The sequence below is a fragment of the Mytilus edulis genome, chromosome 1 (assembly GCF_963676685.1).
Source record: "Mytilus edulis chromosome 1, xbMytEdul2.2, whole genome shotgun sequence".
Classification (NCBI taxonomy): domain Eukaryota; kingdom Metazoa; phylum Mollusca; class Bivalvia; order Mytilida; family Mytilidae; genus Mytilus; species Mytilus edulis.
In genome coordinates this window covers 38051337-38123425 of record NC_092344.1, presented here as the reverse complement: position 1 = coordinate 38123425, position 72089 = coordinate 38051337, and the positions used below count along the sequence as shown (strand labels likewise).

Genomic DNA, 72089 nt, shown 5'->3' with positions numbered 1-72089 from the left:
ATAAGTATCTAACAGATAGGGAAAATGCAGTTTAAAGCATTTCATTGTGGGTGTTTAACTTTACATCAATTATTCCATCATTTTACAAGCTTTTTAGCACGCCAAGTAGTTTGTCTTCTAAGTATGATCAGCATTCTTATATAGAAATATAAACTTTCATAAGAAAAATTTACCCTTTCAAGACCCAGTTTAACATCTTCATTTAAAAATATCATCTCTTATGAAAACTGAGTTTGTGGGGATGAATAAAACGTTTACTACGTTTTTTCGTCAGTTTGCACGGTTAATATATATAAAAAAGTGGTATGCTTGCCAATGAAACAACTTTCCACAAGAGACAAAATGACATCACAGAAATTAACAACTAAACGGCCACAGTACGGCCTTCAACAATGAGCAAAGCCCATACCGCATAGTCAGCTATAGAAGGCCCCGAAATGATAAACGTTAAACATTCCTAATTGATGTACAAACAAACGATCGAAAAACTAACATGTATATAACATATTAACAAACGACAACCACTGAAATAAAGGCTCCTCCTGACTTGGGACAGCCACATATATACAGAATGTGCGGCGGGTTTTAACATGTTAGAGGGACACCAACCCTCCCTCTAACCTGGGACAGTGGCGTAACAGAACAACATAAGAACGAACTATGAAAATCAGTTGTAAAAGGCTTAACTCATCAGATGGGTACAAATATAAATACATCTAACAAGAAAATAGAGTGGACGTGGGCGGGTACTTGTATATCTCAACAACAAAAAGACACTATAAGTACTGATCTGAGAGTACTCGCAGTTACTGACAGCTAGTTCAAAGCCACATACAACTAATAAAAAATAACATGCATCTAAGTTTTGCATTTAGGTAAAGATTGAAACAAACTGTGAGTAAAAAAGAATGATTTACTATTATTGGATAGTAACGATTGTCCATGAAAAAAGAGTCATTGCTCTTCAATTTTGTACTTGTTTGGATTTATAAATATTTTGATATGAGCGTCACTGATGAGTCTTAAGTAGACGAAACGAGCATCTGGCGTACTAAATTATAATCCTGGTACCTTTGATAACTACTTGACCTAAATTAATTCTGGTCAAGGTACATTAAGATACAAAATATAATCAACTATAAGTCATAGAAGAATAATATCTTTTAGATCGCACTTCTTTGATAACAATGGACCTCGAAAAAAGATTCAAATTTGTGTTTAGGTCCAGATGATAGCAACAACACATAAAAGAGGAATGCTACTTGTTGCTGAGCACATCTTTGATTTTATTTTAAGTCCACACAATTTATTTTGTAACAGAAGCACAAAAAAAAAACTATACTCGTTATTATGTCAATATATAATTGTAATATAATTATATTAATGGAAAACTTCTAGTATTGTTTTACTGTGAATTCTTCTCGTTGTTGTTATTGTGCTACTAATTTTTTTTCCATATCCCATGTTAGGATCAATGTAAAAGGTTGAAAATTTCATATCTGAATATTTTTTTCGTTATCTGGAAAGTTACTTTTGACGACGGATCTTGATGTTTCTGTGGGTCTTCTTTCTCATGGATATGGATCACTCACGGAAAAAAAAATGGAAAATTGTCGAAACTAATTTGACTTTTATGTATAGCATAGTCCGAATTATATTCTTAAAAGAATTTAAATTCACAAACTTGTTATTTTGCACGAAACATTGCTGTGACATGCCTTTTTAAAATATGGCCTAAAATCATAAGTTATTTCCTTAGTGGTTGGCTCCCATTTTACATACTAACTAGCATGTTTTCGCTGTTTTAAATCATTAGAAAAAAAATACAGTCATCTGGAGTCGATTTCACAAAAATACTCAAGTCTAAGGTTGATCGTAAGTCATGAAAAATTCAGTATACTTTCGATCAATCTTAGTCGTAAGTTTTTTTTTTGTGAAATCGACATATGATCTGTAATAACACTAATTGTGTCATATTTCCAATTATGACCTTTTTTATTCAGTGTGAATTAGCATGACGGGAGATACATAAAATGAGATGGTTATCTTTACGACACAAGGTTGGCGATGCCAAATTATTACAATATATATTTTCCCGCCAAAATGCCAATAAATGCTTACATGTTGAAAATAATGAAAATTTGTACGAACCGACCAAAAGAATGTAAAAACCTTTCAGTTTTTTATCTTGAAAAAGTTTACTGTCAAAAGTAAGTTGAAAGTTTTCTATAAAAAAAAATATAATTTTACACTCATACTTACCCTTAGCTTGTAAAATCTACTTTTCAATTATGTTTGAACTAATAGAAAGCAGCAATTATATTTCCATACTTGCTTAAATTAGAAATTATATTTTTCATACTTATACCTCAGATATGTCATCTTAGTACCAAAATCCATTACAAACGAGACAATTTTAATTTTGAAATTATCAATGTATTCCCATCTTTGTAGAATATAGATAAAGGACACAACATGTACGGTTAAGTTAGCCTCATATCTTGACTTACTTCTAGAAATTGACATTGAGGGTCGGTTGAAAACAAAACTTTACGACAAAAGAGATGATTTCAGCTTCCCAATGTTGAACTTTCCATTTCTTAGAAGCAACATTCCAGCAGCGCCTGCAGACGGAGCATATATCTCCCAGTTGATTCGATGTTCCCGTGTTTTTATTTTCTATCATGATTTCCTCGATAGATGGTTGCTGCTCACAAAGAATCTATTAACCAAACGTTCCAAATGGTGAAGTTGAAATCATACCTTCGTAAATTTTACGGACGGACGCCCTCACGAGTTGGTTGACCGTTATATATGGAATACCGTTTCAGATGATATCGGATATGTTCCTTATGTCGTAACTACAATGCCCTTTCTTTTTCATGAATGTGACCTACCGAATAAGACTATTTACCGGGTTTGTATTAACATGTAGAGCAGGATATGCTTACCCTCACGTGTCTCCTGAGATCACCCCCAGATTTTGGTAGGATTCGTGTTGCTTAGTCTTTTGTTTTCTATGTTGTGTACTATTATTTGTCTGTTTGTCTTTTTCATGTTTAGCCATGGCGTTGTCAGTTTTCGATCTGAGTTTGACTGTACCTCTGGTAGCTTTCGCCCCTCTTTTAGTAAAAAATGTAGCAATATACAAACTTCACCTGGATATATGATATATACTATTAAACTTTTATATTCGGTACTCAATAGCTTGTAGCTGCTACTCAGACTTTATAAAACATCACCAGAGTTTGAGCAGACAGTTTGCGAACCAGGGTAAGTCAAACTACTTTGGACAAAAAGTTTTTCTGCAGTTTATCTTTCTTTCATAATAGCATAACCACAGATAAAACTTATTATGAAAATATGTTGGATAAATTAATTCCAGTTTTTGGGTTGCACTGAGATAACAAGGCCGCTAAATTTAGTTATAAAAATGAAAAGTTAATTTTATTTCTATCTGTGAAATACAAGATTTATATTGCTATGAAAAACAGCTGTTTTAAATGGGAGGTAACTCCAACTTTGAAAATATGGAATAAAGATGTTAGAATTAAGATGGCAATCATTAAGAATATTTCACTTCAAATATATAAACATGACATAATGATTAGAGATCATAAATCTGAATGCACAAATTATGTAAATGACTTTCGAACTTTTATATCTGGGCGTCACTGGTAAGTCTTGTGTGGACGAGGCGCTCTTCTGGCGTATTGAATTTTAAACCTGGTGCCTTTTGTTAGCTATTATTCATGTGTTTCTTTGTTTAATATGTTCTCCTATTTATTTGTATTGTAGTCCTGTAATGTTATGTTGTCATTTTTATGTTATATTTAACATTGCCATTAAAGAGGGAGGTTTGGCATGCCACAAAACCAGGTTCAACCAACTATTTTTTTTCTTTAAAAATGTCCTGTACCAAGTCAGGAACATGGCCATTGTTATATTATATTTCGTTTCTGTGTGTGTTACATTTTAACGTTTAGTCGTTCGTTTTTTCTTATATTTGATTGTGATTTCATATTACTATAAGATGTGTCACCGTACTTTTCTATCCCAAATTCATGTATTTGGTTTTGATGTTATATTTGTTATTCTCATCGGATTTTGTCTAATGCTTAGTCCATTTCTGTGTGTGTTACATTTTAATGTTGTGTCGTTGTTCTCCCCTTATATTAAATGCGTTTCCCTCAGTTTTAGTTTGTTACCCGATTTACGAGTTTTGAACAGCAGTATACTACTGTTGCCTTTATTTAATATTATAAAAGGTAATTTTCAAAGAAATAAAAACTTTCACTACCTTATCCCATCCTTTTTTTAAGCCGACCAATGTCCAGCCGATTGACCTTGGTTGTGTTTGGGGTAGATAGACATGTACTTTTTTTGCTGCACAATGTCGGTTGGTCGTCCCTTAGCTTTCTTCTTTTTTTTTCTCTACTCCAACTGTCTTTCTGGCATCATTGAATGTCATTACTAGGTTAGCAACAATGGACACATTTGTTCACATTTTCTTGTCTTTGAGCTTCTACGAATGCCTATACTTGACGTGCCGTTTGGTCTAATATACTTAATGTGCTTGTTGGTCTTCCTATTAATATTCAAAGAATCAAAATATAAAATTAAATCAAACAAAGAGCATAATTATACTTTTTGTGCTTCTCGAATGCCTCTACTTGACGTGCCGTTTGGTCTAACATACTTAATGTGCTTGTTGGTCTTCCTATTAATATTCAAAGAATCAAAATATAAAATTAAATCAATCAAAGAGCATAATTATACTTTATGTAAAGTTATTTCGGGTTGAAGGTAAAAGGTAAGCTCAAAGTCGGATATCCAGTTACTGTCTAAAAGGGATTTATTATCCATTTTCAATTTTATTCTGCAGGAGAAGGGGGTTCCATCATATAAGTCGTAGAAAAAAGGGTTGTTAAAAAAAAAGCATAAGTTGTAAAAATTTGGGTTCCAGACCCTGTTCTGAATCCGCTAATGTCTGGATTTAGTTTTCGGTCGGTCAAATTATCTCTGGCCTGATCAAATCACACATTTCATGTTGATTATTATATGCAAACCGTTGCCTGCAAATTTTCTTTGGTCTATTGGATGAGGGAATGTTTGGGGTTGCACCTTTTTGGTTTGTTGTATAACAGATTCGCATTCAAAGTTATGTGAAATTACTTTATACTTTTCTGCAAATAACGTCTAGTCCTTCTAATAAAAATTTCATCGGATGATACCAAGACCTTGTTGATCTATATTCCGTATTAACTTCACAAATAATACATGATGGTCTCGGATTATAGATCCAGGTACTGAAGTTGATTAAATCTTGATAACTAGTTATAGCTTACCTTTTATTTTTCTTTGTAATTAGATTATTACTTTTACTGTTTTTGTCTATTTTTGGTATCATCCATTTGATGTGTCCCGTACTTATACAACCCGTCATTTTTGTAAAAAAAAAAAGTATTTGTGTCTTTCGTTCTTACTTGTGTGCTTTGTCTATATTCTTTTTCTTTGTTGATATATTTGATGTTTTTTCATAGTGATTAAGATTATAACATAACGTTGACTGCTGTACCCCTATTTTTACACTTTTAACTATTCTGTCTGTCTGTTTTGCTCAATTATTGCTGTCAATATAACGGAATTTTACTTGAATGTCATACAAGTTAGAAGATTAGCTGGCTATAAAACCAGCTTTAATCCATCATTTTCTACATAGGAAAATGTCTATACCAAGTCAGGAATATGGCAGTTGTTATTTATTCGCTTAATGTGTTTACGCTTTTGAATTTTCCACTGAGTTCGGTATTTTTTTTATTCTACGTTTTACGTAATCTTCTTACTCCACACAGAAAACGCCTACAATTGCCTTAAACTGATAAGTGTAAGGGGAAATAATGTGTCATAAACGAACTCTGTAATGCTGAAAAAAAATATTACAATTACCAGTACTTAAACTAAATTTCATAAGACATACCACCCTATTATATACATGAATATAAAAACTAAAATATGAGCATTTATATGTCCATATTGTTTGCTTTTAACGTTGTTTTTTTCTGGATATTATGCTGAACAAAATGGTTTGGCAATGAAAGAAACATAAAGTTAAAAATGGTGGAATCAATCCATATGGTCTATATCATTGGACTTAACTGAATATGAGATCAATTGTAAAATTATCCATGTATGTGACTTTCAAAAAGGTCAAAGCTCAATTGTCAAATTCTTATTAATTTATCCTTACAAACCACACGGCGTTCAGATGTTAAGTATCAACTTAATTATAAAACAAAACCATTTTTCGAATATCTACCTTCAAAAAAATTCCCTAATACTACAGGTCCAATGAACAGGTCTATAAAAATGGGGAAAAGCATGATAATATAAATTTCATTGTTTACTTTAATTTTGTTTAATTTTTGTAAATTGCGTTTTGTGATATCGATGACATTTCAACACGTTGGCATTTATTGATAAATCGATAAAATTAGAATAAATTTACATTTCAAGTACAATTTGTTCTGCAAGATAACAGTCACAAAGATTTTATTGGGCTATCAAAACCTCCTCTCTAGTCTATAATACGTTTGTTTTTAGTTATTAATAACTTTTTTTTTCTCTCAATAGTTTTGATACTACATAAAAAGTATTATTATGAGTAGCAAAATTGGCTTGGGCACAATTGCCCTATTTGTAAGAAATCAGTTAAGTAGTTGTGAAACAATCAAAGTTTTCTGGTTTATAACCAAATATTATAGTTACATACTTACATGTTTATTCATGTAACTTAAAACAAGATGATATGTATGTAAATGTGCTTTCTCTTTGCTTAATATAAGACCGTGTATAAGGCATTAATACGTATTCCTATCCAATATACAAATATCCTAATCTTATATTCCTGTATCAAGTTTTAACCGAAAATTCGTTTCTTTATCCTCAAAGAAAAGAAAAAAATGCTATACTGTACGATTTGTTTAGTACACAGAGAACAAGGTATTTTCCATTTTTTAGATACTAGCATTGCTATGGATTTTTTTTTGGAAAAAAAGTTTGTTTCCAGTTTTTGGAGAAAAAAATAATTTGTTTTTGACCTTGAGAAAAAAAAATGTTGGTTTCACCCTCAGCTGCCACTATATGTAATGCTAAAATTGAAAGAAAAAATTGTTTTCAACTTGTCGCCAAAAAAATAGATTTTGTCCAGAAAAAAAGTCCAAAATCAAATTAAAAATGAGGTTCAGAATCTCGGAAATAATCAGAAAGATACAAATCATGTAAGTGCCGGCATTAACTTTTACGTTACATTTGAGGTCCGGAATTACATGGTGGTTGTCACATTTATAAACTGCTTTGAAGCATCACCCGGTCAATTAACAGTACAGCTAATAAAAGAGGGACAGCTGAAACATTACATTGCCCCCTTCTTTAAAAACACGATGATTAACAAGTGACAAATTGAATAAAAAAATAAACATGATATATGTACATATGTAAAATTTAATAATATCGAACTGTTCATTAAATAATCTTAAAGACAACACAACAATGTATTGGAATGTCTTTACAAGTCACTTTAAGTTTATTTGTATACAATTCATCTCCTTCCATCTTGTAGCTGGTTCAATAATTGGCATTAAAATCTGTCATACATATGGTATTTACCACATAAATCCTTATGTACGGTACATAGTTTTAAGTTGTACACCGTACACAAAACCTTAATTTTAATACTCGTTTATTACCTAAAAAGTTTCAAGGAATGAGTAATCACATGTAGGTTTATGATTGGTAACTTTTACTTTTGCCCTGTATTAGGTTTTGTTTAGATAAAACATGTTAATGTCTCAACAACTGTATCAAAACTGAAAATTAGTGTTGACATTCACAACAAGTTACACATAAACAGGTTAATTGTTCTTATAAGAATATCAAAGTTGTTTTATGAATAGGAAAAATCGATGCGAAAATTATTGAGCAGGAATTTCAAATGTTGAGAAATGTGCATTGAATATTGATAAAGCAAATGAAAATTTCGTTACCATGTAAGTTCAAAATCGATCATGCCCGCTTGGTTAGTACCTATATCCGCTGTACTGATGATACACGGTGATCACTGGGTCGATACCTCTGCTGGTGGATTATCAGTACCCGAGGGTATCATCAGTTCATTAGTCAGTGCTTCGGTACTGACACGATTTAACAAACTTTACTAAATTGTCCGTTTATAAATTTTAAAATTATTATAAAACTAAGGTTTCAACTCCCTCAGGCAAAGTTGGCGTAAGATGAATTTAGCCATTTATTTTTTAGGTATTTTTATGCCCCACCTACGATAGTAGAGGGGCATTATGTTTTCTGGTCTGTGCGTCCGTTCGTCTGTCTGTCTGTTCGTTCGTCCGTCTGTCCCGCTTCAGGTTAAAGTTTTTGGTCAAGGTAGTTTTTGATGAAGTTGAAGTCCAATCAACTTGAAACTTAGTATACATGTTCCCTTTGATAAGATCATTCTAATTTTAATGCCAAATTAGAGAATTTATTCCAATTTCACGGTCCACTAAACATAGAAAATGATAGTGCGAGTGGGGCATCCGTGTACTGTGGACACATTCTTGTTGATATATAGCTCTTCAACGATTTTCGGAACTTATCCATCGTCGGGTTTCAAATGTTTGGCTTTAAGCGTTCCTGGTAAATCCAGAAAAGCACTTCGGACGCAATAAATTATTAAACGTGTTGTTTTCCATTTTTACATCAATGGGTCGATATCTCTGCTGGTGGACTATCAGTCCCCAAGGGTACCATCAGCTCAGTAGTCAGTGCTTCGGTACTGACATGATTTAACAAACTTTACTTAATTGTCCGTTTATAAATTTTGAAATTATTATAAAACAAAGGTTTCAACTCCCTCAGGCAAAGTTGGCTTTAGATGAAATTGGCCATTTATTCTAGTTCTTCGACGATTTTCGGTACTTATCAATCTTCGGATTTCAAATGTTTGGCTTTGAGCGTTCCTGATGAAGGTAAATCCAGAAAAGCGCTTCGGATGCAATAAATTATTATACGTGTTGTTTTCTATTTTTAAATGTGGTCCGTAAGTTTTGGTGAAACCACTTAATAAACTATTCAATACTATATTCTCATCAGGGGAGTATCCAACTCAATGGAGTCAAGGGCATATTTATCCTATTCATAAAAATGGAGTTAAAGATGGTCCATCTAATTTTAGAGGCATTGTTATTAATAGCTGTGTTGGATAATTATTCACAAAAGTCCTCAAATTACAATTAGATAAATTTCTTTTAAAAAACAATATTATACCCCCACAAACAAATAGGATTTACAAAGAAATAACGTACTGTGGATCGATCACATGTTTATTTTAAGATCCCTTATTAAAAAACATACAAAAACGGGATTAAACCATTGTGGTGACGTCAGCCTATTCATTTACCGTGGATTCTTTTTCTAGAATCAACGCTTCCTAAATCCGTCGCTGAAATGGACTCACCAGATTATATTCTATTGTTTCCTTTGTGTTCCTAATATCATTAAGTTTGAATTGACTAATTTCCTGATTTCTGTTCACTAATGCAATTATTTTTAAAAACTTACCTTTAATTGTAGTAATTTCTATATGCCTTCACTTGGAATCGAACCCGTCCATAAGTTTTGTAACTTGTTACTGACATTAACATATCGACGAAACCTCTGGGCTACCAATCGGTTACGATTTAAAAGTCTATTTTATATATATATAAATGAATATATGATATACATCGGTACAACGGACACACATGGCTTGTACCTTAATATATATATAATAGGTAATCGTATAGTATGAGTTGATAGCCACGAGGTTTCGTAGTTAAGATAAATGATTTAAAGTTAAGGACTTGTCTGTTTAGGTTCGAATCACTGAATTCTTTTTGTTGTGCCAAATTAGTCTAGATTTCCAGTTTTTGTTCTTGTTATTGTGGATATTTTGTGTAAAAAAACGATTTTGGTCGTTTATTATCGGATAATGGTAAGCTATTCCATATGTTTCAAAGAAAACAAAAATTGATTGCATAATAATGGTCCATTTTTCTTTTATAAATTAATATTATATGATTTCATCTGTTTTACTACATAATTTTACAAATTTTAATTCGCAAATTCCTATGCTAGAAAATCGTGATATGTCTTGAATTAGGCTTATTGCTAGAAATTCCGGAAACATACTTATTATCATATATAATGTTTTTGTCGGGTTGTTGTCCCTTAACACATTCTTCATTTCTATTAAGATCAATTCAAATAGAAATAAGTTCGAATATGTCTTATTTTGTAAAAACAGATAACATTCGGATGCCTGATGATATAATGATCTTTAAGGGCAGACGTGTTGTGTTATAATATATTTGTATTTTTTTTAAATATTTAATTGTGATATCTAATTTATTGTAATGGATCGTTTGACACAATATCATGGTTAATTAAACTCACTTACAATTCTTCTAATTAAGAATAGACTTTAATTTTCAAAAGACATTATCACAATAGTTTAAGTGATAGATACAATGGATAAGCGTTGATTCATGAAAAACAAACCATTCGCCCTGCGGGCTCATGGTTTCTTTTTCAAGAATCAACGCTTATCCATTGTATCTATATCACGTAAACCTTTGTATGGAAAGCCACAGTGAATCCCCCGATTATTATTATTTTTTGTCTTATAAATACATGGATACAAATAAATCTTCAGCTTTGACAATCCCGCCGATTATTATAAATTCTACAATCTTCGGCTTTTCAAAATCTTCGGCTCTTCAAAATCTACGGCTTTTTCAAAATCTTCGGCTTTTCAAAATCCACGGTTGTATTTTTAGCATCTGGTGCATTTACAGAGGCAAAATCTGAACTTTACAAAAATGGGTTACAGGCCTTTTTTAAACTTAAGACATTCATTTAATGACTCACTTTAAAAAAAAAATCAACATTCATTCATATATTTGACCACACAATTCAGCCAATTTTACTGTATGGTTCCGAAATATGGAGTGCTGGCAGTCCCTTGAAACTCAAGGATTCATCTTCTTTTTATAAACTATGTAATGATTTTATACTTGAAAAATTGAATGTAAAAAGTTGTAAATATATACTTGGTGTGAACAGAAAGAGCACAAAGAATGCTGTAATGGCAGAAGTGGTACATTTACCAATGCAATTGTCTATTCAATTAAGAATCCTTAGATATTGGATAACTTTAAAAAAAATCTGAAGATATTTTACTAAAAGATGCGCTGGCACTATCTAAAAGCCTACATGAAAAAGGTTGAACACTTCATGTAATAGTTATATTATTTACGTTTTGGAGCTTCTGGATCTCACTCCAAACAGTTTACTACATAAGTGTAAATATTGTATATAAAAGAATGGAAAGTTAACATTTTTAATGATGTAAGAGAAGCGGGACGAAAGATACCAAAGGGACAGTCAAACTCATAAATCTAAAACAAACTGACAACCCCATGGCTAAAAATGAAAAAGACTAACAAGCAACAGCACACACGACACAACATAGAAAAATAAAGAATAAACAACACGAACCCCACCAAAAAACTAGGGGTGATCTCAGGTGCTCCGGAAGGGTAAGCAGATTCTGCTCCACATGCGGCACCCGTCGTGTTGCTTATGTGATAACAAATCCGGTAAAAAGTCTAATTCGGTAGGTCACATTCATGAAAGGGAAGGGGATTATAGTTACGACGTAAGGAACATATCCGATATCATTTGTGAAACGGTTATTCAATAACGGTCAACCAACTCTTGATGGCGTCCCTAAAATTTACGAAGGGATGAATTCAACTTCACCATTTGGAACTCTTGGTTGAACAGCTTCCTTGTGAGCAGCAACCCTCTATCAAGAAAATCATGATAGGAAATGCAAGCACGGGAATATCGTATCAATTGGGAGATATATACTCCGTATGCAGGTGCTGCTGGAATGTTGCTACTTAGAAATGGAAAGTTCACAATTGGAAAGCTGAAATTATCTCTTTTGTCGTAAAGTTTTGTTTTCAACCGACCCTCATTGTCAATTTCTAGATGTAAGTCGAGATATGAGGCCGACTTAACTGTACATGTAGTAGCTCGATTGGATAGATGCGTTCCACATAGTCACCAAATTTTGAATTATTTAGTGAAAGAACATCATCTATATAGCGAAAAGTAGAGTTAAAGGATATAGCTAACTTCTTATCTTTCTTCCTAAGAAGTTCCTGCATGAAGTCAGCCTCGACTCAACTGTACATGTAGTATCCTTTATCTCTAGCTCGATTGGATAGATGCGTTCCACATAGTCACCAAATTTTGAATTATTTAGTGAAAGAACATCATCTATATAGCGAAAAGTAGAGTTACAGGATATAGCTAACTTCTTATCTTTCTTCCTAAGAAGTTCCTGCATGAAGTCAGCCTCATAAGTAATAAAGAAACAAGTCGGCAAGTAGAAGGGCACAGTTTGTTCCCATTGGAATGCCGACAGTCTGTTGAAAAACACGTCCTCCGAACGTAACAAAAATGTTGTCAATCAAGAAATCAAGCATCTTGATAATATCAGTTTCAGAGAATTTTTGTTCGAATCAGAGTGATCCTTTACAAAGTAGGATTTACCCCTCCCTAAGACAAGATACTTGTATCTACGTTGGCCATTCTTTTTTACGAAGCAAAGCAATACCAATTAAACTCTTTCAATTTGTCTTTTAGTTTGGAATGTGGAATACTAGTGTACAGAGTAGAAAAGTCAAATGTTTTAATACTGTTACAAGATGAAAGAAAGTTAGATTGTATGTACTCTAAAAGATCTTTGGAATTTTTAAGTATCCACATCTGATTCACGCCCCCTCTAGAATAGGCAGTTTCACAATAACTTTGAAGCCCGGCTTTGATTGCTGATAAAATAGATGTTAATAATTTAGAAAGAGGTTTCGTGGAGCACTTGGAAGACCCAGCAATATAGCGTTGTTTGAAAGGACACTTATGTAGTTTAGGTATCTAATACAGTGAGGGTATATGTTGAGTTTCCAAGTGAATTGTCAATACCTAATTCGTTTATCAAACAGTTAATGTAATGAGTTTTACATACAAAAACGATGTTGTTTGGGGCTTTATCTGCGGGGACAACAACATATTTGTCATGGAGGTAGGATAAGTGTTTTGTAACATTTGGGGCTTTAAAGATTGACGTAGCATGGGCATTGATAGACCCATTCAGTTTCTTAATTCTGATTTGTATCAACGACCTCACTGCCTTAATCCATTCGGAAAGAGTGTCTACGTCTTCCTTCTCGCGCGTAGCCCATTGCCTGTCATAATCCTCAACTGAATCCATCAAAATCCTCAACTGAAAACATCAAAGAAGTGTTAATAACCAAAAAAAAATAAACTTCGTACATTTCGTTTATTCAAAACAAATTCCAATTTTGAACCCTATTTAAACCTGCTAAAATCTAAACAAAAGCAGGCATTAAAAAACTAAGAATTTGGAATCATCAACTTGCAATTGAAACAGGGAGACACAAAAACACCCCATCTCATGAGCGTATTTGTGAGGAGGAGGTGGAAGATGAGATCCACTTTCTCCTACGATGCAAAAAATTAGAAACATAGAATAACATTTTTTAAAGAACTTTGTATTTCTTATCGTAATCTAAAGAAATGTATCAATGCAATTATGTTTATATGGCTAATGGGTTGTGAGAATCTAGAAGTTCTGAAACACCTATGTAATTTAATAATCAGTCTCTGGACTGAGAGGGATAATTTAATAAAAAAAAAATGTAAATGATGCTAATTTACTGACTCAGTTAATCATTTATAGACCAAATTTAAGTTTTATGGCACTAAAGGTATCCATAAACAGTTGAATAACATTTTTATATGTTGAATAAATATAAATATCTGCGGTTTTAATTTTGCTTTTGTGTTTTTTTTTCTCTAATTTATATTTTGTCATTATATATCATTAAGAACTAATATTAATCATTGTAATAAATTGTTTTTAATTATACTGCTCTCTTAGGGCGTCCTTGATTGACAATACAAATATTGTATTGTATTGTATATATACAACTCGTCTAAACATCAGTCCAACAATGTTAGATCTGTAAATTTGCTTCTCGCAAATTTTTTTTTTATTCTTCCCCCGCTGGAATTCGAACCAATGCTACTGAGATATCGTCACACCAAATCGCCTGCACTGTATCCGACGCGCTAGACCACGCGACCACCTTTGCTTCGCAATAATAAAGCTTTCGGTGGCCGGGTGGTCCCTTTCCTTGTCAGTTTTAATCTAGCATCGGTTTGCTTTACATGAAGAGTATTTTGAAGCTGTTAATACTACTGACCGTGTGACCTGGATACTTCTTTTTTGATGATCTTAAGTTACTGTTTCATTGACTTATACCTAGTTTTCAATTCATTTCTTTTTATTTCATTATTGATGTATTGATTAACGCAAATAATGAAATAAAGATCACATATTAGTTCATTTGTATTCAAACGAGTTAATTTCAGAAATAATTGTTTGAAGGTATACTTTATTGAAGTTTCAACATGGGTAGGCATTATATTCGTGATTATATATGCCCGAGCGAAAGTGAGGGATAAAATAACACGAATATAATGCCTATCCATGTTAGAAGTACAATAAAAGAGGGACGAAAAATACCAGAGGTACAGTCAAACTCATAAATCGACAATAAACTGACAACGCCTTGGCTAAAAATGACAGAAGACAAACAATAGAACACATGACACATCATAGAAAACTAAGAAATAAGCAAAACGAACCCCACCAAAAACTAGGGGTGATCTCAGGTGCTCCGGAAGGGTACGCAGATCCTGTTCCACATGTGGTACCCGTCGTGTTGCTTATGTTATACATAGAGTATAGCTTGCATCAATTATTTTGATTCTGAATAAGACAATTAAGGTAATTTCCATGTCCGATAAGTATAACATGTTAAATTGTAAAAACGTTTGTGTAGGATCTTTCATTTACCTCCCTTTTTTGTTTTTAAAAAGCAAACGACTGGCACTGGGATTTTTCACAGGGAGGAGTTTGAACAACCAGCATGAACGGTTTTCGTATCTAGGTCAAATATGTCAATTTCGGAATGCAACACATTACATTATTAGTAAATGAATTAGTAACATCATGTGCACCATTTAAGAGTCTAAAAGTGTTTTAAAGTTAAGGAAATATATTATGTGCATGATAATTTGATAAAGTTCATTATTCTGAAAAAGTCAATATAAGCATGTGCAAATAAATTTTATTGAATTTAGAGCATGGGTTTGTTCACAAAGCGAAAGAAGCACGTCATATTAGAATGATATATACTTTTAATAAACGTTTGATTTTTTTTAAATCCCTCACCTAGTCAGGTTTTACTTCCAATTGTAAACAGGATTAATCTATTTTGTTGAAAGGGAAGAAAACAGAAAAAGTTCCTTCAACTTTATTTTTTACATGTTCAGAATATTTCTTTGTAGCTATTGAAACAATTGAGTTTTGCTATTAAAAAATGGCGTTGTTTATCAAACAGTTGATGCGTTTTCAAACAACAGCAATTACCGTTACTTTTTTTATAATATTTTTAAGACTATAAAAAAAAATCTCATGAAAGATATAAGACGTAAAATTTTGTACAACATACACGCGTTTTGTCCTTGTAAAAAGCTCCATCAGTGACACTCAAATGAAAAAAGTGAAGAGGGCTAAATAAGGTATAGATCTGAAAAGGGTTGAGGATCAACAATTTAAAAAATAAGTTTAGCCAAATACACATCAAATAAATCTATACCTTGCGTATGTATGTATACAATATTTTCACCGGAACGTCCAGTTAAAGAAAAACAAAATTAATATTCTACAAATCAAAAACTTAAAAATAAATACAGCAAATATAAGTTTCTGTAAAGTATTTCAAATATATGTGTTCATGTTTCTGTTCTCACACTGTCATTCTTCAACGGTTTTAAATCCCTGCGAGGCATTAGAAAAGTCGACATGTTGAAAAAGTCGATGAATATTCTGTACTTGTCACTGAAAAAAAACAGTAAATAAAGTTGTAAAATCTAAATTGAGTGTCAATTTAAAAAATATATTTAATTTAGACAGAATCAGTATGGAAGTATAAAAAGGACCATCGGAAACCTATAAATGAACTTAGATTAAAAACTGACATACAAGACTAACAAGGTGCTGAAATACAAGCTAATATTTATACGAAGATTGACAACATTTGTATTATATTTGGTTTATTCTAGTATTTTGCCTCTAGCGTCACTGAAGAGACACAAATTGACGAAATGTGTGAATTGAAGAGTCATTATCTGTCAAATTAATGTTCACCAATTTGAATAAAAATTTCATATTTGATTGAAAACATACTAAATAGATATAAGAAGATATGGTATGAGTGCCAATGAGACAACTCTGAAACTCCATCCAGGTCACAATTAAAATAAAAATGGGGAATGTGTCAAAGAGACCAAAGAGCAGAAGGCCACCAATGGGTCTTCAACACAGCGTGAAGAATTTGTATTTTTGTAAGCTGAAGTATACTTTTTTTATGGCTAACATACTAATGCCATATATATTGTTGACATTGTAATACGTAATGCTTTCATTTGTTTCTTTTATGTTTTGTAATATATTTGACATCAACTATTGAAAATGTACACTGTTTCGCTATTGTAAATTTTGATTATGTTGAAGGCATCCCTGAGTTTATATGTAATATTTATCAAGTACCTGACTGTTGATTGTAAATATTGATAACCTGACGACCCTCCAGTTCCGGCTTTGCTTCCTATCATTCGATGCACCATTAACACGTGGTTATCTTTCAAATATAATTATGACATCATGCAATATATATTGTTTAGAATGTCACGTGGTTGTTTTTTTAAATATAATTATGACAACATGTAATACATATTGTTCAGAATAATAAACATTTTTAAGATATTATTTATATTGACAATATTTAATAAGTGTTAAAATAAAAGTGTTAATAAATTTATAACTTTGAACGAATGAGATGCATGTTCTAGACAATTTGTTAATATGGGTCCTTTTTCCGTTTCTTTTAGGGATTTCCTTAATCAAAGACCATTGCAAATAGTCTTTACATACCTCTTGAAAATGTTAATTAAATATAAACACGCGAAATGCGGTGAGAAATGTATTTTATTTTTTACATTTAATTGGAAATATAAATAATTTTCGGTAAAACAAATCTTCCATTGAACTGATGATTTATCGTTTATGGGTTGTTTTTTTTTATTCCTATTGCTAATCAACATTGACCCAAATGATCGTAACAGCTTACTAGCTTCGAACAATCTGTAGTATTAGGTAAAACTTAAAACCAACAAAAATAGTTTTTTTAAACTTGACGGTAGAGAGTGGAAAAGTGAGCCTACACAGCCAATATTGTCACTTCTAGTTACAGTAACAATATTAAGATGAAAAGGTACGTAGTTGATTCCTATGTGATTTTTTAGAAGCTTTGAATTTATAGATCAGCCCAGATAAAGATGCATTACTAAAAGGTCTTCAACGGTATGGTTTGAGAACGAACTTATGACATATAGATATAAATACTGACATGGGTTACATCATATATCATTGCAACTTTGTGACGACCGCATAAACACTAGAAAAACAACTATAAATATAAAGCTCTATAAAAGATCTGAAAGCATTACTTTTTTATGTTTCGCTTGCTATACACTGATTAGTGAATATGTATGATTGGAATTGTATAAGCGATGATGCATGCATGGCAAGATGCACCTGTTCTTAAAACGATGTGAGCTTGTGAATCTTAGGTTTTCCCTTGTGGGTCATGTCCGTTTATAACTATGATTTGTATAGTTTATTTATTAACTTAATTGCGTCTTTTTTTTTTTTTGGCAGGAACTTGAAACATTCTCCCTGTTTTCGGTTTGTTCCCTCTACAATGCCAATGCCTTGATTAACTCTCGTTCGATTTTAAGCACAGTTCGTATTCATATTAATCAATTTGAATAATGTTTTACTGTATTTTTAAAAGACGTTAACTCACATCTCCACTTCATGATCAAACCATCTACATCTGTAATAAGGCTCAGAACTTTGTACGGCAGACAATAACCAGGTTCATCTCTCAACAGAGAAATCCGTAAGGCACCCTTAAAGGCTTTATGACTCAATCGTCTTATTCCGTCCTCACGATCACCTGCAAACAATATAAAGTGTCTGATTGATTCAACTAGAGAGAAATTTAGTCAAAATCAACACTGAAATTCACAAATCGGTAAACAGTTGCAGAAATTATCTCTGTTTAAATGTTACCACTGATGACAAATAAATAGTTTTTGTGAAAGGATTTACAAAACGCGAGTCGAAAGGAAAACATAAATTCATGAATATCGATGTCATTTGTCTAATAGATGTTTTTTTTTTATTCATATACCTTTATCAAATGCATATAACACAAGATACCCATATTGCATATATTTTATTCCGACTTCACCTATCCCACTGAAATGTGTTATGTCGTTAATGGACAGGTTATCTAAATGTTATCTAGACACGTCTAACTTTGTTGTCAGAATCATTTGTTCGGGCCTTCTCAGCTCGTCAACCATAAACCATATCTTTTTCTGACAAAGACAATGGTCACCCCACAAAGAATGATATATAATGATTTTGTTTCCCTAAAAATTAATAGGTTATGGCGATTTATAACTTCATCGACTTCTAAACCTACCAATTGTACATTTTGTCATAATTCACACATGTAAACAACGCTTAACACAGATACTCGAATCTTAAAACATTTTTAAGGTACAGATCAAAGACAAACACAAACCATTTTATAATTATGTCATTTTGAAGACCCTTTAGATCAACTGCGAAAGATTATTAAAAAGGCCGAACGTTTAAATGATACATCTTTATATCTTACTTTCATACTTGTCTTTGTCAACAACTCCTTCAAATGAAGCCTGCAACAATAAAAGAAAAATAACGAAGTATAAGCTAATAAGAAATAGCACTGGTATGTAGCTGAAGGTGAAGCAAAAGATCATACCAAAAAGAGACATTCAAACTTAATGTTGATAAGGATATGGATGGTTGATAATATTTATTTTATTTCACTTATTACTGATTATAATCAACAAAAGTTTCTCAAAGGTTAATTTCGAACTGATTCAGTTGCACTTACCTGGTTTCCACTATGTACAACTGCCTTTTTATAGCGCTGCCAGAAATCAGAATCAATATCGTCCATATCTTCAAGCCATAACTGAAAAATAAGAATTAAATGACAATATAATATGTTTTAATTAATTAAGAACATCAAAACCATGATTTTCGTAGCTCTACAGTATTTATTTTTACTTAATCAATATTCAGTTTTCCTGTTGAAAGGTCCCCTCATTCGAAATTCGAAACAAAACTTCTTCAATATATGTCGGTCTTAAATGCACGACATTGTACTTTTCAGAGCAACTGGTGAGAAAAACCATATCACCTGCGTATAACAGAATTATTATGTTGTCTTCATTTACATTCGTACAAACATCAGATGTTTCGACTAATTTCACCAACATCAAAAAAAATATGTAGAAAATGAACACCAAGGGAGATAAAACATTCATGCTTCAATTCACAATTTACTTTCATACCATTCAAAAGACTTATTGTAATTATTGAGGTCAGCTCAAAGTACTTCACCTTCGAAGAAATCATACCATCTTTTAAATTGAAGGTTTGCCATAATTTAAGAAATTTTTGTCACATAATAGTTTAAGAAAAATTTACATCATTTATCATTTTATTGTATTTATTTACAATATTTGATGTTTTATTAATCTTCAATGTGTGAATCCATGACTACACTTGTGTGTCAAATTATTCATAAAGTTGTACTGAAAACAGTTCATGAAATATACCATTTTATATGAAATTCTTAATTGAAGGTATTCTACCAATTCAATGACGTTTTTTCATTGCTCACTTTGGACAAAAACACCTTCTGAGCCTACATTTATGAATAAAGTATCCATGTCATATCCCGATTCCATTAATTTTCAATAACCTTTTAAACTCTTTTTTGGTTTTTATTATTAAACAAATTGTTTTTACTCGCCCATTGAAGAAAAAATAAGTGTCCTACACAGCAGTAGAAAATGTCAATTAATTACAAAAGTTTTATTCATATTATTACACAAAACTAATAACATTAACGCTAACTAACCCGAATAAAAAAGGCTAAAAGATCGCATACAAGACTCATGCATCCATAAAAATCTAGTTAGCCCATTTTGTCAAAAAGAACTCCTTTTTAAACACTATTAAATTATGAGCTTAAATTCTCTATATATATATATATAGAAATTGTCAGGAAAAAAACACGAAGCACAGTTTGTACGTACGATAAATCCGAAACTTAAAGCTTCTATACTTGTCGGAAAACGTTAATTTTATTCCATAAATAATATTCCTCGTCTATCTAGATAATGAAACGATACAGGTTTATTTGGTGCATATTTCCCCGACTTTGGGCACCTTTTTTATTAATTACTTTAAATTTAGCTGCAAGCGCTGTTTCTGGATTAATCTTATTTTAAAATAAGAAAACGTCCAAGCCTAAACAACTTATCGGGACCTTAAAAGAATAGCGAAATGTATATAAAATTAAATATGTCTGAATGCGTCAGTAATTACATTACCATACTTTTTCCTATATTTTTTATCATTATTCATCAACACATAAGACTTAATGTATCCTTTGAGCGTGAAACGCTTTTCTATGTTTACTTTAATCATTAAAAACCAAAACAATTTTAAGCCACTATATCAGTATATGATAAGAATTATTTTAATGAACGCTCTACCCGAATGCAGTTGTATAATTCGATCCATTGGTTTAAAAAAAAAAAGACAAAAAAAAACATATAAGCAACATGAACACAAAATTTTTTCATGTTGAAAACTTCAGAATAAGCTGCATTTATTCAAATGTAAGATAAATCCGGGTAATGTCAATTCTGGAAATAAAAAATATAGTTTGTTCACATGTCAATCTCGTCAAAATACTATTGTATGGAACGTCGTAACTCTCTTATAGTGTAAATATTAAATGTGTTTTGTCGCTTTGCCTTTACGTCCTATCATTTCCTCTTTGTGTTATATGTACGTTCCTTTATTTCCTGACACTGCATCTCTGTGTTATGTCAAATTAATTATTTGTTTGGTCAAACAAGTATGTGATATGGCATTGCTATCCTTTTTGATGTGCAATATGTATTACATTATGTTGTATCTACTGTATGTTCTGTGAATACCACCTTTAAGTTGTTTCACATTTGAACGTAACGTAGAGGAAATGTGAAAGAATGTAAAAATGGTTGATCATAACGTTTAGAGGTATTCACAGAATATGCAGTGTATACAACATAATGTAATGCATATTGCATGCAAAGAATAGCAATGATATATCATATAATTGTTTGACCAAGCAAACAATTAATTTGACATTATACAGAGATGAAGTGTCAGGACATAAATGAACGTACACATACCATACGGAAGAAATGACAGGATGACCCAACACATTAAATATTAACACTATAAGACAATTACGGTGTTCCATACTATTGCACTTGATAAAAGTCCTTCGCCGATTTTTTTTAAACTTTATCTTTATATAAACATTGTTAACGGAAACATTGAAAATGACATAATAGTTTAATTCACGTGGTTTCGATTTCTGTAATACATATGGTGTTTGTTCTTCTTTTTAATGCCTTGAAGATCTTTCTTTTTTTATTTGTCAAATCAAAATTGTAATCTCAAAACTTTAATCCAGGAACAAACCAGTTTCTGACGCACAAAATTTAAATGGGGACCTGTCATTTACCGTGAATTTATCCGGTTAAATATTGATATAAATTTGCAACACAGATTGGTCTAAGTAAACAGTTTTATATAATTAAATTATGACAAAGTGAATGTGAATGGGGTTATCAGTACAGTATTGACATGGGAAAAAACGGTTAATCTTACAAGTGCGCAGTAAAAATTCTGTATACTGACAATTATCCCTGGGATCTGAAATACAGGGTTTACTTTTGTTTATCAAAATGCTTTAACATTATAGATATATTTTAACATTTTGATTTCTTTGATTTTAGACGAATTTGCCTTAACATGTGTATTTTATAAAAACATTTGAACTCTTGTTTTTGATTCGAGCTTCACACGGGAATCTTTTGTAGACGAAACGAGCGCCTGGCGTAAATACAAAATGTAATCTTGATATAGTTAACCGTTACAACTTGCATATAAAATGACAATATGCAGTTTAAAAGATATTATTTATTCCATATGAAGTACTAATAAATATTGCCCTACCTGAACAACGCTTAACAACGTTTTGTCTTTTGTTGATTCTCTCAGTTTATCTTTTGAACTCTCTGCATCCAGCATGTCAATATAGGTTTTGTTGGCATATTTTTTTCTGTCTTCCTTATAAATACAACATGAAATATTAAATTAGTATTTGCCACAGTGCTCTTTGTATGAATTAAAAACTGCTGGTCATTTTGCTACTTGATTTAAAGTTCGCTCTTCAACTTCGTACTTTATTTGGCCTTTTTAACTCTTTTGGATTCGAGCGTCACTGATGAGACTTTTGTAGATGAAACGTGCGTCTGGCGTATATGCTAAATTTAGTCCTGGTATCTATGATGAGTTTATTTCTAATTGGTTAGATATTGCAAAAAGGCAATTACTTCTTTTAGGAATTGTCTAACAGGTATGTTTAAAAGTCAATGGGTAAATCTTGACTTTCGGACAGCAATGTCCGGTCAGAATTTCTCTTTCAATAATGGATTACAAGATAATATACAGGCACACCTAATATTTTATAACTCTGTTCTGTTAGAGGCCTTGACGGTCGTGTTGCTTGCCATTCAGGATCATTCGAATTTTGTTAAGTTTAAATACACAAAGAATAAATGTGGTTTGGTTCATTTACTTACTTAGTGAAGAGGATTTTTTTTAAGTTAAAGAACGACAATGAACGACAAGTGCAAGCAAATGCTAAATCTGAGATATTTGACCCAGGTCGCGTAACAGAACAAAACAAACGATTTTTAGCTGTTTAACTATTAACATAAATATAAATAATGTGTCGATGTCAGATTTATATGTTTGCAACTGCAAATTTGAAATTAAATCTGGTTTATTATAGTCAATTAACAAATCAACTCATATCCTATAGTACACATACATCTCGAATTCCAAATTTATTTTCAAGCAGCCTAAATTGCAAGCTCTGAAACCCAGATGCTGATCCAAGGTGATGTCTAAAAATAATAATGGATAGTGAATAAATGAAACATTATACAATTTGTAAATTAGATCATATAAGTCTATGAGTAATTCGATGTCTTTCTCGTTTCTTTCTTTTTCTTTTTTTACGTAAAAGAACTTACACATGTTCAAAAAATCTCTTTCTCGTTTCTTTCTTTTTCTTTTTGACTTTAAAGAACTTATACATATTCAAAAGATTTTTAATTTTCTTATCGATAAATGTACAATGTTGGGCCTCAAATCTGAAATATTTCTTTATGTTGCTTTTTTATAACTTTAAAGAACCTGCACACAAAGAAAGGATATCTTACTTTCTAGTCGAAAAGGGTATCATTTTGGCGCTCAACTTATAAGTTCTTTTGTCGCACTTTAGTGTTTCTGTTGTTTCGTTATTTTCCTCTCATAGGTGATGTGTTTTCCTTGGTTTTAGTTCGTAATACGGATTTGTATTCTCTCATTCGATTTATGACTTTCGAACAGCAGTATACTACTGTTGTCTTCAATTTTCAAATTAAGTGAAATCTTATTCATGGAAATGATGGCTTTACAATTTATCTGAACAATATGTCGTACATATAGTGGAAAGTAATATAGCGCTCGCGCAAAAGGTAAATAATGAATAATAAAATTATGTGGTCGCTTGACTCGTTTGCTGTATATAATTTCAACCAGACTGCCTACTACCAGTATTTTGTTCTTTAAATGTTGCCCTTCTCCATTATGGAACAATTTTTACATGACAATCTGTCTTCAAGCTTGAATTTTTTCATAGCCTTAATCAGATGTATCAAAAAACACACACATTAACTATGCCTCTCACTATTTCACTTTTGACGGATATTGTGTACTTTAACAGGCTGCGTAAATTAGCGATATTCTGTCTGTTTAAGACATTGGTAAGTTAACTTGAATTGCATCTCTATCTACTTGTATTAAAACCACCTGGTTATATAAACATAGAGTTAACATCTTTATATACCATTTATATCAATTATGTCAGTAATCAAAGCCGGGCTTTAGGGTTACTGTGAAAGAACATACTTAAGGGGTGGTTTCAATCAGATTTATTACTTAAAATTCCAATTATCTGCAAGTGTACATACAGTCTAAATATCTTACTTCTTGCAACAGTACTAAAACAAATTACAATAAAATGTTCGACCTTTTACTATTGTAAACCCCATTCTATACCTAGATTTGATGATAAATTATAACATATAGCGTATTTAAGGAAGGGACAAATCATCCCAGTAAACAAAATTACCCAAAGAAACAATTATCTTAAAGTGACATCATCAAGATACTTGATTCTTTTATTAACAACATATTTAGAAATGTTAGGAGGACGTGGGGTTTTTTTCATCAAATAATCGGCATGTAAATGGGAACTAACTGAGGTTCCCTTCTTGAATACTTGTTCGATCATTCATAACGAAATTTCTAATGAAGAATGAATACAAATATTTTCCTTTCAAAAATTATGTCATGGTTTTTGGTGATTATGGCAATCACATTGGACTTGAAATAAGGATAAAATAAAAACAGTTGAGTGTGCCTAATGTCTTGTCTTTTATCACATTGTTTCAAGAAATTGACAATGCTGGTGAGGATGTAAAAAAAAACTTAACGACAAAAGGGATGATTTTTTATCTTTCCAATTATGTCATTTTTTACATTTCTACACAGCAGCAATCCAGGATATGAATTGTTAAAAATCTCACAGTTGTTACAATAATCGGAAGCTTGCGATTTATATCATGGTTTTCCCATATAGTTGCTCCTTACAAGGTATTCAAGTGGTAAATTTAAATTAATTTTTTGAAACTTTACGCATTATCTCGTTCTCTCTTCCTCAATTGAAACATCACTGACTGAGAGTTGTGTATTGGTGCCATATGCGGAGTAGTATCTGCTTACCTTATACGATTACAAAAGTTTTTTTGGAGGGTATGTGTTGCTCAGTTTTTTTGTGAGTGTTTTGCGATTTTAACAATATATAGTTTCCTTTTACTTAAAGTTTTAAATGTCCGATTTCTATCCTATGCCTCTTTTATAATGCCAATGACGTGTACGACCTGAATTCTTTGTCTTTTGAATGCACTTGTGGACACTTCTGTTTGTACTGCATGTATACATTATTTATAAATATAGAATCTAAGACACAGTTACAACACTTTTTATCCTCTTGTCAGTTCTTAAAGGGACAGTAGCTACGAGTAATGAAAATATAATATGCTTTTGTTTGGTTGAATCATTCATCTAAGTGAAATTATGAAATAATAATTCGTTTTTAGCAACATTTTGTCAAAATAAGCAAAGACAAATTGATGATGAATTATTCACTTGCAAGTGAATAATTCGACCTCATTGAATTCGTATTCATATGATCTTCAATTAAACCAAAAAGCTAAAGATTGCTTACGCGTGTATTTATCATGGTCAGCCATTACAGAAAAGAATGTCAATATTGAAAGTGAAACAAAAAAATATTTTTATCCAGGTAAAAACGATAATTAACTTAGTTTAACCTATAAGATGAAATCAAACATACCTAGAAAAATCCAATTGGATGAAGTCCCTATTTATTTATATTTATATTTATGTTTATATCGGCGGTAGAAACATTAAAACTAATACGTCGAAAACGAACTGACCATGACGTGCAAAAACGGCGAAAAACGGACAACGACAAAAAAAAAGTATTGGTTTTAGTTGTAAAGTGTCCTACTTTTTGCCTGAGTGACAACTACAATCATGTACCTGAATTCTAAAAAATTCAATGGTGGTATAGTCTCAATTATGAAGAACTGGTCGATCAGTAACTACAAAAAGATAGATGCTTTAATGTATTACGACATTGTAAATACCTCAAACTTAATAGTAAAATTTACAAAACAATATTAAATAAACAAATTTTTAAATAATATTTGAAGCCTAAATGCTGGAATAATCAAATTGATTTTTGTAATTTTGTTTATCCTGTCGAACTCTGCCATTACTTTTGCATGTTAATTACAAAGATACAAATCAGCAGTATGAAAAGCATTTACGAGTATAACAACAAAGTTAATGTCCGAATGGTAAGAACCACTAATTCTGGCTTGATGAAAGAAGTAAATATTCTGCTCAAAGTATATTTAAACACGAAATAGGTAGATGACAGATCCGATAGTGCTTATACACTGCAACCCTTTCCTGTCAAGATGCTAACCAAAGAGGTTATTCTAATAGGTACTTTCTATACAAGGATTTCGAAAATAAGTTTTGGACGAATAGACATAAGGAATGACAGACAAGGCGATTGCAATAAGGTCTACACATAAATCGTAATCTGCGACAAAAGTGACAACCTTCCATATGAGAACAATTCTTTCCAATCTCTGAGTAATTGTCAACATTTGCTTCTCATCACGTCCCTGAAACATAGATAAGACAATTTTATTTTCCAAACATATTTAATTTATTTTAATTTGTTTTTGCTTGTGTTTAAACCGATTCCTTTTGATTATGGACACTTTTTTTCAACATCAACTGCAAATCAAACTTACAAGTATTTTGATTTACCATAATTTACTATATTAATTTCACTTTAATAAAATTATTCAACAGAATATTTATTTTTTGAAAATGTATATACTTACTGGCTTACTGTCAAAGATTTCTATAATAGATTCCAAATCAAATAGCATCTGCTTGAACCATAACTCAAACGCTTGTAATAAACAATAATAGCAGATAACCATTGAAATGTTTAACAACTTGATATATTAATAAATAGATATAAGAAGATGTGGTATGAGTGCTAATGAAAACTCTCTTTTCAAGTCCCAATTTGTAAAGGTAAACCATTATAGGTCAAAGTACGACCTTCAACACGGAGCCTTTGCTCACATCGAATAGCTAGCTATAAAGGGTTCCCAACATTACTAGCGTAAAACTATTGAAACAGAAACACCAACAGTCTAATCAATATAAAAAAGTGAATTACATCCACGAACGACATCTTCCTGACAGGTGCACACAAGTGCAGCGGGTTTAAACGATTTAACATGCGGCAACATTCATCCTAACCTGAAATATAAGCGTAACAACGCAACATAAAAAGACACGTATGACATATAACATATTGAGGTTTGTTGAAATTATAATATTTAGCTCTTACTTAACTGAACGAGATTGGGTGTAGGACTTTGCACCTCCTAGATCAGAACATGATTTTTATAGCTGATGAACTATTTGTTAAAATTGATATTTGTTACAATATCTGAACTTGTAAGGTTATATCATTATAAATTCTGCTTCTTAAAGTACCAGGTTATTAAAAATCTTACAAGAATTGACCCACAGAATAAATTACGAAAAAAACCGCCATTTATAAATGCAAGTTGAAACACCATTCCAGACCGGCTTCATTTTAATAGTCTGGTCCTGGTTAGACAATACATAAAATAACACCATTAAAAAACTTAATCCCATTATGATATTTTTGTCCGTGTTTATAAATAAATAAAATCTTTTTTTTTTTTTTTTTTTTGAAATATTTCTTATGATTAACGTCATAAAACATACGCAACATTTTGAGACGTTGATCAATTCGTGTGACGCGCAGTTGATATTTCGCTTGTGGTGTCCTGATGTGCTTTCGTAAATTTATGAGGGGTGTTTGTTGTTTTTCTGCGGTTTACATGTTGTAAATAAAGGCAACAGTAGTATACCGCTGTTCGAAATTCATAAATCGATAGAGAAAAAAAAATCCGAGTTACAAATTAAAATCGAGGGAAACGCATCAAATATAAGAGAACTACGACACAACGGGAACACAACATTAAAATGTAACACACACAGAAACGAAATATAATATAACAATGGCCATTTCCCTGACTTGGTACAGGGCATTTTAAGATAAAATTGGTGGGTTGACCCTGGTTTTATGGCATGCCAAACCTCCCCCTTTAATGGCAATGTTAACTATAACACAATTTTATTATCCATTATTGTATTTTCTGTGTAAGTGTTTCTGCGTTTGTTTGTACTGTATTCATGCTACGTAGTGTTGTCATTTTAGCGGTACGTTAAACATTGCAATATGAACGGGAATTTGGGTTAACCATAAAACCAGGCTTAACCCACCATTTTGTTTTAAAATGTCTCTACAGAATCAGGAATATCGCAGTTGTTATCTTCATCACGTTTCTATGTATGTTTAATTTTGTTGTAGTGCAGTCTTTTTATTATTCCGTAATTTTCCTTGTATGAGTTTTCCTCGGTTTTAGTTTGCTATCCGGATTTTACTTTGCTTAATCGAATTATGACTATTGAACAGCAGTATACTATTTTTGCATTTAATTTTTACACAAAAACGTTTTGAAATACTAGTAGAAGGTATAAAAATTAGGATCATAAAGTTCATAAAGCTAGGATCATAAAGTTCGTCCTCTTTTACATTGTAAACCATTACCAAATTCGCCGATTTATACCATTTGGAAAAATGATTGTTTACCTACATATATAATTCGTAACTTAGATTCTCCATTCTACTACTACGTACAATAACGGGAGATAATAAACTAGCTCAAATATTTTACCTTAGTTTTACATGCATTATGTCGCGTTACAGGTAATTGGCGAAACGTTGTTTCGGAAGGTATTCTGTGCAAGGGGCACACAAAGACGGTTAATAAATTAAAATAAGGATTTTGGGATAAATGTTGCAGAAATTCATAGGAAACACTAATAAAGAACAGTCGTGGCATGTGATAAGTTAACTTAGGTACGTAAATAAATGTATTGTTTAACATTGCCTTATCATTTGTTAACCATTATATTGTATATCAAAATAAATATATCAAACAAATATATCAAACAAATAATTTTAAAAATTGCTCGCATAAACAAACGGACCTAATCGATGCGGGTTTTTTTTCAAAAGCAGAATAATAACTTCCTCTATTGATTATGGTTTGTAATGCAATTACGCAATTTTGATTATTTCATATTAAAACCGGAAAAATAAACTTAACCCATAATACAACATTGAACAATGAAGATTATAAAACAATATTGACATGAATATCAATTACATTGTCATGTTGATAAATTTTCTGATGTCAAAACTTTAATTTTTTCGAAAAACTAAGGGTTTTCTTATCCCAGGAATAGATTACCTTAGTCGTACTTTGCATAACTTTTTTGAATTTTTGGCACTCAATACTCTTCAACTTTGTACTTGTTTTGCTTTACAAATGTTTTGATCTAAGCGTCACTGATGAGCCTTAAGAAGACGAAACGCGCGTCTGGCGTTTTAAATTATAATCCTGGTACCTTTAATAACTATATTGAAAGATTTAATAGCTTAACTGCTGAAACTTATAATAAAAAGCTTTTTATCGGAGATAATCTAATGAACATACAAAAAAAAACATAGCAGCCAATGCAGAACAGTTAATTCCGTTGGAAAAAAGAAGTTTTTGTTATTATGTTACGGATACAAGTTAAATGTTATTAGAATATATATTGCTGCTTGATATAAAAAGAAATATTTCTGTTTAAAATGTATAGAATTTCAGAAGTAGGTGTTCAAGTGATATGCATACGGCAATTGGAAATTATTATCATTACGGGACTTCATTGGACACACATTACAAAATCTTAGAAGTTCATTCTCATCAATATGAATTTCTAATTGGTTGAAAAAGTTAGGACCATAAACCAACATAAAACTATAACACATGAATTAAATTTCAAGGTTTAGCAAAAGGAATGAAAATATAATTTTGTTTTAGATATGTTTACCAAGTTTTCATTTAAACTGATAATTTATCAGCCAGTAACGTACAATTCGCCTTTGCAGAAACTAGAGGACTATGGGTAATCTCATTGTTCGTACAGCAAAATGAAAATAACTTTAGGTCATTGGTTTAATTTCAATTGTTTAACAACGTTTTGGTGTACGCTTTTGAATATATTACCCAGAATGCATTCGACGGCTTGTAGAGGACTTTGATAAGGTATTGACGAGGTTTTGTCAATGAGAAGCAAAATGTATCACTTATTCTTAAACGCATTAGATAGCTTTTCGATGTTCTTTCTATTCTTTCAGGACATAGACGCACAAAAATTAAATTTTTAAATCGACTTTTCACACGTGGCTTCAAGTCTGGAAATCTTTTAAAACATACAGTGAACAGGAACAATTCGAACATTTGTTTCCTGTACGTCTATGATTGATATAATAAGTCATCAGTTATTATGAAAAAGGCGATAAAAACTTGTTATAATCGGCAATGCAGTTTAAAACGTTTGATAAAGTTGTCAATTTGATAACCCGGAAATAAAAAAATTATCAACTTATGATTATATTTTTTTGTTGTTCGTATTTACCAAACCATTAAGAATCTATTTTTTTAAACAAATTATCGCCGGAGATATTTAAAGAGGATTATATAAGATTTGGATTAGCTGACTTGTACCGAAATATAGACGAAGATCGGGGGACCAATAACCTACAGATAATATAACAAAACACTTACATGTTACTATTTATTTTAATGTATTAAATTAAAGTTAATTTACTAAAAGAAATATAGGTAATTCATTTAGTGTAAAAGCAAGAAATTTATGTATTGGTCGTGGCTTGATAAAGACCACATATTCCTGGGTAAATGTGTCATTGTGTTGTTATCAATCCTGATTTCAACATCTGAACAAAACATTTGCAGATATAACATGTATAAATTCGATATTCAAACACATAAAAAATGTGTATCCAAAAGATAGAAATAACTCTAAGTAATTTCATGTTGCTAAATAAATTTTATTTCAAGTTATTGTTTAGGTACTACATGTTATACATCAGTGATATGACTTTTCAAACTAAATGATATATGGTTTGGTTTTTTTGAAAATATATCTATAAATATGTCATTTTATATCTTTATTCACTTCCCGTGTTAGACATGATATTTCAATTATATGATAACTGATTTTTCAAATGCATTATTCAAATATTCGTGATAATTTTCAAGGGCTTTTGTTTTATCATTTACACATACCTTGATGGATGACAATAAAGAGGTGTTCGTCATGGGCCGGATCATTGTTTACCTCGCTCAATCGTCTTACACCTCCTAAAACTTTTTCAAGCTACAATTTAGATAACGAAATATGTAAATACAGCTACAACGAAAATCAGAAGACATAAAAGAATGATATGATGCAGAATACTTTATTCATTTTAGAGAAAAAAAATGCTCATCATGAGCCGGATCTTCGTTTACTTCTCCCAATATTCTTACACCTAAAATTTTTCAAGCTATGAAAATACACCGAAAATCAAAAGACATATAGAATGATATGATGGAGAATATTGCATTAATTTTAGAAAAAAGATGATCATCATTAGCCGGATCTTCTTTACTTCACTCAATATTCTTACACCTCCTAAAACTTTTTCAAGCTAAAATTTAGATTATGAAATATGTCAATACAGCTACAACAAAAATTAGAAAATATATAATGAAATGATGTAATACAGAAAACTTTATTGATTTTAGAAGAAAAAAATGTTTCCTATGGTTGAAGATATTTGAAAATGTGAAAGAATAAACTCATACATTGTAGGTAGCTGTTTAAGACCAGAGAAATTAAACTTATCCACAAATTGAATAAATGGAAGAGACCTGAAATTTGAATACTTGGATACTTTACTCACAAAAAATCTCAACAATTTTACATACATCAATAATATCAAAACTTATGAATAGTTGTTTATTGCTGTAAAAAACGATATTGATATAACATGTATAATAGTGCAAAATTAACTTTTTTGTAAAATTTTGTTTCGAAGGACATGTATAACCAAAATTAATTCTAGAGGGACGGAAAATAACGAAAGGGTATTCAAACAACTTTGTCGATGACAAATTGAAAACGCCAGGGTAAAAAAGAAACGACATATAGACAAGCAACAGTATACAAAATTAAACATTTACACCTTCATCTGTGACTTGGGTTTTTTTCATACAAGCAATTTGACGATTTTTTTTAAAATGTAATTTCTGAATGATTCGATGACACGTTAAAATTTAACACCTCAAATGTGAAGCTTGCATACCAAAAATAAAAATGAGTAGACAATGTTTTATCAAATAATGAATTGAAAGCAAGTTTATTGAAAATCCTGACTAACTGTTTAGCAGTTTGACCAGTTTCTAAACTTGCATGAAAGAATTTCATATAAATATAAATTATCTATGTTTAACTACATTTTTCATTATTGTCTTTATTGTGTGTTTGTAATTCAAATTACTGCAATCATTCAAATCAATGCATTTGTTTAGTTATTTCAAATGACAAATTTCATTACTTTTAACTTTCATATTCTTCAATCAACCAATATAGAAATAATATTAAAAAGCCTTTCAACTCCAAAAAAATCAGTTGCACTACTGTTTAATTTTACAAAAATAATTTTCACTAAAATTCATAATTTATTAATTACAATGTATATAAATTGTAGATTTTTCGGTACGGAATAATAAAAGTATGCATTGTATGCAAGGTATTTTCAAAATTTCATTTCCATTGCTTTGATCTACTAACTAAAACGTTTAATTTTAAGAGTTTTAAGAGGTTTTTTTTCTTCATGAATTTACAAGTATCAACATATATTTATCTTGTGGCACAATAAGCAAGCAAATGAAATAAATAAGCATAATAAGCATTCTATGAACTAACACTTAGAAATCTATTGATTAAGTATAGTAATAACATTTTCATTAATATAGTAATAGGAGTGCAAGAAATATATGAGCATACATATGGTATAGTACAAATAATTTCAAATGCTCATATACATACAAGTTTAAATTTAGTTAATAACCTTAGCCCAGGGGTTCCAGTACAAGTTTTGTTCTTCCACACTTAAGTATTTTGAAGAAACATGTTTCTCTAAAATCAAGTTTTCTTTTATGTAATTTTAAAGACCTTTTATATTAGGTTTTATATCTTGCATCTTACATCTGTAAATAAAGTTCTTCGTCAGTAAGATAACTTTATTTTTAATAAAATTCTGTTTATAATTTTCATAGAGGCCAAAAATGACAATTTTCAAATTAAGTGAAATTTCGATAAGAACCTTATCGAAAAATCTATGAATTTAGATTTTGCCAAATGTCGGCTACAATTTGACAACCCCAAAGTAAATGTTCTATAGTTTCAGGCTCTTCCTTGCAAAATGTACAAAAATACAATTAACAAGCTTCATTTTAAAAAGTAAAGCATTTGTCCCTTAAATATGATGAATAATTCTATATTGAAACCAACATAAACTAGTGTTTTTTTAAACCTTGATAACACACAAGTGTATTTTTTTCCAATTTTCTACATTTTTGTTAAGAAAACCTTCCCATTTTTTTTCTGCTACAAAATCTGTAGGTAAAATTCATTTATTTAAAATAGTATACAAGTCCTTTGAGCCTTTTTCGGACTTGAAGAAAATATTAATAATAAAAGGTATAATAGCCTAATGGTTTTTTTTTCTCTTTCTTTGTTGATTCCAATGTCTTGTAGCCACTTTTTTAATGCTAATATAAGTCCATAAAACTGTAGAAACATGAGTTTGAAAATATTCATAATTTCAAAATTTTCATACATTAATATATTTCCATGTTCATCTAACAAGTCATTTACAGTCCATATCCCATGATGTTCCCAATTTTTATAGTAAACGCTGACATTATCAATTTTAATATTTTCGTTATGCCATATAGATGTCGAAATGACTTCCTCAAAATAAAATGGATGTCTGAGTCTGTTATAAACCTAAAATGAGAATTTGAGTCAAATCGATGCAGATGAATTTGACAGTAAGTGCCCCTGTAAAGGAAAAAAAATAAGGCTTACTTGTAAATAATTTTCATACGACTTTGCCTTTTCAGGTTCAGAAGGTCCACCAGACGCCATTCCACCAGCAATCGTTTGTGATACTTCTTCTGTGCCTTCAATAGAAAAAAAATACGGTGCCAATTGTTTATGATATCTGATATCATTGTATAATTTTCGACAGTTTTTTTTTCATATAAGGTTCATTAAGAACAATTGTATTTCCTTCAGAGGAAATGGTTTATCATTTGCTATAAGTGGCATAAAAGCACATACAATGTACCTTTTTCTACAATCGCTTATTTCGGACATATGTTTATGTAAAACAAGCTGTATGAGAGTGTGGAACGTAGCCGAAGTTCTTTTGGTAATTTGGGCTCAGTTATCTCTTTTATATGGTCACCTGATGGACAACAATATATATGTATGTAAACGATTTGATATTATATGCTATTCGTCAATTTTAGAAGTGTTCTATATTTAAATCGTTTTCCTAGTAGTCACCTGTTCAATCGTTTTCTGAAAGTTAAAATCGTATTGCGTAGCAATAACTGTAGTTTATCAGATTCGTTTTTGTTGCAGATTGAAAGCCTGTTCAGAAAGCGCTGGTAAGTCAGCTAACATGAATTTTGTATTTAGTAGATGCTTTAGTGGACTGTAGTGTGAAATAATTTACTTTTATTCGGTAGATATTAACTCAAATTTTGTATGTTAAATTTATTATAACATTATTTATGTCTTGTCTACAGATATGCTTTGTTATTCTTTTTAATTTAAGATTCAATTGTTGGTTTAATTGCAAAATGTTGTAAGTTTTCTAGGGTGTGATTTACGTGTAGTATATCTTATGTTTTCTGACGTCAAAACGTCACTTAAATAATACTGGCGAAGTTAACTGGTCGTATAATGACAATTTAACTTAAAAAATTCAATTTTGTTTTAAATTTACATTTGAATCTAATATTTCATCAATTTATTATCCTTTTACCCATTAACACCATGCACCCAAATTTTTATCATATTAATACTCATATATGTAATTAACAAAGGGAAGTACGGAAACAACAAAACGAAAAAACTCATTAAATAAGTTCATAACATTTCATGATGTTTTTCGTTTAATGTCTTAAGAATCGCAAACAGTCTTGTGAAAATATTTTATACTTTATATTTTCACGTCAAGGTACAGAGTTATTCGCTGGATAATCATGCATGTTTGTGTATATCAAGTAAAATACAAAATCATATAAAATTGGGAATCGGGGCCTGATATATATTTCGAGCATTTTATAACCAATATTCTATCCCCAATGATTAGTTGAAGTTTTTCTCAGATGCAAATAAAATAATTTTGCATATAAAATGACATTTGAGTCAACTTTTGTCATACAAGAGACGTTCGGCTAGTTCTTAATCAAGATTTGATCCACCATTTTCTACATAAGAAAATACCTGTACCAAGTCAGGAATATGACAGTTGGTATCAATTCGTTTGATGTGTTTGGGCCTTTGATTTATCCATTTTCTTCGGGACTGTCCGTTTAGAATTTTCCTTGGAGTTGTGTATTTTTGTTATTTTCTTTTTATGCTAGTTTAAGTACAACTTCGCTAGCCAAGGGTTACGATCCACTTCCCTCATCTCAACCCTTGGCAGATTAAGCCAACATTTGTGATAACAATGTTGCGCCATCTATCGGTACATTAAAGTCACGCCCATTCCGAATACATTATTCTTTACCACTGGTAGCACTTGAACTATTCAATTTGGAGGTAAAAGCACGTAAGGGTCTAGATTCTACACACTTGGTAAAGCAGGAAACGAAAATATACTTTGCCATTTATGTATTTTCTCATTTCCATTTTCAATTTTATTTGTGCAAAAAACATACACAAGAGCTTCTATTAGTTGATTAAAACCCTTCAAATTGTCACTAGATATAGTCGTATGCTGAGGGTTGTAACGACTTGTTGCACAATAAGCACGTGGTAATTGTTTACATACACTTTCTAAATTTACACGTGATCATGTTATAGGCGCTTTTTGATTTGACGCAGCGAGTCTCGACTGCAACCAATGAAAATTATTACCTTGTGTCTCCGATATTCTATCTCAATCCGCCAAGGGTTGAGAGGAGGGAAGTGGATCGTAAACCTTCGCTAGAGAAGATGGTTTAAGTAAGGTTGGTCAGCTTTACTGTTTTCATCTTTCATATATTTAACCATTACGTCAAATTAACTTACTTTAATTTATCGACTCCTGCTTGTCATTCAAATCCCAATAGTTTTTCTATGAGAATTTCAATCCTAGATGAATGCATATATTTTTTTGGTTTGATTTTCAAAACTTTAATGTAACGACCCTGTGTATCATCAAACGGAAAACACAATTTCAAATATGTATAAAATAGTCTTTGAATTGAGTCTTCAAGTATTTGTCCTATTCATAATTCAAAATTGGAACATATTTAATTTGACGACAAATATCTGACTGAATTGCACAAAAATGGGCTGTACCAATGACCAAAAAAAAACTTTTTTAACAAAAATATAAACAAAATGGATTTCAATTAAGATATTCGAATTCCCGAAAAATAATTATTTCTCATTTCGATGTATCGGTTTTGCGAACACCTTTATCTCTTTCTTTTTAAAAACACTTTAGAAGGTTTTTCTATGACACATTATAGATGATGTTAAAAAATATGTGTTAGTCGAATTTTTGAAAGAGAATGTTTTCAATTCCACTTCATATCGTTCAATATTCACAAAAATAGAGAAAAGTACAATTAGTAAGCAGCTTGATAAATCATAGTTATTATAGGGTTCATGCCTGGACAAACAGTCAAAAACGCCGGCCTATCCAGATAAGCTGGTCACAAGTATATCTTTTATAATTAGACAATTAACCAGATAGTTAAGCCTTTTATCTTAATTCAAGATAACTATAGCTGTATTTCGGGAAATATTTAGAAATGTTTGGTCCTTAGTGTCCTTCAACTTCGTACTTTATTTGGTCTTTTTAACTTTTTTCAATCCAAGCGTCACTGGTGAGTTTTTTGTAGACTAAACGCTCCTCAGATTCAAATACAAAATTTTAATCCTGGTATTTGTGATGAGTTTATTTACATGATACTTGACAAAAATTAAATGTTCATGATTCATACTTTTTCATAATCATCAAATACATGATTGTAAAATAAACTGAACAACGAAATCATGTTATTAAAGCCGAAGCGGAAAGTACTCTTTAAAAAAGTAAATGCTGATCACCATTAATTGTATTTCGTCATTTCTAAAAACTGATCACAAACTTTCACTGAATCATTTTAATATTTTCTCATAACATAGAGAAGTTGCAACTTGTGAACTAGGACGAAGACTTATCATAATTTTTGAACTAGTATACATATTTGTTTAGGGGCCAGCTAAAGAACACCTCCGATGTGAGCCAACATTCTGAAAAGACGGCTCACAAACATATTGTTGGTGAAGAGAAAGAGATATTGCCTGTCGACACACCCGGATTTTTTTTCTTTTATGAGTTTATGCGATAACTTTATTTTTTGTATATCACCTTGATTAGTATTCCTCGTCAATCTATGAGCTTTGAATATCAATAACCTATTATCGCCTTAATTTAGTTGGGTTTTTTTATTTTTGTTTTGGTCGCCAACAACCTTCATACAAGGAAAGTCAAATGTCCTATATGTACATTGGACTTCAAACGTATACCATAATGTACCAGTTTCTTCTGGAGGTGTCAGTGCTGCTGTAATACTTATAACATATAAATGGTCTCAGAGAAAATAATCTAGTTATCGTTCTTTCGTGAAGTTTTAAAGATAATATATAAAAAATACCGATGTTCAATGACTATTCAAAACGATAACTCCTTTATCAAATGGAAGAATCAAAAGCTCAAACACATCAAAGGAATGGAAAACAACTGCCATATTCCTGACTTGGTACATGCATTTCCTTATGTAGAAAATTATTAACTCAATCTGGTTGTCATCAACTGTCATTTCGTGAACCCAAATTTGAAGTAAACGTTTTTCTTATGTATCCTTTACATTGAAATAAATTATTTTTTACTCATCGAATTGATGCTCATTTGCTTTTACCGTTCCTGGTGAAGGCAAATCCTTAAAATCATTTCAAATGCATGGGTACCACATTAGTAATAAAAATGGAATGTAAGCTAAACATCATGCATTCTTATTAGTTACTAATTATAAAAGACTCACATCGGTGGTAGAATTTGTTTATTTCTAATTGATTCACGTGAACTACGTAACAAGAGTCTAAACTGATGATATACAATTGTGATCACGATTTATGGTGGCCGGTTAAGGCTATTTCGTGTTTTCGCGATTTCGCCTTTCATATTCTATAGGGCGAAAACGCGAAATTGAACGTTTTCGACTTCGTGTTTTCGCGTTTTCGACTTCGCCTTTTCGCGTTTTCGCGATTTCGCCTTTTCGAGTTTTTACGATATAAATATTATTATTACATAACATTTTAAATATAATTGGAGACAAGACTTTAAAGTATAAGTCATTCAAATGATTGTCATATAAACTTCATATCTGTGGTTTACATTAAATATTTTCATAAATTAGACAATTCCTTTAAAACATTCCTTGTTTCAAGTACTCTAATAAGTCATTATCTTTTTAAAGTGTCAAATTTATAAGTTAAAGTCATAAGAAACGAGTGACCGGTGAAAAATAATGTTCTTCCAATTCTTGAACCAATGCATACAAACATCCACTGGGGTAAAGCCGATGACTGTAACTGCATTCACGGTCATCCCAAGATGTCGGATGAAAAATTAGGTCAGTATCTGTATCGTCTGTTAAAGTGTTTCTATATCATTTTCTTTACAAATCATACATTTCAACGATGTAAATTTATAAAAGATTCACACGGAAATCACTAATGACTACCGAGAAATGTGCATGAAACAGGAATTTCGATTTGAAAAAATCACTCAGATGACCGTAAATCACAATCGAGATGACCGTAACAGAATCAGCGATTCATAACAAGGTTGACCGTAATTGGTTTTAAGGTGACCGTAATTTGTAAATGATGACCTTAACTTTTAAAGGATGACCGTCATTTGTAAGAAATATCCGTATTCATATAACTACCTTTTTGTATCCAATAAAGTAAATCGTGTTGGTATAAACGTATTAATATGAGAGTTTTATCCTATAAGTAGAAGAAACTAAGACGTGCTTCAAATGCATAGTTCACCATATGTATCTTTTTTACAGTAGAGGGTTGAATTTTTAAAATGAATTTGCAACAAGACATGCACATGAACAAATGGGAAACCATGCAACAAAAGCGCGATAAAATGACATTTTTATTTCTGGGATTCCTTTTAATGACGTATAATAAATACATATTTTTAAAAATGCCATGCATGTACACCCATAGATATTATATCGTCTTCCATTTTGTCGTGCAAATAAAATTACAGAAAATATTTTGAAAATATCATACGACTAAACTAGTGAAGGTGAGCTCCAGCAAAGTAGATCCTTAAAGTAGTCTTGTACGAATAGCGTATCACAAGGGGAACGTTGTCAATTTGTATATATAAAGAAATGTTATTCATACAGTCAGGATTCTACTTCGTCAAAATTATCTCCCCATTACGTCAGGCAGTTCATTTTCACAATCGTAGAAATGGAAGCCATTGTAGGGATAACGCGCTGCCAATTTTGCTCTTGAAAACCAATAAATGTATCCACATAACAACATTACGATCCTTATATGTCAGTTGTATTTTAAAAGAAAAATGTATCTACTAGCTAATGAGCATCAGTTAATGATCTTTGTAACTATTGTCTAATCGGATGTCAGGTGGAATTTTCGAAAATTCTTAAAAATTTTAAAAATATTCTGATTAAATATTTCGTGGAAGGGCAGACTAACAATTTTCAGTGGTTGAAGATTATAAACCCTAGTTATCACACACAAAAAAAATATTTTTTCGAAGATTTGCATTTTCATTATCCAAATTAAAAGGCTGTCGTCAAGTACTTTTAGAAGAAACAAAATAGCTATTCGAACACACCTATTCTGTTTTTGTGATTCATTAGATAGGTATTTCACTTGACCCCTATAGTTCATCTTTTCGTACTGTCATTTTTTACGTTATAAAGTCAACCTGTAGCTTTGATATATAAAAAATTATAGAATCTGAAGCGATATCAAATACTCTTGCTTTGTACGTTTTAAAGACAAAATATATACCTCAAACACGCCCTAACATAAAAAAGATGCACTCGATTTTCTCTTTTCGATACAATCGTTACTTTTTTTGGAGAATATTTTCTTGATTCACATAATGGAAGGGCAGACACGAAAATTTCTGAACTAATAGATTGATATGTTCTCCGTCCGTGGTAAAAAAAAATCGGAGGGAGGTTAAGCATTTTCTACATCCAATTTATAGTACTTTATATGTCGTCGACTTGATGTCTTATTGTTCTGTATTACTATGTTATAGATAAATTGAAAACTTATGCAAATGGTGTTTTTAAAATTAAACACTTCGTAATTGAGAAGAAAATTGTCGTTTTATATATTTGTTTCTAATAACTTTTAAAAATTTTGTTACTATAGTAAACATTACAGTAAACATTAATCGCCTTCTCTTACAAAGAGCTACGATTCTTTTGTTCTATTACAACTGGGTTTCCGCCTGCACATATCAAGACATATTAAGATTTTAATCTGCTTCCTCTTGAACCATACACATGGGCTCGATTACCGAATATTCATATGCATTATAAATGTTTTTATGCTCCATTTATGAACGTTATGTTTTTCTGGACTTTGCGTTTGTCCGTTTGTCCAGCTTCAGGTTAAATCAACTTGAAACTTAGTACAAATTTTCCCTATGGTATGATCTTTTTAATTATAATGCCAAATTACAGTTCTATCCCGTTTTCACGGTCCACTAAACATAGAAAATGATAATGTAGATGAGGCATCCGTGTACTAGGGACACATTCATGTTTCTTCAAATTTTCGTCGTATCGCTGTCAATTTGTATTAAAATTTTAACGTGACGTTATCAATAAATATTTCATTGTTTACGAGAAATATGCAATTTACTATCATTGTCATGAACCCAAAATACGGCCAATAGTATAAAAAAAGAAATTTATGAAAAATATTTATATCCGCTAACCGAGCCCCTATTTAGATTGACAAACTCAACAAAAATCTTTGAATACAAGTACGGATATTTCTTAGAATTGCCGGTCGTCCTTTATAAATAACAGTCAGCCTTTACAAATTACGGTCATCCTTTACAAGTTACGGTCATCTTTTTACCAATCACGGTCATCCTTGTTATATGTTACGGTCATCTTAAAAATATTTTGTCATTATGATTTACGGTCATCTTAACGATTTTTTCAAATCGAATTTCCCATATCATGCACATTTCTCGGCAGTAATTTATGATTTCCGAGTGATTCTTTTATAAATTTACGTCGTTTCAATGTATGATTTGTAAAGAAAATGATAAAGAAACACTTTAACAGACAATACAGAAACTGACCTAATTTTTCATCCGACATCTTGGGATGACCGTGAATGCAGTTACGGTCATCAGCTTTACCCCAGTGAACATCATTAACTTAGTCGTCTGTGCACGAATTTATCATTTTTTCCTATAATCGTCATTTTTTTTCAATCGGTCAGTGTTGTTGTGAAAATATGGCAGGTAACTAAAGTTCATGTTTTGAAGCCGGCATTATTTTTTTTGATTTCAAGTTTCTTATGACTTTAAGGTTTTTGTTGTTGAAATTATATTTTGTTTATATACATCTATTGTTTACAGGTGTATATTAGTAAATTGATTATGTTTTAGTCATGTAGTTGATATTATATATGGGGAGCCTTATTTAGAATTGGTTTAATCCAAATGAGTTACTCTATTAATTATTATTAGGTCTTTCCCCCTTTCCGTGGAAAGACCTATTGGTTTTCTTCTGATTATTTTTTTTTTCTTCCGCGTAATTTTTTTCTTGCGGTGTAATTTTTTTTTTCGAAAGATGTCGCTAAGGTTTTTTTTGTGTATAATATCATACAGTCTATACGCTTTTGAAACTGACCCTGTTTAACTGAACACTTTTTTTTTGTAAGAGTTATCTCCCCAAACACTGTTTTTCTTGTTATGAGATCTCCTCCGCAACCGTAAAAGAAAGCGACAAATTTATTTTTCCAAATTGCTTGTTATATCCTCAGGATGTTAGGTTTTATTTTGACCGAAGCTTTACGAAGACTCCATATGAGAGTTATTTCCCCTTTTGTATGGAAATAAATGAAATGTATTTGTAACTGGAAAAACCATAAATAATAGAGGCTTAGGGTTTTTTGATTTAAGGTCCTTGGTTCAAAAAAATGAAAATGAGGTCAAGGTCAAAGGTCAAGGTCACGTTCAAAATTTGGATTTTGGATAGTTATCTCTTATTTTCAGAAATCATACAAGATATCAACAAAATATTTTCACACAATTGTTAGTTGCGACATGTCGTAACACGCAAATTTTAGTTAAAAGGGTACGCAACATTTAATGGGAGTTTTCCCCCTTTTATATCTTAAATTAGTTGTATTGAGATCTCACAAACATGTTTAATCCCGCCGCATTTTTGCGCCTGTCCCAAGTCAGGAGCCTCTGGCCTTTGTTAGTCTTGTATTATTTTAATTTTAGTTTCTTGTGTACAATTTGGAAATTAGTATGGTGTTCATTATCACTGAACTGGTATATATTTGTTTAGGGGCCGGCTGAGGGACGCCTCTGGGTGCGGGAATTTCTCGCTACATTGAAGACCTGTTGGTGACCTTCTGCTGTCTTTTTTTTTTTTTTTTTTCAATGGTCGGGTTGTTGTCTCTTTGGCACATTCCCCATTTCCATTCTCAATTTTATTATATAACTCATCGATAATATAAAGTAGACGACTAAGAGTTTTTTTATTTGATGTCCTTGGTTGATGACCTTGAAATTGAGCTCAAGGTCATAGGTGAATTTAACGTTCTAGATTTTGACCCTTGCTTTTATCTCATGTGTAGAAAAGATAAAGACATGGGACTTTTTGCAATAGGTTGCAAGCAATATAACCACAGGCACTTGTCTCAGATTTTTTTTCTCCTATATACCTTAAGATAACACAAGGTACTTAACTTGCATTTTAGGAAAATGTCAGGCGGTGACGAAATTCCGTTATATGCCGCTTTCTAGTCCGTCAACCCCATTAAAACTTTTTATGTCGTAAATCTTAATTGATTTATCTTTACAAAGGTGTATAACATGCCTACATTTGTTGTCGGAATCATCCGTAGCAATCCTACCAAAGTATGTCAATCGTAATAGTTTTGCCAACCGCTGAAGAATTGGCAATAAATGCGTTACGTCTCCTTATATATCTCAGTTTCCGATTGGTCAATTTTATGGGAAAGTCTAAATGATTATCGGAGTTATCTGATCTTGTTTCATTTTCATTTTGTATAAAATGCCTTTGAGTACACAATTTGCTTGAAATCATATTTTTGACATTTCAAAATATATTTGTTAATTGACCAGATTCAGTTTCTCTATTTATTTTGCTAATCTGAAAATTTGAAATATTAATTAATGCGTTTCGTAATATATGGGAAACACATTCTACATTTATATAAACTTTCCGTAAATCCAGGTTACTTTTTGTTTAAATGAAAAGAACATGCGACAGGTTTAAGATATCTTTGCTAAGATCAACCTACGACAGTTTTGAGGCGAGGTCTTGTATAGTCCTAAGAGGATCAAAAGACATGTCATAACATATTGTAGTATCTTATAACAGGTCTTATGATAGCTTTGCGAAACCGTCCCAAGTTTTATTTGACAAAAATCTTATCTCCACAATGTATTAAATTTTAAACTTTTTTCATACAAGCTATTTTAAATATTAAGAATTTTAGATTCACATCAAGAGCATTAAATGAAATATCATGTATTTTAAGTAACCATGGCGATAATAATGATACATTTCATTTATTTTAAAATGTCCAAACTATAACTTCAAGCAAATTGTATATTCAAAGGTATTTTATACAAATTCATCTGTTTTTAAATTTGTTCAGTAATTGTTAACAATGAATGTAAAACAATTGTCTAATTTATGAAAATATTTAAAATACGTCACAGATATGAAATTTATATGACAATCATTGAATGACTTATACTTTGTAGTCTTTTTTACAATTATATTTTAAAATGTTATGTTACCATAACATGTATATCGTAAAAACGCGAAAAACGCGAAAACGTTTTCGACTTCGCCTCTCCTCGTTTTCGACTTTTCGACTTCGCGTTTTCGCGTTTTCGACTTCGCAATTTTCGCGTTTTCAACTTCGCGATTTTCGCGTTTTCGCCTTATAGAATAAGAAGGGCGAAAACGCGAAAGGGCCTTAACCGGTCACCATACGATTTGATATAATCTGTTATGATTTTAAAGTAATTTACGCATATCGACATATACCGGAAACAAATCTACAAAAACCTAAGCTGAGATTAACAATTCAAAATCTAACAAGATACTTTTTTCTTCAAACCTTTCCACGGATAAATGCAGATTTGGAAAAAGATTAAATCAAATCTTTGTAAAAATTACACAAAATATATGTATCGCTTCTGACGCAAAAAAAAGGTTTTTCCATATATGTATTTTTACTGGCAATCGGTCATGATTCCATGTAACAACTAACAATCATTTATAGAAAATTTGTCCGGTTTGCATTTGATCGACTAATCAGTTATCGGGAGTATCAAAAGCAAACTAAACTGCCACAAAAGTATAGGTCTTCTTTGCACGCGTTTCCATTTATTTTATTTTTTTTATTACAAGATTGATCGTTTATATAAATATACAGTGTTAATTTCCATTGTTTAACCCAAGCGTACATTTTAGATAAATAAATTATATGAAAACTACGGTGCCTAATTTGTGCATTGGGATTAAAAATTCGATATGTATCATTACTTTCTTTTGTTTACAACTCTGCTTGTATTGTTCTGGTCGTACTATTTCAAATATTCAATTTCATGACTGTATCATGTGTTTCCATAAGTTTACCATAGTACTATCATATGGTTGGGTTAAAAATTAATGGTAAACCCTAGTTTTTAGTGTTTTAATGTCTAATCTTACCGTTTTAATTTATTAACATAACTACACGACTCGATTCTCAATTATATGTGGTAAGATAATCGTTGCAAGGAATCCTGCTCAAACTTTAGTGAAAGACGGGTTTAACTTTGCATTGTTGCGAGAGTATATATTCTTTGTTGAAGGCAATTGTAGTGACCTGCAATACAAGTACCATTCAATTGAGTTTAGTTAAATGTCTTGTGTTTCTGTCTCAGCCCTAGGTTTTCTATATTTTGCATGTGTAGTGCATCATGACATAAGACATTGTTACGTGTACCATGATGAGCTTTCGTGCAAGACTGCTGTGTGTATTTTTTTACATGGAACATTTGATCAGACTTTGACTTTTTGACTCCTGACCTACATGTATGAACGTTGGGTGTGTCATCATGTTGCAGTGTGTTCCTCTGTATATTTCCTTCACCTCAAAATATAATTTTCAATTGACTTTGCTTCTGAATATGTGGCATGTAGATGTATTGTCATAAAATGATGAGTCTATTGGCACGAGAAACTTCATGTGAGCTTGACCTTTGCCCTTAAGGTAAAACTTGTATATTTTGTTTGAATTAAATGGAGAATTAACTGTATGATTGGCACTCGTACCACATCTTCTTAGATATATTAGATATATAGATATATTGTTAGTTTTGTGTACAACGATGACCCTTTTCTCAAAATCCGCTTTGTGTGGTTTTTTTACCAGACTATGACTTTTTGACTCTTGACATTTGCATATTGGATGTGTCTCTTGGTATGATTACCTTGACGTCAAGTCAGGAGTCTCTGAATTTTGTTAGTCCTGTATGTTTTTAATTGTAAGTTTATTTTATGATTTGGAGTTTGAACTGGTACACATTTTGTTAAGGGCCATCTGAAGCCCGCCTCTGGGCGAGGGATTTTCTCGCTTTGTTGAAGATATAAAAAAGAAGATGTGGTATGATTGCCAATGAGACAAATATCCACAAAAGACCAAAATGACACAGACATTGACAACTGTAGATCACCGTACGGCCTTCAAAAATGAGCAAAGCCCATACCGCATAGTCAGCTATGAGGACCCATTAGTGGCCTTTGACTGCTTTCTGCTCTTTTGACATGGTTGCTGTCTCTTTTACACATTCCACATTTCCATTCTCAATTTTTAAGAATGTTTGGTTCAGATGAAACTAAATCCTTTAATTTCCGTGAATATCAGGTAAAAAAAATTACTGATTCAGTAGCATCGTGTGCTGCCAGTTGTGATAGATAATGCAAAATGTTTCAATCATTTTACCTTAGATTTCATTTCATGGACATGTAGGTATGGATAGTCTGCTTTTACATCATAAAAATTCACACAGAAGGTATACGCATATCAATAAACTGAACTCAATGCTAAGAACCTATAAAGTACACTTAGACAGAGAGCTCAATCTAGTGAAACACTTTGTTAAGTTGGTCATATTTAACTTGAAATATTACTGTCTGTTACCAAACTGCACCGAGATCCTGAAAAAAAAAATGCACAAGTTAAGTTTATTTAAAGAAGAATTCAATGGAAGTAAATAAGCTGATTACTGAAATAAATGTAGAATATGTGTATTAACCACAGATGGCCCCTGCTTGTGAAAAAAAATGAGTAAACTTCCACATATAGATGCAGGATTCGCGTAATTTTGACCGTTTTGTGACTATAAGCATTGTGAATAAGTTTCAAAACATTTGGTTGAGGCAAATTAAAGTTAAAGAACGGAAACAATAGATTTAGCAGTTTTCCTAACTCAAGGCTCCGGGTTGACATTTGTATCATTGGTACTCGTACCACAACTTTTTACATCTAAAAACTCATGAACAGTGACGCCATCGGGACCCAATATCGAACTTAATAGATCTGTTTTATGAGGCAATGTGAATCGCGTATGAGAAAGGAAACGAAAGTCAGCACTTCTTATGTTTTTAAGGATTATGTACCCTTGTGTTGATTTAATGCTAAACATATGAAAATTTTGTAGAAAATCCACAGCCTTTATCCTTGTACTCTCATATTTGGCAATTTGATGACTGATAGATATATGATTATTGCATGCAGTGCTAGCATTGATTTCCTTAAAACAAGTTTATTAATGTAGTTATTGGTTAAAACAAATTTAAAAAAATGGACCAAATCAAGTACACCTTTTAGGGTGCGCTTGACTTTAGTGACTTAGCACGAGGTATTTTGGAATTAACAGGTTAGTAAGAACTTTTTGTAAAAAACAAACACTAGCACATCATAGAATAGAAAGTGAGTAATCTATGTTTCAAATTTTATAACAAAAATTTCTGTATTAAAGGCTGTTGATTTTCTATAAAAATCTTGGTTTATTCGCCACAAAGTACTCTTTTTCTATTAAATGCAATGACATAGTAAATAATAATGCTTCGCATCAAGTTTCCCCTTGGTATATGTACAACATGGCCTATCTATATTATACATTATATCTGTAGTTTTGATACAATTGAAGTTTGAAAAGTTCGTACAAAAATGGCCACAGAAGGGGTCATAAACCTTAAGGTTCATCATAACTAATGGACAAATATGGCCGTATTTTCACCTCAAAAACTTCTCTGTGTACAGACTTACCTGTGCTGTTTGGAAAGTTTTAATGCCTAGCATCCACTAGATATATAAAAGTTAAATGCATTTTGTGTTTTTAAAAGAAAGATAAAATCTTTCTTGGTTTTTGATGGGCATTTTTTTCCTTTCTGCAGAAGGTTCAAAAATAAACAAACACCTGAATTACTTTGATACTGTCCACTCATTGACTCAGATACACTCTTTAACTCACCTGTAGTTGTGAAGATACCTGGTGTCCATGCCATCAAGGACAATGAAAACAATACAAACCGGTTTTTTTACCTGCGGGAGTATCTCATAGTTTTACCACAACTTAGTCAATTTTCACACCTTTTGCATGAAGGAAAAAAAATGCGCATCAAAATCCAAAAGAGATTTTATCTTTCTGAAACACAAAATGCATTTTACTGTTATATATCTAGTAGATGCTAGGCATTAAAACTTTTCCAACTTTACAGGTAAGTCTGTACTCAGAGTAATTTTTGGCATGTAAATACAGCCATATTTGTCCGTTGGTTATGATGAACCTTAAAGGGACATGATAACTCTTGAACGGTAAAAGTGACACTTAAAAATTTTAAATTTCATTTTGTGTTGAGGTGGGGATCCCTCTTACATGTTCAACCCCGCCTTATTCGGTATGTATGTGCCTGGTAAGTCAGGAGCCTGTAATTCAATGAATGTCGTTTTTTATTTGTTACATACTTGTTTTTCGTTCATTTTTTGTACATAAATTTGTTCGTTTATTTTCTCGTTTGAATATTGTTTTACAATGTCATTTCAGTGCCTTTTATTGCTGACTATATGCGGTATTGACTTTGCTCATTGTTGAAAGCTGTATATGACCTATAGTTGTTTATAGTGTTTGTGTCATTTGGTCTTTTGTGGAGAGTTCTCATTGGCACTCATGCCACATAAGAGGGAGGGTTGGGATCCCGCTAACATGTTTAACCCCGCCTTATTTTATATGCACGTGCCTATTTTGTTTTTCGTTTATTTTTTGTACATAAATTATACCGTTTGTTTTCTCGTTTGAATTGTTTTACATTGTCATGTTGGGGCCTTTAATAGCTGACTTTGCGGTATGAACCTTGCTCATTGTTGAAGACCGTGTGGTGACCTAGGCTACATTGTATAATTGTTAATTTCTGTGTCATTTAGTCTCTTGTGGAGAGTTCTCATTGGTACTCATGCACCAGCTTAATTTAAAAATATTTTCGCATCAAATTCAGAATTTAAAGGAACCTTCCCAAAGGGATATCAGGAAGCTTCTGTACCCAAATCATTGCTTACTTTGGTCAGCATGAATCAGTTTGGACCCAACATTCAGGATCGTTCATATTCTCAGTCGACATTAACAATAGCACATCTTCTGATGTATAGTTGTGCAAAGAAACTATCCAACCGTCACATGAGAGATCATGAACCTCCAGTTTGTGCTTATTTGGGAATCATGATCCATGTAAGACTAGCAAACGTGATCTAGTAGATACTTTCAAAACTTGGACTGTCTGTCTCCTACGACCGAGTGTTAGAAATTTCTACTTCCATGGCCAATGATGCTTGTCGTCGTTATGTCCAAGAAGGTATTGTTTGCCCTACCAATCCTCTTCAAAATGTATTTACTTCATCTGCTGTAGACAACATTGTCCACAATACAAGCAGTATCTCGTTAAAAGATTCATTCCATGGTACATGTTTATCTTTATTCAAACATATTTTAGACGATGTTCAAGGCGTTGTTCAAACATTTGACCAATCTGAACCTAGGTTGAAATGCCAGTCAAAGAGAGTGTCTCTTTTACCAGAGAGTTATTCAAATCTTCCACCAGCTGTACTAAGATTCAGCGAACCAGATATCCCATTAGTTGAAGGAGAACTTTCAATTGATATGGCCTCATTCCCAGCTGCATTAAAAGGGGAATTCAAATGGCTGAACAGCTGTGGATAGGTTTTGGCACTGGAAAGAACTTCCTATATATTTCAATTCATGGATTGTGCCTTGCTCTAGGACCATTGAAATTGAAAGTCTTTCCACTGTCCCATTCATTTATCGGTTGTGACACAGTCTCAGCTTTTTCTGGGAAAGGTACGAAATCAGCTTGGGACAAATGGTCCGTATATGAGGAGTTGTCAGAAGCATTTCTGCAGGTTATTGAAAATCCAAATGAAGTGGAAATTTTAAAAGTGTTAAAAGTAATAGAACGATATGTTGTGCTTTTGTATGATCGGTCTAGTACAGCTAATATGGTGAATGAGTTAAGAAAACAGTTATTCACGCAGACAAGAGCAATTGACAATATTCCTCCAACACGAGATGCACTTTTTCATTAAATATACGAAACGTGCAGCTTACCAAGTTAGTGTTATTTTGGGCAATAGTTTAGTTGCAAATTCAAGTATGCCATCACCAGATTTATTTGGTTAGCAAAAACTTGATGGTACTTGGGTACCATTCTGGTCTGTGCTTACTGAAGTTTCAATGTCATGCCAAGAGCTCATCCACTGTGGATGTAAGAAAGGATGTCGAGGAGCATGTAAATTCTTTAAAGCAGCACTATTATGCAACTGCTCACCGGACTGTGAAATAGAAACTGATTGTAACTGTGCTTTCTTTTGATTTTCCTACATTTGTATCATATTTTAATTATAATTTTAATCTGTTGTTATGTTAAATAGTTACTTGTGAGTTGTTTTTTTTTTATTTCTTATCTTATTTCTAAAAAAGAAATACTCTTTGCACTGATTCAATACTGCATATGTTGTTTGTTTTTTTCATTTCAGGAAAATTGTGAAATTTTCTAAGGTTATTACCTGTAACTGTGAAAAATAAGAACTCGTCAAAGACGCCATTTTGAACTGTATCGGCCAATTTTATTTCATAGTTAATGTCACCTGTTACATTAAATAATAATATGTAAGTGTTAATTTCCATTTTTTTAACGCGAGCATACATTTTAAATGAATAAATGGAATGAAAACTACGGTTCCTTATTTGTGCATTGTTATTAAAAATTTGTATGTATAATTACTTTCATTTGTTTCCAACTCTGTCTTGTATTGTTCTGGTCGTACTATTGCAAATATTCAATTTCATGACTGCATCATGTGTTTCTATCAGTTTACCATAGTGTTATCACATGGTAAGGTTAGAAATTGATGGTAAACCCTAGTTTTATGTGTTTTAATGTCTTATCTTATCGTTTTGATTTATTGACATAACTGCACGCCCCGATTTTCAATTAACAGTGATAAGATAATCGTTGCAAAGAATCCTGCTCAAAGTTTTGTGAAAGACGGTTTTAACTTTGAAGTGTTGCGAGAGTGTATGTTCTATGTTGAAGGCACTTGTATATAGTGACCTGAAATACAAGTACTGTTCCATTGAGTTTAGTTATATGTCTTCTGTTTCTGTTCCTGACCCATGTTTTCTGTACTTGGTATGTGTAGTGCATCATGCTCAGCATCATGACATAAGACATTGTTACGTGTACCGAGATGAAATTTCGTGCAGGACTGCTTTGTTTATTTTTGACATGGAACTACTGACCAGACTATGACTTTTTGACTCATGACCTATGCACTTTGGGTGTGTCATCATAATACAGTGGGTTCCTTTGTATATTACCCTGACCTAAAAGTATAATTCTAAATTGACCTTGCATCTGAATATGTAGCTTGCAGATGTATTGTCATAAGATGGTGAGTCCTGTGGCACGAGAAACTTCATATTAGCTTGACCTTTGTCCTCATTGTACAACTTGTATATTTTGTTTGAATTATATGGAGAATTGTCTGATTGCACTCATACCACATCTTCTTATATATATAATAGATATATAGATATATTTGTTAGTTTTGTGTACCACGATGACCCTTTCCTCAAAATCTGCTTTGTGTTTTTTTTTGTCATGGAACTCTTGACCAGTCTATGACTTTTTGACTCTTGACCTATGCATATTGGGTTTGCCTCTTGGTATGATTACCATGACAAAGTCGGGAGTCTCTGGTTTTTGTTAGTCTTGTATGTTTTTAATTGTAAGTTCGGTTTAATGTATTGGAGTTTGAACTAGTACACATTTTGTTTAGGGGCCATCTGAAGTCCGTCGCCGGACGAGGGATTTTCTCACTTTGTTAAAAACCCATTGGTGACCTTCCACTGCTTTTTGCTCTCTTGATATGTTACTGTCTCTTATACACTTTTCACATTTCCATTCTCAATTTTTGAATCGAAGAATGTTTTGATCAAATGAAAACTAAATCTTTTTAATTGCCGTGAAAGTTAGAGAGAACATTTACTGCTTCAGTAGCACCATGTGCTGCCAGTTGTGATAGATAATTCAAAATGTTTCAATCATTTTACCTTGAATTTCATTTCATGGACATGTAGATATGGATAGTCTGTTTAAGCATCTTGAAAAATCACACAGAAGATATACGCATATCAATAAACTGAACTCAGTGCGAAGAACCTTTAAAGTACACTTAGACATAGAGCTCAATCTAGTGAAACACTTTTTTATGCTGGTCACTGTCTGTTATCAAACTGCACCGCAATCCTTAAAAAAATATGCAAGTTAATTCTAATAGAAGTAGAATCCAAAGGAAGTAAATAAACTGTTTACTGAAATAAATGTACAATATGTCTATCGGCCACAGATGCCCCTGCTTGTGAAAAAAACACAAGTAAACTTCCACATATAGATGCAGGATTCACGAAATTTTGACTGTTTTGTGACCATAAGCATTGTGTATAAGTTTCAAAACATTTGGTTGAGGCAAATTAAAGTTAAATAACAGAAACAACAGATTTAGCATTTTTCCTATCTTTAGGCTACGTGTTGATATTTGTATCATTAGTAATCGTACCAACTTCTTATATCTAATAACTCATGAACAGTAACACCACCCAATATCGAACTTGATATATCTGTGATATGGGGTAATTCAGCACTATGTATAAGGTTTATAACATTTGATTGAGTCAAACTTATTAAAAAGAACGAAAACGAAAAATTCTATGTTTTCTATGTTTTTAAAGAAACATGATAACTTATGAACGGTAAAAGTGACGCTACCAAATTTATTTCTTTTATGTGGAAATTAGCATTGTCTTTTATGTGGAAATTAGCATTGTCCCAGGTTAGGGAGATGGTGGAGACCCCACTAACATGTTGAACCCCGCCTTATTCAGTATGCTTGTGCCTGTCGCAAGTCAGGGGCCTATACATTTGTCCGTTTCTTTTCTCGTTTGATTTTAGTTTTATCGTGTGTTTTTCTATGTTGTGATGTTATAATATTGTTTCATCCCGCTGCAAATGTTTGCACCTGTCCTAAGTCAGGAATCTGATGTACATTAGTTGTCGTTTAATATAATTTGTTTATGTAATTTAATGTGTTTCTCGTTTTCTATATAGATTAGACCGTTGGTTTTCCCGTTTGAATGGTTTTTTACTAGTAATTTTGGGGCCCTTTATAGCTTGTGGTTCGGTGTGACCCAAGGCTCCGCGTTGGAGGCCGTACCTTTACCTACATGTATAATGCTTTACTTTTATAAATTGTTATTTGGATAGAGAGTTGTCTCATTGGCACTCATACCACATCTTCCTATATCTATTTGCTCATTGTTGAAGGCCGTATGATGACATATAGTTGTTAATTTCTGTGTCATCTGGTCTCTTGTGGAGAGTTCTTCTTTGCCACTCATGCCACATTAGGTGGAGGGTGGGGATTCCGCTGGCATGTTTAATCCGCCTCATTCTGTTTGTATGTGCCTGTCCCAAGTCAGGAGACTGTAATTCATGAATTGTCGTTTGTTTAAGTGTTACATATTATTTTGTACAAAAATTTGTCCGTTTCTTTTCTCATTTGAATTGTTTTACATTGTCATTTCGATGCCTTTTATAGATGACTATGCGGTATGGACTTTGCTCACTGTTGAAGGTCGTAGGATGACTTATAGCTGTTAATTTCTGTGTCATCTAGTCTTTTGTGGAGAGTTCTTATTGGCACTCATGCCACATTTTCTTTTTTATTTTGTGTATAAGTTTTGTAGTATTTTGTTGAGGCAACTAAAATTAAGAGAACGGAACCCTTTTTTTTTTTTTTGAACGTTCGGGACGAACGGACTAGAGTAACTCTTTATACCCCTTTACTATGGTACCAACACAGAAATTTTAACTATTGTCCTGGTGCTACTTATCCCACTAGCACTGTCATTAACACACACACAATTTTATTATATAATATTCAATCTAAATTTTGATTTGATTATTTTGGGCCTATAACATGTATAATGATTATAAGCATGCCTTTCACAAGTAGTATCAAATTTGACAAATTTATTGTACATATACATTTTTTTAATATTTTATAACTTATTTTTTAACCGTGACAAACAGATCATCACTTTCTTTTTATATGTCCTTTAACATTCCGTTTTGAACAAAACGATTTGTTACAAATACTTTACACGTATTTCTATCAAATCTGACAAAATTACAAAGCAGCTATTAAATAAAATTCATTCGAACTTTAAATGTGCAATCAAATATATATGCAAGTTAGTGGTCAACTGGTCAAATGGCTAGATGCATATATCGTTGGCCAATTGAACGACGTCCTAATTTTGTTGTTTTAAAACTTCTAGAAATATTAACGTAAATAAGGGATGAGTAAAGGGGAAAAAATGAAAACAGAACGACGGAATTAAATAAAAGGATGTTCGATGTACTGTATACTTCCGTTCATTTTAAAAATCTATACGATGCTTTATTTTTATCTAGTTTCCTTATCAAAAATAATTAAAATGAGAAGATAAAAACCTTATAGCTGCCTTTACCGTCGATGCTAAAATGTTTAATGTTATAAAACAATTTTAGCGTCTCTGACCTACTTTACCTTTTTATTCGGAGACTTGCGGTTATCTTCTGTTATGTTCAACGGGAATATTAGAATGGTCTAGAATAGAACCCAGATGGAACCAAGAAGTTAGGTTGCCTTAACCAAACAACCTGGATGTTGAACCAGTTACCATGGTTTCGAACCAAAGAACCAGAAAACCCAGATGGAACCAAGGTTTAGAACCAGAGTGCCCGGATATAACCTAATTGCATTCGGAATTCTCATGACTTTTTTATACTTTCAACGTATTTTCCAAATCATTTATTTATTTAGTATATTTATATATTTATTTTTTTTATTAATAGAAGTATTGATCAATTGTAGTAGATGGCATCAAATGCTGAAAAGGAGTCTGAGGACGTTAAAAGGTCAACAAATGAAGACGATGAAGACATTGTTGATCCGTGGACTGTTGTTAGTTCTTCTGAAAAAGGAGTAGACTATAGTAAACTTATCAGTAGGTATAATCTGGATCCATTGTAAATATTATACAAAATGATAGCGAATTGCTCGATTTTCGCTTTTCTAAATCGCATCTACTGTAAAATCTCTTGGTTCTCAATGCCCTACGAATTCGTAGTTTATTTGGCCTTTTAAAAATTTGTAGTAGATTATCAACCATGTGTCTGTTGCAGACGAAATGCGCGTTTGGCGTTTAAAATGTATGCCTGGTATATATTATGACTTTATTTACAACCACTGGTTCGATGTTACTGATGGTGGTGATTTCAATCCGAGGTTATCTACAATCCAGTACATTCTGTATTGATATGTATTAGCATTGATATGGCCATTATTATAAATTTAACGTTTACAAACGTACATTTTCGAAATACTAAGAATGGTCTACCCAAGAAATCGATTACCGAAGCTGTATTAAACAAAATCGTTCAGACTTTTGAGTTCTTAGTGCTCTTCAACTTCGTAAATCATTTGTAGTTTTTTTTTTATTCTAGCGTCACTAATGTGTCTTGCTGTAAACGGAAAGAGTAACTAGGGAATTAAATTTTCACCAGGTATATATGATGAGTTTATGCCTGCCGATGAAATCATCAGCCTAATCGTCATCACTGGTGTGTTGACATGAATTATAATAAATTTGATCATATTTATTCTACAAACTAAATATAAATAAACAATATCTTTCACAGAAAGGTTTGGAAGTACTGAAATAGATAGAGAGTTGATAGACAGGATTGTCAAGCTAACAGGAAAACCGCCTCATCACTTCCTACGAAGGAGCATCTTCTTCTCTCACAGGTTCTTTATCAAATATTACCTTTTTTGATAAAAGCACTACTGCCATTACATGCAGACATTATTTAATAAATGGTCAGTTATGAATTGTAGTCTTAATGGAAATGTTATTCAATAGACCTGTAATAAATTTAGCTAGGTAACTTTTAAGGAAAGAAATGTTCGTGTTTATGAAACAAAAATGGATTTGAAATGCACATTGATTAAATTAACTGAACAATGGTAGCTAACTCTATTATGATTTTACTGTCTGGTAAACATTGAAAGGCGTTTGAATTAATGTTATGAGTCTCAATCCTTAATTGTGTAAGGACGGATTTAGGTTGGGTGAAATGTTATTATTCTATTTACTTATTTTTATTTTTCCTCATATTTTGTTTATGCCAGTTATGGGATTATTAGACATGTGATGTTAGTAAGAAATATACCGTATTGTGTTTCAACATTTGTTGTTAGAATGTTCCATATGGCCGCTGTGACCATGGAAACTGCAAAAATGTTAAAAATAACCTTTTGGATTTTGGTCCCTTTTTTAGCATAAAATAGTAATACCTTTATGTGTCTTATATTATAAATATTTTAATACTTATCCTCTTTTTTAACAGAGATATGCATCAGATACTTGACCTTGTTGAAAAGAAGACAGGATTTTATTTGTACACAGGGAGAGGACCATCTTCAGAATCTATGCACCTAGGTCACTTGATTCCGTTCATATTCACAAAGTAAATTGGGGTTGTATTTTTTGTGGGTTTTTTTTTGTGTTTTTTTTTTTTCTTTAGATGGTGTTTTTTTTCTTCATTTCAATGCAATGTATTATTTGATTGTTTTCCTTCAAACATTGGAATATTAAAGTTTCTTTTTAAACGAAATGTTTTATAAAATTCAATACTCAATTCACAAACCCATTAAAAAATAGTTGAAAGCTAGGTATGTATAATTACGTGGAGATTTTTAAAGAACACAACACGACTTAAAAAATCATATTATTCAAACGCTTTGACAAACAATAATTCATTGATTTATCAGACACTTACCTGAATATGTTTCAATCTTATATATTTCGGACAGTTCAAACATTTTCAAATAATGTTACCTATACGGTAGAGAGTGCAAAAATGTGTACTGTGTACGTAGACCTTTATTTGTTTATTAACGCAATTAATAACCAAATCACAGATTTTTATATGAAATTTGTTGGATTATGTTATAACTGCATATCTGTAATCTTAGCGTCAAGGCATAGTGTTTGCCCATACATTAAATAAGTATATATTAGTTAGCAAATGCATGGTTTACAAGACAAATTTGTCAATTATCTAATGTTTCATTTAATAAAACTATGTTTTATACATCAATGTATATCACTAATTATATTTTTTTTAATATTTGTTTGATAATTAAAATACTAAAATTCAAACTACACGGTTTCTGAGTCCTTTCCTGATTATTGTTACAGATGGCTTCAAGACACCTTCGATGTTCCTCTTGTGATCCAAATGACCGATGATGAGAAGTTTCTATGGAAAGACCTGACCATTGAAGAGACAAACAAACTTGCTCATGAGAATGCCAAAGATATCATTGCTTGTGGCTTTGACAAGGACAAGACATTTATCTTCAGCGATGTAGAATATATTTCGTAATCGTCTTTAACTTTTATTATTTATACAAACGCAAATTTGTAGCTTTCGACAGAACACGTGTTTGATAATTTAAAAAAATGAAAATAGGTATGCTTGTTCAAAATTGTGTGAAATCCATATTTATATATATCATAGTTTCTTGATATAGCACTAAATCTGCCATTTGTCTGTGTCAAACTTTAATAATTTGAATTGAATGTAAACACGTCTTCTGATTTGCTAAAGGTTTCTTTTACATTGGCTCATAGACATAAGTTTGTTATGTGAATGTGAGGTCATCAATATTGTCATGATTTACTACTTAAAAAATAGAATTTATAATTCAATTATAGGGAATGACTCAAATGGTGTTATTTCTGCCTATTCGATATTACCTCAATGATAAGGTGCACACTTTTAAATAACACACGAAGCGGATTATTCAGTATACACAACATTTTTTAATTCATTTTTCCATAGGCAGAAGAAATATTACAGCCATTCCTCAAATGAAAGATATAACGTTATCGACATAACAATTACTTATGCTAAAACATTTATTAGTTGTTGTCATTTTAGTATGATCCGTCTTGAGGACTTCCATCTTACTCTGAGATGAAGAATAGCTCTTAAATATGCGTTGTTTTTAAGCTTTGAATTTGTCAAAAACTTAGGGATTTTTGTCTCTACAATATTATCTTCACAGAGTTTTATGAAAACCCTGATTTTTTTTCAATTTGAGTGCTTAAACTTCGTTTTCTCTTCAAAACATTTTGTATAAATTGCATTTTCATATGTATGGTATACATTTGTTTGGTTTTTTTTTCAAATCCACTCACAGTCGCTCTAAATCATTTAGTTTCGATGTCCACAATCTTATAAATATATTAATATAGGATGTGTGTGACAACCCATAAGAACTTACATTTATCCGGACTATGTATATAGTCGATATAAAGACTTTAAGTATAAATAAAGGTAACAGAAGTATACTGCTGTTCGAAAAAAAATGCGATTTCATACAAGGTTTATCAATGAAATAAGGATACTTTAGTGGGAAGAATTATATAATAAAATGGGGGGGGGGGGGGTATTTAGATAAACGTCATTGGCACATTAGTCTAAGAACAACTTATGCTTCACTTGAAATTCATATATAATTATGCTTACAATATATAAACTGAAATTTGAAATCAATCTGGAATCTTTGTTGTTCTTGTAGAGAAAGTACAGAATTTTATAAAATGATGTGTAAAATACAGAAACTCGTCACGTTCAATCAGGTGAAGGGAATCTTTGGATTCACAGATAGTGACAGCATTGGGAAAATTAGTTTTCCTGCCATTCAAGCCACACCAAGTTTCAGTTCAGCGTTTCCTCAGATCTTCAATGGAAAGAAAGACGTACCTTGTCTTATTCCGTGTGCAATTGATCAGGTATTATTTTTATGTAATGCATTATTAGTCTATTTCCTTAAATGTGGTATATAACTTGATGTTAGATATTGACTTTTCAGTTTAAAACAAATGTAAATATTTATATTACGTTGGTAAGCAAATTCCTCCAGAAAATTGCGAACCTATTTGTAAGTACATACGCAGTAATTAAATGTTGATTTCCTTTTCTAATTATTATTTTTAACATTCGTGCTTTATCTATTCCTATTATAGTTGTTAAATTATAAGAATAATCATTTCAAATCATTTTAACATTTGACAAATGATTTTGTTTTAAGGTTTATCATATGTCGTTTTTTTCAAATCAGCATTATAAAATCTTATAAATCTTATATATAGAAGACATTGGAGAAAACAAAATGTCCATAACTTATTTCATTGAAAGTACATACATTCGGAAATGTCTGTAAGCATGTACAAATGTATAGCGTGGATAGCAAATCTTCAATATGTCTACACATGAAAACGCTGTCGGAAATTTCATAATTAAGGTGTATTACATTAGTTTATATATTATATCACAGGATCCATATTTCCGCATGACACGTGATGTGGCACCACGACTGGGACTTCTCAAACCTGCATTGCTTCATTCAACTTTCTTCCCTGCATTACAAGGAGCCCATGGTAAAATGAGCGCAAGTGATCCAAATTCGTCTATATTTCTAACAGATTCGGATGAACAAATAAAAGCAAAGGTAAAATAGTAATTCCTTAAAATCAACAGCAATAGATTGGTTTTTATTTTTAAAAATCGTTTTTATAATTTAAAAAAAAAAATGTATACATACTCATGCAAATTATACTTTATAGATATTCTAAGTAGATATATGTGATCGTTTGCTAAATTTGATATAAAATGTAAAATTTAACAAAGATTAAAAAAAACTCGAGAGCATTAAGGGGTTAACTTTGATAAATAAAAAAAAATATAATCATTATTACGTTAAATAATAACGTTTTATTGTTTTCTCTCGTTGGTACAGAATACTGATTTATTCATCTATGTATGGTTGACTACTCGAGAAAGTGCAGTTTTGACACGATTTAAACATTTTCAATATGGTAGTTTAAAAATGTTCCTATTGTGCTTAAAATGAGAAAAATATCTTCCTTCGTTATGTTTATTGTTTATCCAAATTATGTTTTAGCTATTTTTTTACAGCTAAATAACGAAGAATATATGATGAGAATGGATATAAAATTAACAGTTTATACTATTACATATGTAATGCTTTAATACATTTGTTTTTTTTGTCATGTTTATTCTTTTTATTCAAAGATCAACAAATATGCTTTTTCTGGAGGAAAGCCAACCGAAGAGGAGCATAGAAAGCATGGCGGCGACTGCGACACTGATGTTTCTTACCAATATCTGACATTCTTTATGGAAGATGATGATAAATTGGCAGATATCAAATCGGTAAAAAAAATAACAGAATTTACTACCGTTAAATATTAGTACAAGGTGGTCATGGTGGTTGCCTTTTAACTATACTTTAAGCAATAGTTTTTGTCCTTTCTGATTTATAAGCGGTTCGTTTTTTAATAAGTGTTTGATTCTCAAAGTTTTTGCCCCGATCTTCACCGAAGAGAATGTTATTGTCGGAATGAGTGTATGGTGCAATGCCAGTTGTACCGTAATTGTTATTGATGACAGTTTCAAATATCATTCGAATGAACATTGTCAAAATAAGCAAAGTTAAGGTGGTACCTAACACTACAGGGAGATAACTCTGTAAAATCAGCAGAACGTTTTAATGACGTTGTTTTCATAAGGGAATATTAAGCTTCTCAATGATCAAAATAAGTGTTTGTCAACTGCTATATAACCAGTGTAATTTTTCTGATTAAACGGTTGGTTCAAATTTTTTGAAATTTTTATATTTTTGTCAAAGGGTCAAAGTAAATACTTTGTCAAAATTTTAAGAAAATTAAACGAGCCAAATTAATTTTAGTTAAAGTGTTAGGTACCACCTTAAGGTTTTTGCATTTGAAATATATATACAATGAATCATTACGCAACATTCATAATTTTCAAGGTTTACATTTTCAATCATACTTTGAATATATTTCTCATTTCATAAGCGTCATATTTCAAATTAACATCCAACTGGAGAAGAATCTTGTCCAATTATCTCTTCATAGTATGTAAATAACGGAGTTCATTTATACCTAGCGTAGATATTATGCTATTTTTATAGCAACCGATAAAAGAGGGACGAAAGATACCAAAGGGACAGTCAAACTCATAAATCTAAATCAAACTGACAACGCCATGGCTAAAAATGAAAAAGACAAACAGAAAAACAATAGTACACATGACACAACATAGAAAACTAAAGAATAAACAACACGAACCCCAAAAAACTAGAGGTGATGTATTGTAATTGTCAATCAATACAGACAGTGGCGGATCCAGAGGGGGGGTTCCGGGGGTCCGAACCCCCCCCCCCTTTATTTTGGCCGATCAATGCATTTGAATCGGGACATATGTTTGCACCCCCCCTGCACCCCCCCCCTTTTGCCCTGGGCTAGCACCCCCCCTTTCGAAAATTCCTGCATCCGCCACTGACAGACCCTTTATTGACCTCTTTTTGATCTCTTTTGATTTTATGAAGCATCTTGGTTATAATCAAACATCTTTTTATGTGTAATAACATATGTCTGAAACATCGATGTTGATTTTACGATTCAAGATATCCGCTTGGTGACAGGTTCTGCATGTCCTCTATTCAGAAGTTCAGAATGTTGAAGTTTTGAAAAAAGGAGGCAGACTTTACAAGACAAAGTCGTACTTAGATTTTCTTTTCCCATGCATAGATAAACTCAGTCGTATTTGGTACAACTTTTTGGGAATTTTAGGTCATCAATGCTCATCCATTTTGTATTTGTTTAGCTTTCTAACTATTTTGATCTGAGCGTCACTGATGAGTGTTATGTAGACGAAACGCGACCCTGACGTATTAAATTAAACGCCTGGTACCTTTGATAACTAGTTAGACGTTTTTGCTTTCCGTGAAGGACTTTTGGCTTCTTCCAATTTCTTCATTACTTTTCTACTGCAACTAATTGTGTTTATCTCTTAAATAAAGTAACACAGCTATATTTTATGCAATATCAATTTCATCATGGATTCCTTTTTCTACAATTTGAATAGCTATCAAAGTATTGATTTGCATTAAAAAAACAATATAAGGTCAATGTCAGAAAAATATAAACTTTTGTGTATGAGGCTGTGAAACTGGAGAAGGGCTTGGTTCTGACATTGACCTAATATTGTATTTTTATTGAACAAATTTGATTTGTCATCTATACAAACGATTTATTGGTTACATAAGATTTAAAAGTCAGTTTGTACCAATTATATATTTTATTTCCATTTTCTTTCAGAGGTATTCAAGTGGTAAGATGTTAACAGGGGAGCTGAAACAGGAATTAATTACTGTTTTGGCAAAGCTTGTTGGAGAGCACAGGAAGAGACGAGCCGACGTCACTGATAATTTAGTGAATGAATACATGAAATCACGGAAATTGAAATTTGACTATTAAACATATATCTAATGATTAATCTTCATCAAATTAACAGAACTCTTGTTTTAACAAAAAAACTGGTTAATATGATTAGTGTATATTGTTATTAAAATAAAAAGACAATTTGTTTAGACCACAGTCAAAATCAATCACTCTACATTTGATGCATTGAAACGGTGAGATAAATGTTGTATTAAATCTAAATATATCAAGAAAGAATTTGAATTTACATCAGGATAGTGAAATGTTGTTCTGGTTGTCTCTCTTTTCTAATATTTGACTTTTTTCTGGTATAGATTAAGACTTTAGTAAACTGTTCTCATAATTATTTCCTCTAAACTCTATGTATTAAAGAATAATTGAATGACGTATATGATGAATATGCAATCTATATTATTAAATAAGTTAATGTATTTCTTGTTATATGCAATTATTAAATTTGTTTTTAAGAACAGCTGTTTTCTCCGTTTACGGTACATATTACTTGAATGTACCATCATAAATTCAAAACGTAGTTAGGTTAGCTGCGTAGACAAAATAGGCATCGTCTACCTCAAATATACACACACGATCCCTAACTGATTCCTAAAACACATCCTGGAGTAAATGTCAATTTCCGAAGCATAACATAATCAGTAGTGGCATCAATACTAAGCCTACGACATTGTAGATTTCAGATTTTAGGCGTTCCTCTTTTCTTAAATTCCTTGTTATTATAATTTCAATGTAGGAGCCTTGTCACAGATTTCCGACATTTTTTAGCATTGATATAATACTTTCAGTAATCTCAGTTCAACAATTGCATTTTTAAAACTAGTGGTCAATTTTATGTTGCAGCACAATGACGATAGTTGTCAATTTCTGACCACATCATGATGTGTCTGTGCATTTTTTATAAACATTTTGTATGAATATAAAAATGAAGTATCTCAATTAATACCTTAGGCTTGTAGATGTTTACGGACTTCATGAACATCACACAAACACTACGTCAACGGATTGATGACGAAAAGACTGAAATCAATCAATACAAATTTTACAGTAACTCTCATGAATTGGTACACCGAAAATATATGTCTTTGAGTCAATTCATTAGAGACCTGCTTTCGGAGAGAAATTTGCATGCCGGAAGATACATTCTGTCTTTGCGACTAGCTTGCTCCTGTGGGAGTTCATACGTTTCCTCAAGTGTTTTTTTTTTCAACTTAATTTGTTATTGTAATAGATTTATGATGTATGAACTTCAAACTGTTGCCTTACTATACTAGTATATTATCATCAGAACTATCAATCTACCAGTTGCATTACCAACCAAAGCAGTATAATACATTACAAACGTATGATATCGTTACAAGTATTTGATATATTTTAAGAAAGGAAGGTAGGGTTGATATATGCAAATGTTGATTCTCTTTTATCGGTTGCATCATAAAATACAGCAATGTAGGATTGAACTAAAGTAAATCAGAAAACTTGTATGAACTAAGTAAGCAGAAATCTGTTTCTTGTTATACAATTATAATTAGAATTTGTTATTGATTGATAAATTTTGTTTTCATTCTATGCAAATGCTGGGTTTTTTATCTTTTGATGGCAGAATCAACACTTAGTTTCTGGAATTATTATTGTTAGTATTTTTTTTAATAATAATTTAAAAAATTGACCGAGATATTCCTTAAAGTTAATTAATATTTTACGGTGACTACACAACTTAAGTCAGTACTAGTAGTCTTGGTTTCATACCTACCGCGTAAGCAACAATCTACCGCCAATAAAACTTGTATAGAAAACGAAAACACTTAAATATCGTATCAAATTGGAGATATGTACTCCATATGCAGGCAATGTCTGCCTGTTGCTGCTCTGAAATCGAATTTCTTTTGTCGTAAAGTTTTTATGCCCCACCTACGATAGTAGAGGGGCATTATGTTTAAGTGCGTCCGTCCGTCCTTCCGTCCGTCTGTCCGTTCGTTCGTCCGTCCGTCTGTCCCGCTTCAGGTTAAAGTTTTTGGTCAAGGTAGTTTTTGATGAAGTTTAAGTCCAATCGACTTCAAACTTAGTACACATGTCCCCTATGATATGATCTTTCTAATTTTAATGCCAAATTAAGAGTTTTTACCCCAATTTCACGGTCCACTGAACATGGAAAATGATAGTGCGAGTGGGGCATTCGTGTACTGAGGACACATTCTTGTTTTATATGTCCTCCATTTCAGGTTCTAGATGCAAGTCAATATATAAAGCTGACTTAACTGTATAATCCTTTTTTTAAGTTCAATATGTGAATACGTTCAATATATTCAACAATTTTTACTTTTTCAGTGAGAGAAAATCGTAGATACAATTTAACGTGAATTTGAAGGATCAATACAATAGTAAAAGATCTTTAAACAAAAATGTAATGTGAGATTCCTTGGCCGGAAGGGCGAGTTGAATTAAGAGCCCTTTTTTTTTTAGGTCTATTAATGTCAATGTAAACTTAATTATTGAACTTTCATTGACTGAAAAACATGAGAAATGTACAGAGAAAAAAAACATTTGCAGAAGCCAACTTTTTCTTGAATTGAACGATTCTAAATATATATAACTTAAATGATAGTTAAACAGTACTCAAACTGATATATACAATTAACAGTTATCAAACTGTAATGGGAACTGAACGATTAATTTGCATTTACAATTTAATTATTTAATTATTATAATTATTTAAGCATTTAAAAAATACAAATAAATGATAGTTTAACAAATTAAAATTAGGTGGTGGGGGGGGGGGGGGTATATTTTTGAATTGAATTGAACAGGTTGTCAATAAAGGCAACAGTAGTTAATTGCTGTTCAAAAGTAATAAATCGATTATCTCAGATGGTGCCGTGAAAAAATAATACATATATGGTTTGGCGATATCTGGCCACAGCTTTTATTTATATAATATAGATTCATATGATATATATATTTCTCTAATTCTTAGCCGATTTATCGTTTTCCTTACCTGTTGATTATTTTATTTAATCATCGTGTGGTTCGTTTAATCTCAGTTATTCATTGGTCGAAATTCTATTATGACGTCAAATTGTCTTGCTTTTCTTCTGAATTTCCTATTGGCGACCATGCCTGATGACGTCACATAAAAAAGAACACATCTTTTCAGAAGAAGGAATATTTTTGCCTGCATACTGCATAAAAATCATTAGAGAAACTGATTCTACCACCAAATCTCGTGTAATACGATATTTATCCACTCGAGACAGATATCACACTTGATGCAGTGGTAGAATCTAGATGTATATATATATGAAATTCCGTTAAGGACTAAATTACGTCATAGAATATAACGTCTCTCATGTTAGGTAAATCAAAAAAATGAAACACAATCCGTCAGTGGCCCCAGTGGTAACTGAATTTAAGTCTATTTACTAAAATTCCATTAAGAGAAAACGAATCCAGGTGACAAACCAAAACTGAGGGAAACACTTCAACTATGAGAGGAAAACAACGGAACAACAGAAACACTGAACAGCAACAAAAACAAACGCCAACATACATAGAAACGTACTATTTGATAACAACTGTCATGTTCCTGACTTGTTACAGGACATTTTAAGAAAATATGGTGAATTACACCTGGTTTAATGACTTACCAAACCCCCCACTTCTATGGCATTATTAAAAATACCACTAAAATGACAAATAATGTTAGCTACTTTTCGTCTTTCTAGAAGCGGTTTTTTATGAAGTCAGTCTAGAGCTAATAAAGACATGAAAACATACTTTGATTGTATTGTTAAAATTTTCAATGAAACAAATAAAAAATAAAAGACCAAATCCTGACGATAAGAACAATTGCTTGTCATCGTACTACATTTAACAATGAGTAAAACCCGTACAATAAAGTAAGCTATAAAATCCCCCAGTATCACAAAGTGTAAACCAATACAATAGTAATAAAAAATAACTAAAAGACCATTTAAAGCTGGTATTTAGTGTGCTTTTATACAACCAATGCCACTGCTGGTGCTGGTGTAAACTTACTGTTCATATGATGTTTCATTCTTCGATACACTCAGGGGTTTTTTTCTACAACCTAGGCGTAGATTACCTTTGCCATACTTTGAACACTTTTCCGTGGTGTCCAATGCCATTCAACTTCGTATTTAAATTGGCTTCTGTCCTATTGTTTTGTTTTTTTCAAATGCCACTGATGAATCTTTTTAAGAAGAAACGTGTGTCTGACGTTCCAAATTATAAGCCTCATAGTTTTTATATCACAATTTTAATCTAAAATAAACCATGTGTCCCAAGCTAAAATATCAATGAAATAAAAACACTATCGATGATTATAATGTAGAAACGTAATACATGTAGGCCGCCTGAGAAGGGCATGATTATAGTTATCAAAGGTAACAGGATTATTATTTATTACGCCAGACGCGCGTTTTGTCTACAAAAGACCCATCAGTGATACTCAGATCAAAATAGTTACATGGCCAAACAAGTACAAAGTTGAAGAGCATTGAGGATCCAAAATTCAAAAACGTTGTACCAAATACTGCTACGGTAATCTATACCTGGGATAAAAAAATCCTTATTCTTATGATAAATTCAAAGTTTTGTAAACAGGAAATTTATAAAAATGAACACATTAAAATTCATTAAATTGTTATTTGGATGGAGAGTTGTCTCATTGTCACTCATACCACATCTTCCTATATCTACATAATTGATATTTATGTCAACACCGAAATTCTGACTACTGGGCTGGTGATACACTCGGAGACGAAACGTCTACCAGCAGTGGCATCGACCCAGTGGTGTAAATAGTTATCAAAGGTATAATGCCACCATTTAAGTAACGACTTGATGAAGTACCTTAAGTGTTAATAATTTTATAGCAATACATATTACGATATAAATATTAAACTACTGATAATAAAGACCATGTTAGTACCGATTAAGACAATACCAGATCTTAACACAATGTTAAAGTTATTAAATATATATATATATATATCTTACAAAGAATTCCAGTATTGGTCCTCAAATTCTGGGGATTCAAATGTTCATGATGATTGCTTATCAAGAAAAGTGTACGAAAAACGTAACAATTCCGAACTCCGAGGAAAATTCAAAAGAAAGTCCCTAATCAAATGGCAAAATCAAAAGCGCAAACACAACAAACGAATGGATAACAACTGTCACACTCCCGACTTGGCACACTTGAAGTTATGTGCATTCACTACCAGTTAAGATGCTTGTCTAAGGGAAGAGATGTGAAATGTTAATGCTACTACACGATGAGAGAGACACATATTGGTTATACTGTAACGGACCGAGAGTCTTACTTGTGTATCCACATTTTATCCACTCCGTCCCATAGATTGTTTTACAGAATTCAAAAGCCCGGTTTTGTTGATGTTAAAATAAAATAGTTAGTCATTTAGGAAAGAGGTTGCGTGAAGAATTTGGCAGGTTCAGCAATTTTACGTTGTTCAATGTGTAATTTTTATGAAAAATAGTGTATAAATGGTTAACATTTTTTAATCATATTAAGTTCGTACTTTTTTAAGGAATGAAATAAAAGTTGAGTTGCGTAACAACTCGTCAAAATTGACAATCAGTTTTGTGTACAATAATCACTTCATTACAAGTGAGGGTCTTAGTTAGCTAGTTAGTCGTCCTGAATATGCATGAAATATTTGCCACTGGACGTTAAGCAACCAACAATCAATCTTAGTTAGCAATAAAATCGGGAATATGCCAAGTCACGAATATGATAATTGTTTTCCACTCGTTCCTTTGGTTTATAATGATTGATTTTGTCCTCTTATTATCTTCCCAATCCCTTTCTGTCATACAATGAAAATGTCTCTATTTCTGAACTATATAATTGTTCGTATTAAAACAATACTGTTTAAAATTCACCTCAAAGAAGCTTAATAATAATACTTTTGTTAACTGAAGTTTGCTTTCCATCTTAACTGAGGCATAAGAAAAAGAAAAACATATGTCTTTATTCTCTATATAAAATCAAGAACTTGTAAAACCATAGAGCAATCGTCCAACCCGAACTTGCGAATCCTAAAGTAAAAGAACAGCCCTTCTGTTGTTATTTTAAGTCTTAGATGGACCTTTTACAAACAAAAACTAACAGAACCCATCGTCAGTTCAAATCGGCCCTCAGAACCGTTTCCAGCAAGTGTGTTTATATTGACACTGAGGAGACATTAGAACCAGTATTTTCAAAGCCTGAACAATTATTTTTTACGAAATGTTGCGAAGGTAAGGATACAATTAATCTATATTTATGGGAATTCACAAGCTTTGAGCACTTTTAGAAAAGGTTATATGGTTGAACCATAACACTGACAAATATTATCAGGAAGCAATCCCGAAAAATAAACCCGTTTCTGAAATAAATATATAGTTAAGGTGGCAATTAATAATGAAACCTGGTCCTTAACTGGTAGACAGTGATAAATATCGACGTCTTTGGAAAAAGTCAGTGTGTAGCATATTCTTTTATTTTATTTCCCCCATGAACAGTAGGATATTAATGTATGGTTTCCGTGAATACACTTTATAACTTCTTGTTCTTCTACTAAATTGATTCAAAAATGTTATAGTTGAATTAACTTTATGTGGGATTTATGAATTATTGCATGATCTAGCTGTTTTTCATTAACACAAGTGAATTCTTTCTATATAAAAATGACACTTTTATGATTGAAACAGTCGACATTTCAGAATTTTATTTTCAAGACATCATTGAAATAGAATTAAGATATAATTAGAAGGTTAAAGAATTATTATTTAATGTCAGAGATACTTATGCCCCAGCAGCACGAACAAGACAATATCAAGGCTTTCAGCACGGAATTTTATTATGAAATAAACATAAAATAAAATGAAACAGAAAAGAGTGGGATAAGATATCAAACAGGAACGAGTTGTAACTGCCACTAAACTGTATTTGGAACCAAAGGCTATCCATCATTTACAATAGAAACTGAGTTCACTTGTGAACTGAAAAAATAAAAAGTGTACATTGATTTGTTTTAAAAAAAACTGAATAATACAACAAAACCCAATAAACATCCTTACATCAGTAGCCATATAAGGAAGGACCAGTTACTTTTCCCTGAATGGTACCTATCAAATTGGACTTATGACCTGGTTTTACTTATATGAGTAACACAACCGGTTCCGCATGTGAAGCAGGATCTGCATACCCTTTCGGAGTACCTGGCCTCACGGTCATAAAACTTTCGAGCATGATTTTTGTACTCAGACTCGAAAATTAACCAATCAAATTGCTGGATTTCATGTTTCGAGCATGATTTTTTTTTTTTTTTTTTTTTTTTTTTTCATATTTTATTGAAATCTGTACATTTGTTAGTTCAATACATCGAATACCGGTACCTTATCCCGGTCTCGTTAACATTTGTAAATAACATATATATGCAGATATGAGTATTTGTTAGTAATTTACACATTATAATGACATAATAAAATAAAAAATATATACCATAACAGAAATAACAATTTGAATGTTCCTTAACAATCTAAATAGCTTAAAATTTACTATACTCGAGCATGATTTTTGTGCTCCGAGCACTGAGCAAGGTTTTCTGCCTTCAAGGCCTGATATCACATTCGGTTTTAGTGGGGTTTGTGATGCTCAGTGTATGTTACGTTTTGTGTACTTTTTTTCGTCTGTTTTTCATTTTTAGCCATGTTGATGTCAGTTGATGGTACTTGAAAGATCCACCGCAAATAAATATGAATATAACCATACAAGTAGTGCATGCATGCATGTCCTCCAATACCATCTCTCATATAAAAAAAAACACATCATGAAGAATCGAACTTTGTGTTTCTTTTCTAGCTACAAATGTATCCAGAATCAAAGGTGTAGAACATATTTTATCATAATCATTTGGTAATCAATGCAATTTGTGTCTCCATGAAAGTCTTGAACATTAAAACAAATAATTAGATAAACAAGCTAACGTTAAGTGTTTGGCTCAGTAAAGCTGCCATTGCGCAACACAGTTTAATATATATAGAAGTCTATGTCAATATGAAACACTGTCAAACATTCATACATAATAATCACACAGATCTGTGTCCACACTTGTTAATATATGAAATAATTATAAGGCGCATGTGTCGCATAAGGTTTGTTTCGCAGATGCTTTAAGCAATTGTTTAAATGTAGTAATTCAATGTAAATAAATGCTTGGAGTATAAGCTTCATTTTTTCACTTTCAATGTAACTATGCCAGACATATTTATTAGTAATAATGGCTTATTAAAGTTACTTAAACACTTAAATCCACACAAAGCCACTGGCCCTGATAATCTGCCAGCATATTTTTTACATAATTTTGCAGAAGAATTGTCTCCATTTTTGACATTCTTTTTCCAAAAATCTATTGATACTGGTAAAATCCCAAATGATTGGAAGCAGGCTAATGTTGTACCAATATTTAAAAAAGGTGACAAGCATAACGCTATTAATTATAGACCAGTTTCATTAACTGCAATATGTTGCAAAATTCTAGAACATATTTTAACAAGCAACATAAGGAAACATCTTACAATTAATAATATATTAAATGATAGTCAACATGGGTTTAAAAGTAAAAGGTCTTGTGAAACCCAACTTATCATCAGCATACAAGATCTTGCAAAATCATTAGGATATGGTAACCAAATAGATGTCATACTTTTAGATTTTTCCAAAGCTTTTGATAAAGTTCCCCATCAAAGATTAGCCCAGAAATTAGAATTTTATGGTATTAGAAATCAAAATTTTAATTGGATAAATGACTTTTTAGCTGACAGGCAACAGCAAGTACTATTAAATGGTGTTAAATCTTCAAAATTAGCTGTTGACTCTGGTGTGCCTCAGGGAACAGTTTTAGGCCCAACATTATTTTTACTCTTTATTAATGACCTACCCGAACATGTAACTTGCAATGCAAGACTTTTTGCAGATGACTGTTTATTGTATAGAAATGTAAATAATAGTTCTGATGCACAATTACTTCAAAAAGATTTATCTAGTTTAGTAAAATGGGAAGAGGACTGGCAAATGAATTTTAATCCTGAGAAGTGTTATGTAATTCATATTTCTAAAAAAAGTAAACCTTCCTCTTTTGATTATATATTGCACAATCATGTTTTAGA

The 72089-nt window shown here is 31.7% G+C and overlaps 2 protein-coding genes across 11 annotated transcripts; one reads left to right on the top strand and one right to left on the bottom strand.

Moving 5' to 3' along the window:
• Nucleotides 1-15302: 15302 nt before the first annotated feature.
• Nucleotides 15303-34715, bottom strand: LOC139482258 (tryptophan 2,3-dioxygenase-like). The gene is made up of 13 exons (XM_071266001.1): nucleotides 34590-34715; nucleotides 34328-34422; nucleotides 31477-31567; nucleotides 27067-27137; nucleotides 26776-26841; nucleotides 26186-26247; nucleotides 23343-23418; nucleotides 22463-22576; nucleotides 19269-19349; nucleotides 19008-19047; nucleotides 18123-18275; nucleotides 16805-16895; nucleotides 15303-16093 (listed from the first exon to the last, which is right to left on the bottom strand). Exons 2-13 carry the CDS (start codon nucleotides 34385-34387, stop codon nucleotides 15988-15990), a joined length of 1011 nt encoding a protein of 336 aa, XP_071122102.1. The 5' UTR covers nucleotides 34388-34422; nucleotides 34590-34715; the 3' UTR covers nucleotides 15303-15987.
• Nucleotides 29069-63313, top strand: LOC139482204 (tryptophan--tRNA ligase, cytoplasmic-like). 10 transcript variants are annotated; one of them, XM_071265936.1, is made up of 11 exons: nucleotides 29072-29195; nucleotides 34889-34914; nucleotides 50909-51041; nucleotides 55352-55484; nucleotides 56179-56287; nucleotides 56890-57009; nucleotides 57744-57926; nucleotides 59132-59345; nucleotides 59891-60064; nucleotides 60649-60789; nucleotides 62760-63313. In XM_071265936.1, exons 4-11 carry the CDS (start codon nucleotides 55355-55357, stop codon nucleotides 62916-62918), a joined length of 1230 nt encoding a protein of 409 aa, XP_071122037.1. In that variant the 5' UTR covers nucleotides 29072-29195; nucleotides 34889-34914; nucleotides 50909-51041; nucleotides 55352-55354; the 3' UTR covers nucleotides 62919-63313. The 10 variants fall into 10 exon arrangements, with proteins under 10 accessions (XP_071122055.1, XP_071122037.1, XP_071122030.1 ...); XM_071265954.1 differs by lacking the exon at nucleotides 50909-51041 and having other exon boundaries at nucleotides 29069-29195; XM_071265923.1 differs by lacking the exon at nucleotides 29072-29195 and having other exon boundaries at nucleotides 34797-34914.
• Nucleotides 63314-72089: the final 8776 nt, after the last annotated feature.

What these genes read in the sequence shown, in the direction of transcription:
- LOC139482258 (XM_071266001.1), bottom strand. Translation starts at nt 34,387, where the DNA reads ATGGCGTCTGGTGGACCTTCTGAACCTGAAAAGGCAAAGTCGTATGAA. An exon ending in GAATTGTTCTCATATGGAAG is followed by an intron (nt 26,248 to 26,775) that starts GTTGTCACTTTT and finishes ATCTTTTTGTAG; the next exon opens with TTACTGATCGACCAGTTCTT. An exon ending in CGTTGTTAAGCGTTGTTCAG is followed by an intron (nt 19,350 to 22,462) that starts GTAGGGCAATAT and finishes CTTATTTTTCAG; the next exon opens with TTATGGCTTGAAGATATGGA.
- LOC139482204 (XM_071265954.1), top strand. Translation starts at nt 55,355, where the DNA reads ATGGCATCAAATGCTGAAAAGGAGTCTGAGGACGTTAAAAGGTCAACA. An exon ending in TTCCGTGTGCAATTGATCAG is followed by an intron (nt 59,346 to 59,890) that starts GTATTATTTTTA and finishes ATTATATCACAG; the next exon opens with GATCCATATTTCCGCATGAC. An exon ending in ATGAACAAATAAAAGCAAAG is followed by an intron (nt 60,065 to 60,648) that starts GTAAAATAGTAA and finishes TTTTATTCAAAG; the next exon opens with ATCAACAAATATGCTTTTTC.